The sequence below is a fragment of the Liolophura sinensis genome, chromosome 1, assembly GCF_032854445.1.
Source record: "Liolophura sinensis isolate JHLJ2023 chromosome 1, CUHK_Ljap_v2, whole genome shotgun sequence".
Taxonomy (NCBI): domain Eukaryota; kingdom Metazoa; phylum Mollusca; class Polyplacophora; order Chitonida; family Chitonidae; genus Liolophura; species Liolophura sinensis.
This window is the reverse complement of record NC_088295.1, coordinates 4427419-4493568: the sequence shown is the minus strand read 5'-3', so window position 1 is coordinate 4493568 and position 66150 is coordinate 4427419. Positions and strand designations below refer to the sequence as shown.

The 66150-nt window shown below is 41.1% G+C and overlaps 1 protein-coding gene across 5 annotated transcripts; it reads right to left on the bottom strand.

Annotated features, from left to right (window-relative positions):
* Positions 1 to 9188: 9188 nt before the first annotated feature.
* LOC135469885 (paired box protein Pax-5-like) lies at positions 9189 to 55516 on the bottom strand. 5 transcript variants are annotated; one of them, XM_064748545.1, is made up of 12 exons: positions 54554 to 55516; positions 27411 to 27470; positions 25421 to 25586; positions 21663 to 21860; positions 20239 to 20465; positions 17170 to 17210; positions 16788 to 17016; positions 16352 to 16462; positions 15042 to 15188; positions 14595 to 14696; positions 12322 to 12423; positions 9189 to 11827 (listed from the first exon to the last, which is right to left on the bottom strand). In XM_064748545.1, the coding sequence occupies exons 1-12, from the start codon at positions 54624 to 54626 to the stop codon at positions 11691 to 11693; spliced, it is 1593 nt and encodes a 530-aa protein (XP_064604615.1). In that variant the 5' UTR covers positions 54627 to 55516; the 3' UTR covers positions 9189 to 11690. The 5 variants fall into 5 exon arrangements, with proteins under 5 accessions (XP_064604615.1, XP_064604591.1, XP_064604607.1 ...); XM_064748521.1 differs by lacking the exon at positions 54554 to 55516 and adding an exon at positions 34322 to 35350; XM_064748537.1 differs by lacking the exon at positions 54554 to 55516 and adding an exon at positions 28991 to 29548.
* Between the last annotated feature and the right edge of the window lie 10634 nt (positions 55517 to 66150).

The following is a 66150-nucleotide window of genomic DNA, read 5'->3' as shown; positions in this document are numbered from 1 at the left end:
AGTATTAAGTATAACTAATATTTAATATTTTCACGTTTTCAGTTAAAACATACATTTCTCATGCATTTTGAACGCCTAAAAGTGCAAAAAATCTGCTGAGTATAATCGCGCAAGAGACATAGCAAATAAATACCTAACCGTTTTTAATTACATAATTATTTATTTTTTGATTTATATGAATACATGCACGTGACTCATGTTTTCACTAAATATTTTCAAGCTAAGTTTCAATAAATAAATTACTATGTTTTTTTTTATTCAGTTGTAATTTTATAAATTGCTTTGTATGTGAAGTAGCTAACATCGTTGTGGAAAACAGAAATTATCCCCATTAATTACATAGCTATCAACCGCTTCAGACTTTACGATTTATTGTGGATTGCAAACAATCTGACAATTCTAACTTGCAACCTCCCTTATGCAGAAGCGTATATGTATCATTTATATAGAAACTTCGCATTTTTTTTGACAGTTTCAATGTAATCACCTTTTATTGTGAGAAAAAGTTGAACAATATTTTATTTATAAATAATAAAAACTGAAGATTAACATAATTGTGTGTATTGCTTTATATTTCTTATCGTGGGTGTCATAAATGAAAGAAACGTTTATTTTGTATAATTAACATATTTTTATATTTGTGATATACGCGTATAGTTTGCATATGATATGAGGTAAATATTTGCAGATGAGAACAGAGCACAATATCGTTTATTTTATCAATGCATCAGAAGATATACACCGGAAAGCCCTCTATCGGTCCAGACGCGTATTAACAGATGCAGTTGGTCACGACTTCGTCCACACATTGCTTTCTGGTCAATTCGACTCGCTTCAGCTACTTTGTTAGAAATCATAGATCAGTTGCATGCCCAAAAAATAATTATCTTTATAAAGCGATGCATTCATACTATGGTCATTGCGAAGTGTTTATTGAAATAGATTCTGTCTGTTAGTGCTGATAGTTGACTCGTCTCACTCGGACTTTGTCCGCCACTCCAAAGCGCCTGTCATATCTGGCTGCAGTCAGCTTTTAGGCCGCTCCGCTCCGCTTCTTGTGGTACGGTTCGCAATTTATACGTCACTCATAGTTGACAATCGGAAGGTTATCTTAGGAGTCCATGCCCGTCTTTGAAAAGTGGCTAGTTTTTGGCTGGTCCCTTCAGCCATTTGTTTGCTCACGATAACATTTCCATCAGAAATACAAAAACGAGGAAACGGAAGAGCAGTGGTTGAAGTGGGTATTATAAAACTACAAACAAAAGACATTCGAGTGTCACTGGCTGAATGCTCTGATTAGGCCCTATATCTCTGTTAGAATTGGACAAACGGGTCTTCTTGTCTTAAACTTTATTACTGCTGATTAAATTAGAGACATCTCAGAGAAAAGGCGAAATGTATTTTTTCCTTTATGCAGACAGTTGGAAAATGCAATAAAAATATTTTTGATGAGCAAAAAAGCTTGACTCACAAGGAGTATAACATGGATTATAACATGGATTATAACATGATAATCATTAAGAAATGTGTTCACATCAGAACGAATAGTTTTCATATAATTCAGAAATATAGTTTGAAGTGAGTGACCACGTGAGAGTGGAGTACAGACGAGCGGTGATAGGATCGAGTCAGCTGCTGTGCGCGCCGCTGACTTCCACTGTTTCAGACCCGCAGTAAATCTCAATTCACATTAGTATTGGTGTAAATCTTTTCTCTGACAAGTAATGTAACTTGATAAAGAAGTATTGCGATTGGCAGTCATGTGAAACGAGCAGAGCACGGGCCGAGCTGCGGGATAACCATCTCTTTGTAGATCCATCACACGTGAATACAGCCACCAGGTCGCCGTCACACCGAGACACTCTCACCGCGTTATAGGCGCAAACCTTGTCTTATTCTCAGACAAACCATTTAACAAAGTCAGATCGGTATTCCACTATTTTGGTCGTTTATTGTCCAGCTATATCTAACCTTCAACAGTTGACAACGATTAATATAGTCACTGACCTTTGTGTTTTTATCATCAACTTCCACGATGGGAAATTTCTAAAGATGCGTAAAGCACTAGCGCTTCCATACTATCCACCGGGTATATATGTCCCCTGGTTTAAACGTGTTCTAGAACGGAAATTGATGGAATGCTGCTGAAGTGGCGACCTTAAGGCATAAGGAGCCATTTGTGTAGAGATTCAGGCACTGGGTATATATATGTTGGTAGTGGACACACGTAACCAGTATTCTGCATCTAAACGCACATATTTACCAAATAATCCTGTGATTTGTAGGATGATATACCTGCGTATTTCGATAATATACACACGTACATCTCACCCGTCTTGAGTATAAAAGAAAGAAAGAAAGCAAAAAATAAATAAATAAAGAAACATATAAATACTCCCTTTAACTGAATTTACATCCGATGCAATTGGAATTATTAGGTTATCAAATTGCCCCCGTTTATTTTGTTATTGCACAGTTATATATCCATTTGACAATCTACGTACTCGCTCAGCTCCCCAGTGAACACATTTTTCTAAGCTGATAACAGGTTATTTGTAATTGCCCAAGTTACACAGTGGCCTACAATTGATGACATTTTGGCGGAAAGCCTCCAACGATATGTCCAGGTGTAGGCTTAAAAGTTTCTGGAAATTGATAAGAGATATTAATGAAAATATTTAATTTTGTGTAACTGTCATTAAAATCTTTTAAACGCCACTGTACACGCATTATTGTCAGTGAACACGCATTTTCGTCAGTGTACACGCATTATCGTTACTATACATACATGTATATTTTGATATACCAATTTCAGCCCTCGCATATATCGTGCTACCGTGTGACGGGGAGCGTAGGGGTTGTTGACGTCTGATCTATTGTCTGTGTTGTTGCGTAACGTCAGTATTTACCTACTGGCCAAGGAGCGCTCCTCGCTGTCGTGTTTCTTGGTCACGTGACCGGCCGATCAAACAGAGGCACTCCACTCAGAGGTGTTTCGTGGCTTCCGATAGCCTCCGATTTCATTTCCTCGGCGGCAATTGGTACTGCCGGAAACGTCAAAGCAAAGGCCTTAGTTTAATGGGCTTTCTATCTGAAATCACAAGACACAAAGTAATGCTTAGACTGTCGTGTGGAAACTGTGGTAATATCAGTTCTTTTTTTAAGTTTGCTGGGTGGTGCAGAGTCGACAGACCGTGAGCTAATGCCTTGTGTCTTCATCTTCTAATCAGGGAATGAATCGACGCCATCTTGAATACGATCACTCAATATTCTGCAGGTAGATGGCCATCAAGCTGTCCGCGCTCACGGAGTCTACTGCTGAGTCGACTGTGCATGTGCTGGTTCCCGGGTTACATCGCTTGTGTGGGTCTACAGTCACAGAACGATCCGGTCGCGCTAACGTAATCTGTTCCATTCTGCATCACTTACTCACAAATCAGCTTTTGTTGTTCGCTTCCCAGATGTCGCTGAAAATATAAATTTAGCTTGAGTAAGTCATAGTGTGTAAGTGACAGCATTATCAGTCATACTCCGACGATATTATTAACACAAGTAGTTGCACACAAAGCTCTGTCAGCCTTTATACTGTATCAAAGAGTCTGTACGTTTCCAGCATGTCCGTGTTCGCCGGTACATTTCTTGTTCCACACAACTGATCTCTTTATAAGGAGAGTAATCTAACAGCCTATTACGTGGTTAATTCAGTCAAAGTCCTTGCACGATTATCATTCAAAATGACGTTAGTTACAAATATATTAATTTGCCGGAAAATTACTGTCACTTTATTGTGGCTGATTGTAAAAGTTCGTGTTGAGTTTTTCACAAGTTTCAGGTAAGTTTTTCAGCGAGAAACGGTAGGACTGTAAGCTACCCCTTATTGAGCCTGATGTGAGATTGTACACTTACTTGGATGGAGCGAAATAATTTTGAAAAATGCCTTCAATCGTGGAGGTTGAATACACACATGCAGACACAAGCCCAAATTAATGATTGAGCCAGTGTTTCACAAAAAGCAAGGCTACAATTTACAAAATTTTGATAATTTACAAAATTCTGATAATCTTCCAACACGATGTTCTTTTCGATTATTTAAGCCGTGCCAATTTTGATTTTATGGTCATCACATTTCCAGCACTGTTACTAAAACTAGCACATATAGTTATACCAGAACCAAGAACAAATCACCATAGCGGGTGTGTAATTATAATTGTAGGAGATAAATTCTTCGGTTGAAAGAAAAAACATTTTAAGATTCGGATTTTAGTGAATTTTTAGGTACAAGGAAAACACTTCAAAAACTTATTTGTTAAACCTTGTGTCTGTCATGTAAAGTCTAAAATACAATTTGGACCAATTAACTTCTTTTTTCAGTTTGCGATGTTTTGTACCCGACGTCTAATCATCGCTTTATTAAGCGTTTTCAAAAGATCTACATTGTCTCGAAACTAATGAAGATTTGAAAATGTTATTTAACATTGCAGGAAGCGATTGGCCTTTTATAAGTTTCACGTTGTTTGCTTTTGGCCGCACACTACAGCAAGTCCGCAAAATGGAGTGGTGGTTATACTAATCACTGTTTAAACGGTCTGTCTTCGTGTAGAACTGTCCTGGTTGCGTTCATACGTGCAGTGAGCTGTATAGGATGTATTATGCCGGGGGAAATACGTATGCAGCTGTCGGGGTGTTGAGGTGAACAGGAGATCATTGAGCAATTCCTCTTGTAGCCTACTTCATGGCTTACACAGTGAAATGAAGGCGGCATGCTTACCACTCTAGTGGCCTCTCAAGCACTACACTCTGGAGAAAGTTATCAAAGTCTTATAATTGCCTTAAAAAGACGGATTAATATCATCATCCATCAAAATAAGTTGCCCGGAAAGAGCGTTCGATGAAATTTTCCTTTTCTTTGACGGTGTTAAGTGTAGCAGAAGCCGGGGACTGGTGGCCGATCTGTGTAGATCCCGTCCCCCCCAAGAGGACGGACACAGGCTTCCAGTCGCTCCCGGGGCTCCTTCGGCCAACTCGCTGATAACAGGGTTGGCCACGATCCACTGGTCTGAGAAATTACATTATTTGCCTTCTTACGCTGGTGCTATAAACTTAGTATAGAACTTTAGGATTGGGTTCTGTGCCGACTCGTGAGGTGATCAGGAAGAGAGGAGACCGGACGGACGGGACCCTGACGACTTAAAGCGCTCGTCCCCAGGGAAAGCTGGTCATGGGGCAATCAGCTCGTCAACCAAAACTTTAAAAAAGACATAATTCCTCAGACTTTCATAATAACTCTTAGGGAAGATATTGGTAATGTCTGCAGTATATTGCCGTCTAAATAAGACGACGTTAGACAGGGAGGCGCATTTTCAATCAGCGCTAACAGCGGGTTTTATTCAGACTACTTCTAAATGGTATTTTTATACAAGTAATTAAAGCTCTGGTTGTGCATTGGGCAGAAATCTGTCATCTGTCGGCAGTCATCTCTCCTAAAACCTACACCCTGCCAAACTCTGCCGACAGGTTGTGCATTTTCCAACGTTGTGAAGATCACACAAAACGATTTGTCCCCGGGTTTCCAGTTGTGATAGTAAACCAAAGAAGTTTATAATTAGATAAAGCTTATTTAGCCATTGTGTCATGTTGGGCTTGTAAGGATTTGGTCATGCGCACTGAGCCGGTGCATAACGCGCTGATTTACATTTCTAGTTCTTTGGTTGCGATTTTTATGGTGAAAGCTGTGGAGATCAGAGAGATTATAGAGGACTGGTCAAGGGGAAATCATATCGGATGTACAATCTGCATGTAGGCCGGATGACGTCAACTCCAAGGCCAGCCCTGGTACTGGATGGGGAGAGGGGATTAAGACATTGTTCTGGATGGATTTTCTGTTGATTTGCCATTTGCACTGATTGTGTAGCGATGGAAATAGGCTGCCGCCCTTCTTAAATCTAAACCTGGTCTATCAAACATAAAGAAGATCTGCCCCCTGTCCCTCTAGCCTCCACCTCGACAGGGATCGGTCTCCTCGCTACACTTCACAAGCTTCTCTCATATCCATATCCCTGATATCTGGTCTTTAAGGTTAACGTAATCTATTGTCTAACGAGGATTTCACTTCCCCAGGGAGAAGCTATCGTTTGTTAACTCGCTACATGCGGTCTCACAGAGCCAACCGGAGCCCCCATCCAATGCAGTCAAATGTATTTTAAACGCGGTTGTATCCTTTTGAAATCCCATTAGCCTTTATCCCGAGATCTTGTATCCTAGGCTAATCTCATCAAGCCTCTCCGTGACTACAGACGCTGGGCAGAGCGGTCACCTGAACACGATCGTCTTACCACTTCTCTCTCCAGATCACCGCCTTAATTCTAGTATTACTGCGTCACGGATGTTCTCACAACATTTGGCCGTGAGCACAGCAAGTTATCCCTCAACACAGCCATAACAATGTACGACATGACAAGGTTAAGCAATCAGAATACATATAACATCGTCCGCAAATATATTTAACCATAATGACTGATTTGCTACATTTGTTTTAGCAGGTAACCGTTTCTTTGAATGGATTGTACGTCCCTAATCTCGCTGCATTTATGTAAGACAGACCAATCTGAGCGATAACTTGTCAGTACTCTTTGTCCTCACACAACGAAGCGCCTGTCAATGGGGAAGATTAGGCTGCGATTCCAGCCAATCATTGCCCAAGAAATCTGTGCGTGTCCCTGATCTACCAATCACTCTTCAGGGAACTCAAACAGCAAGTAATAGTAAATAATCTCAATGAACACAATATATATCTCTTTTTATTACGAAGTGAACAAATTAGTATTCCTTTATCGACTCAAGCGGGAAACGGGGCGTATTTTTCTTATGTTTAGCGTATTATCCCAGTTTTAAATCTGCCAATAACTTGATGTTCTCTCAGATAAAATTGAGCATCGTTCTGCTGTGTGAAGTTAAGATCATCTTTATCAGGTTTAATGTAATCAAATCAGGAAGTGCAAGTACTGATTGTTAACAGTGTATGAACTGATCGTTAACAGTGTATGAACTGATCGTTAACAGTGTATGAACTGATCGCTAACACTGTGTGAACTGATCGTTAACAGTGTATGAACTGAGATATGTGAGAGGAGAAAACTAGCTGAGCAGAAGGAGCAAGGGAACAACTTCATCGTTCACAATGTAGCTGAAAGTCAAGATAACAAAATAGTGAAATGAAAAATTTGCCCTTCTTGGCAATTTTATTTTGTTTTACGTGTGGCTAGTATAAGAATACTTCATTATTAAATGATAGCGTCCACCACTTTTATTATTCTCTCAGTCATTGTGTTATGCGGTTTGAGATGGCGTGTTTTTGAGACGATTAGTTATATATGTGACAAATGCTGTACGAAGTTTTCTGCAAAATGACGTGGTGTCCAGCGTTGATACTTCATGTTCTTTCTTGTACTCTGGTTTTCTGCGAAATAAGGTGATGTCCAGCGTTGTTACTTCAAGTTCATTCCTGCAATTTGTTTTCCTGCGAAATAAGGTGGTGTCCAGCGTTATTACTTCATGTTTATTCCTGTAATTTGGTTTTCGGCGAAATAAGGTGATGTCCAGCGTTGTTACTTCAAGTTTATTCCTGTAATTTGGTTTCAGCGAAATAAGGTGGTGTCCAGCACTTTGACTTTTTGTTAAGCGCTGTAACTTTGCGTCCAGCATAATAACCGGACGATTACCGACTGGACTGTTACAATAAAATGGGTGTGTCATTTGTCACTGTTTGAACATATCTTGTTCTTTCATTGCTATCAACACCCTTATGTTGCACAACAGTTGCAGCAATTCTTTCTGTGCGTTTATATGTTTGCAGTTTTAAACATGTTCAAATCCAGTGTTATGATACTTTCTACTTGCTTATCAAAGCGAACAGCGCAGATTATGTCGTCGTTTGACAGCAATAGGTAACTTATGGAATACGTCCATTTCACGATGAGTTAAACTTCTAGGCATATATTAATTTTTTTACGGTGAATTACAAGTGTGTATGTTGTCTGTATTGATTGTTGATTAACAAGAATCGTTATCATCTTCGGTTGGAAGAGAGCCATGGCAAATTTAAAAATGTTTCTACACGTATACAAGCTGTATACTTTTTTTAGCACATATTTATACATACATTCTCTCTTTATGTACTGTTTGATCTCTATATATCCAGCTCTCGATGGCTTCGATCAAATAATAAAGCGCTGATGCATGTCGGAAAGCTACATTTAATGTGAAAATTTAAAAGACGTATGGCAACATCAAACGACTTCATGTTAATACCTCGGACGAACATGTATATTTGTCCATGGAGTATTTCACAAAATGTTTCACCAAAGCCTTCTTTATACATTTCAGCATAGGATCGTTTGTTGTTCAAGTTAAGAAATTTAATTTAGAATTTAACTAGATTTTTTTGAGAGCTGGGCCAATGAAGACAGAACCTGTTGATTGTGCCCGTGATCTGTCTACTTGAAGAAAAGAAAAACGCACTGTGCAGAGTTCGTAAAATCAGAAATCCGTGTGGACTCTGGCAGTGATCGACCGTCCATCTTAATGTCTGTGTGCATGGCAAGCATTGGTAGCATTTCCTCGATGTTGTCATTTCCAGACCCCCTGCCGGCGCGATCTAAAACGCTCCGACTGAAGACACAATCGTCTCTCACCAGTATAAGGTCACGAGTTCGGATCTATATACCGCTGACCAGGATTCAGACATGAGAAGTGTCAGATTTTTGGTAGCTTACCAAGGCTGATCTGTTTCTTCCGTCAAACAGCCACATCGTGGTCGCCTAAGTGATATATACTATGTGAGGCACCAACTAAACAAGAATAACCTGATCATCGTCTTCTTACTTTATACAAAAGCTACATTTTGTTCACAGACGATATTACGGCTCCGGGAATTTGGTAAGAATGTTAAACACAAATTACACTACAATGACTCAGCGTTTCCGGAATATTTCCGGATCGTCTGACTGTACAGCTTTTTAACGACGTTATGCACAATATTTTATTTATTTGATTGATGTTTTACGCTGCACTTAATAGTACTTCACTTATACGACCGCGGGCAGCATTGTGCTGGGAAGAATCCAGACTTAGCTAGTGGGAATAATACACACTAAGGAACAACTAGAATGGCAGAAAACAAATTGCAAGATGATGATTTTATTTGTATCGTATCATGGGCATGAGAATCAGATGTGGAATGGATGAGCTCTTGGTGAATTCTGAAGAGCTTGTCTATCGTGTGGTATATAATGGCAGCCCGTGATGACGATACAAGTGGCAAGACTGGAGATGGAAGGAGATATCCGCACACACAATGACAACACTGCGTGCAACCAAACAGTAATTTTAGTATGGTCAAAGTAAAACGTAGACAATGACATTATCAGCACAGATCCCGGCCATGGTATATTGTCAATGTCATTGTCAGCACACATAGACACATATTTGGTGTAACCATGACATGGGTCACGTATGTGGTGTGACAATGCTATGGGCCACATATCTGCTGTGACAATGACATTGCTAACACATGGCACTATCATAACTTCGGTTTGACAATGACATTGCGCGTAACACATGTGACGTGGGTCACATATTTGGTTTGACAATGGCATGGGTCACATATGTGGTGTGACAATGACATGGGTCACATATTGGTGTGACAATGACATTACTAACACACATGGCTACAACGTAGGATGACCAGATTGAAAGTCCCACAAACCCCTGCAGTGCTTAACCAATTTCTCCGTCACAGAGTTTTATTATATATACATACATTGATGAAAATATATAACCGACAAATCATTTTCTCTTCCTCGTCAAGATACGTCTAAGTAAAACATAAAATTTGTTTGGAGTATTACAAAATATTGGTGAATGGCGATTGTGGGTTAAAAGTAATGGAGTTAAATGATGTGGAGTTTCTTTAGTTGTACTTGCTGCCCTAGCTGAATGAATGTGTGGGAGTACAGAGTATCTGAACAGAGGAGCCCTGTAGAGTTCAGAAAGCAGTGTATACACTGAGCAAACGGTGCACACGTCCCGCTCCAATCCAACACAATAGGATTTGTGCAAATTATAATATGTCTTAAAAAATAAAGAAAATATCTGCACCAATCACTGAAATACTTAACAACACATGATGGGTGAAATAAAAAATAAAGTCTACATCTACAATTGCAAACAGACATATGTGGTTAAAATATCAAAAGTGTACATCACAAGACAGCCGATCCGTTCTATGTGCCCCATTGTCCTAAGATATCAGCCGATATTAAGTACCATACTACTCTTGTTGTCAGTTGTCGAGGCTTACCAAGGACGACAGTCTCAACAGCAGTAAGTTTGTATTGCACAAGTGACTACTCCCGGGTACGTCAGAGGGAAGGGCACATCACAATCTTATCCCTGCTGACAATAGTTCCTGGAATGCCACTATTTAAGCTGGACGAAAACTAGAGACGGGTTGATTTCTCTCGCGGAATGTGTGGCCACAGTAATGATAATCGTGTGCTGCTGTAAACAGCCTAAGCACTAGGATGTAGCACCACACTATGTTTATAGCACACGGAACAATTTGCCCTCCGCCTAACTCGTCAGGCAAAACGCCACAGTTCTTCACTCAGATATAAAAATAGTTGTACATGATATAGGATGCATTGAAAATTAACGCTGAACAGTCAGCTGGGTTAATATTAAAATTAGATAAAGAAAACTATTTACAAATATTCGGCATTCTGTAAACTAAACTTAAAATACGAATGTATACTACAAGTATTCTCATCTGGGTGCCCACAGATTTTGTCAGTCTGTTCAATACTTATATTTTGAGCAAATACCAGGAAGTGAGCTGTAGATGAGAATGGCCAGGGAATTTCTCGGCTTCTCATTGGTCAATAATTTATATAGTCACCAAGTGGCGAGAATCTCTGCATTAATGCTGTAATATCCCCGATAAAATACTGTGGGATTCGAATTAGTTATCAACTACGATAAAACAAGATTTCACTAAAACTTCTGATATCGTTAGCTCTAAACTATATCCAAACGACCTTGTACTGTGTATGTACACGCTTTAAAACTCTGTTCATGATATAATTGGATATAGAATTTGAATTTAGTAAGGCTAATTATTCTCCAATAAACCTAACCGAAGTAGAGGGTTCTAATCTATACTGTATATTTTATAACATTTATTTACAATTTTCTAGCCTTAACATTTTCGAGCCTGACCACTCAGCGAGGAATAGCAGTCAGTGCTCATAATAACCGACATCGTCTCCAAGTCGACAACTGTACAATTAATCTTGTACATATAGAGTAATATATAGATATACATAGATATATATATTTCATAGTCTTCATCTTATCGTCAGTTTTGATGTGATCAGTTCATCTGTCCAGCACGTGATGAGCACACAGGCGACTACTGTCCAGGCGTAGTTACTGATTAGCCTGGTGTCATAATAGTCAGTTTTCATGACGTCACAGACTGCCACCGCCAATCTGACACTTTGTTCGCCCAAAAACCATCCGTTGTCGCGATTCGCAGTCACAGCCCATATCGCCGGTTTGCAGTCACTGGAGTGGCTGCGAGAGTGTCTCTTATCATGTGACTACCATCACGTGAATACTAGGCCACGCCTCCATCAGTAGGAGAGCTGGGAGCTGGATGCGTAGATGGCGGCCGAATACTCCTTGGCTTTACTGCGCAGGTCATTGAGGCTGGCGTCGTTAGGCCTTGTATGTTCCTGTGGCGGGAGTTGGGACGTCGTCTGCCCGGACACTGTGAGGGTAATAATAGGGCGTGTCTGTAAACCAGGAAACGATGGCACTAAAACTACAGGCTCAGCTGGACACTTTCAAACTACATCCCTAGGTGGACATTTTCCAACTATAGGTTTTAATGGACACATTCCCAAGCTCAGGTATACATTTTCACACTGCACGCTCAAATCTCAAACTTTGGTAAAACAGACTATATCGACACGCCTGCCATTATAGGTTTTCCGAAAAATACGTTATAAATTGAACACTATCACTTTGCTCCATGTAATTACTTCTTATCGTACAGCTCTTGGACTTCCATATTATACCTGTAGTTACTTACTGAACGTTAGCGTTACCACATTTAGGCAGAAATGACAATTATTGTAGTTTTACGTCCTTACGGCTTGAACAGAGGTATAATGGTGTTTACTTGCCTGGAAGACTAGTCATTACGTTTACACCTGCACTTGTTTGCTAACTGTTATTAATATGGCGTTACGGTTTACTTACTGGGAAGATTGGTGCTGCTGTATCGCATGGGCCACGAACCCTCGTGATAATGACCCGCGCTGTATTGAGTATAGGCAGGCGAAGTGTAGCTGTACTCTGCCGCTGTAGGCAAAGAAAATCAAAATCAACAATGTAATATGCGCTTGTCAACTAAATCATAAAGTCGACCATAACGAAAGTGATTCACCACGGGTCTATCAGGCCATAGCTCACAGAAACACAGGCATACAAACACAAGATATTGAATATTAGACAAGAAGGAAGGGAATGTCGAGGAAACGAGGAAGCGACTGGTGTCATTTGAGTTATATGACTAGGAAAGATCATTAGAAAATTGTGAGTGGACAATGGTTGACTAGGCAATGTTTGATAAAGCAATGCTTGACTGGGCAGTCTTTGACTAGATAATGTTTGACTGGGCAATGTTTGACTGGGCAATGTTTGAATGAAAAATGCGTTTGGAGATTTTCTGAGTGTGAAATGCGTGACTGATAAATGTGTTCATAAGCCATAAGTAGAGAATGCACAAAAATGCGTAACAGATAAAGGTTAAAGCCACCTGACCACAAGGCTTTATTATTTGTGAAAAGAATATACTAGCAGAGGTCAATGTATTCTCGTACAGCCGGCTACGGGCCGCCTTTCTTCTATCTAATGAGAGCACAAACCCAATGGAATGGACGAGAACGGCCGGCCGGCCACACCCTATAGATGTGCCAGTGACGGCGACCAGGATCTGTCTTTATTATTTCATGAGGCTTAAAGAGCTATGGAAAACCTCTGATTCCCCGAAGCCACTTTAAACTAAGCAGCCCGGTTGTGTTGCTCCCAAATGTGATCACAGCCTGGATAAATCGACAAAAGCTCATTAAACTATGATAACCCAGACTGGCCTAAGCTTGACATCGCAGAGACGGATCGAGGGATAGGAGTGCCCGGCACAGCTATAGATCACCGTCGCCATACTTGAGATGCAGCTAGAAAACTAACCCTTATAATGGCTTATTACGAAGTCTGTACACTAGGGTGACTGGACGCACCCCTCCAGCCGTTGCACCGAACTATCCCACCCCACACTTAACTCGTCATAATGCAAGGCCTTGTCCCAACACTGAACAGGAACTGACTATTATTGCCCTTAGAGTGGAGCTCCCGTGCGTCCCCAGCACCAAGCGGCCCGGCTATCGAGAACATTAACTCGTTTGCACATGTTCCAAACACCGCTTAATTGCTAGTCCTCACGCAACCCAGTCTTCCCCTTGCGATTTGTTCAATCCGCCGCAGAGCGATGGACGCTTTATAATAAATACATCATAGCTGCAAACCAGACAACACTCCACGGCGTCTATTCTACCCGGTTCTTACTTCTCAATCAGCGATACTACACTTCGATTTGGACAGTCTCGGACAATAGTTTAGCGAGAAACCTTTGTCTTATCCAATACACCTGATCTCCCTTCTCGCTCATCTAGGAGTTCCGACAACATACATCGTGTCCGGAACCGTTTCGGAACTTGTCTACATGCTTATGTTTACGGCATTTTCAAAACCACCATGGCACTGATCGTATTACCCTGCCCACGTGACTGACCCCGGTCCCAGCTCCACAGATTCGTCGCTGAAAATCTATTACCTGATTGGCCAATGAGCGGATCAATCAGTGCTCATCCCCTGGCACACCCCGCGGGCAAGACGCTGCAATGATGGACGTTCGATCTCTTGACACACTGTGTTGTGCCAATAGCCCCCGTGGAGTTAATGCATTAATTAGAAGTACCCGTACGAGTAACAGCTGAAGGCACCAGCCACCAAGCTCCACAAAACGTTGACTATAAATCCAGCACATACAAAACCAGCACATAGGCCTACACCATGCAATATTCATACCGCCGTAAACACCTCGCTTACACTCAGAAACAACACTCAAAGGACTATTAGATTAAAATTACATGTACTGAAACTGGTATTCATTAGTTTTTCAATTGCGAATAAGTACTGCCCAGGAAAGAACTGGTGGATAAGCTAAACATTGTGCGGCATGGTACATGGCGATGCCAGTTAAACAATCCACGTTAAGTGTGGCAAAAATAATTATATTGTAGGTACAGGTAATGGTGGGCCAAGCTGACCTGAAGTATAATTCTGACCGATGCCAGGTAAACTTGATTGTAATGCTACTGTCAGTTATGATAGATTATGATGTTGGCAGACTAAGTCGACCTTAAGTGTAATTAAACAAAATGAGGCAGAGCTAGAAAGGCAATTGGACTTACGGGATGCTGTGCTGTAGTTATTGGACACTTGCGAGATGACCAAGGGAGGACAGATGGTTTGTCCCGGATATGTCGAGTGATTGCTATTGTAATTAGACTGATCTGCAAACACAAACAAAACAGGCTTTTAGCAAAACAATAATGGCAAAACAAAACTATAAGTAGCCAGTTGGGTAGTTTATGTCCCCATTTGCTCGTTTCTTTGTGTTCCTGTTACCAAACAAATCAGCAGGCTGGTGCAGAGGACAGAAAAGAGCAACAGTCATTAATCTGGGACCAATATATCTACGTCGGACCATATTCAATACGAAAATGACAGTGCTCTTTTCACTAATCTATGGAGCGACATATTAGGTTTCATATATTCCAAGAGCTGAAATACGTATGGCAGTTTAGCCTGCTAACACGTGAGAGAAAACCACATCTGGGTAACGGAGGGCCCCTTACTTGAGAAGTTGCCGAAAGGCGGAAGCGGAATTGGGTAAGATTGGGAAAGAGCTGACGACTGGACTGGCTTCAACTCGGTGAGGGTAGCGCTTGTTGGGGTGGCAGGCTTGGAGGGGGATGGCGGGATTGTGGGCTCGTTATTGTTGGCTGAAAGTTGAGAAATACACGCATGCAGGTGACACAAGTACAACACAGGTAAACTCAAATCAAACAACATGCCAATAAAATCGTTTAGAATTTGCAAACATGCCAGAAAATTGAGCGAATAAAAGGTTTATGAAATTAAAAAGAAAAAAAAGAAAAATAACGCACCAGTAGCAAAACCATGCAGAAATGTGAAACAGTGAAATGATAAGACAAAGAGATAAGACTGCATGCATAAGCTGAGAAGGGGTTGCATGTTACCGATGAGGGGACAGTTTATAGATTATCAATAAGTTATTATATGTCTACTGCTCCTATCGGGGCCTCGGGCATTCCAGACACATTCCACTCACGACGCTACTATCCGCTAACATTTCAAAGCAGCATCAGACGGATGTACTCAGAATTTGTGCCATCCACGTATAAATAATTGAGGGTAATACGGAGATTTTGATTACGGTCACGTGCGGGCATTTAACCGTGTCCAGGAATGTTGAGGTGGAAAGGGGGGTTGTGTCCCTGAAGACACGTCCCAATAGAAGGGAAACGATGACGTACGGGTGACGTACAGGTGACACAGGTCAGGTAACGTGCCCCAACCCCGGGCAGTCGGCCCCGTGAGGGACACGTCAAGAGTCTGTACATCCTCCGGCCAGGAACGTGCCCATCGTCACACCTGATGGGTCATCTTCAGATTAGGCCGTCAGGTAACAACACAGGTGCTTTGATTACAAACCGTAACCTGTTCACCACTACCTAGACACGCTTCCGGAGGATATGCGCACTCTAACCACACAGTTCTACAGCAGTGTTAAAATGAGCAGTCTTGCATAACATTTGTTTAATCTGAAGGTTTGATAGAGATAGGGGCCTGTTCGGACCGTGTCGTCAAATACGCCTCAGGGTGAAACGGCCGAACCGCCCGAGCAAAAAAAGCATGTGCTAATGAGATCTCGAGGGACTACACTTACATCATTAAAATTAAATGTTAATTTCTATTTTTGAGAAACCGTTGCAGACAGTATGTGTTATGGATTGCCGAATACACATACCTAAATATGACCCATTCAAATCTGTGAACCAGAAGTATCCCAAATCCGCTGACAGACAAACTGGGATATAGGAGAAGTAATGAGGTTAAGTGTTAGAGAGGATTGAGGCAATACCTTCGTAAGTGCTATTGGGGGAGTGTGTGGTCATCTGGTCGTCTCTGTGGATCACATGGGTCTGCTTCAAATCGGGGTGGTGGAGCTGGTGAAGAGGCACCAACGACACGTCTTCATGGAAGGAAAAGCCGACAGATCAGCAATGGCTCAAGGAAGGACAAGCCGACAGACAAGCAATGTTTCAAGGATGAAAAGCCGACAGATATGCAACAACTGCATAAAGCAAGTAATAACATACTCGTAAAACAGACAAGCAAAGATCAAGTAACAAGAGAAAACAAAAGAAAATCATATAACGGAGATACAATAAAGAAACTTTTACTATAGATAATGACGAAGGAGGGAGGAAGCAATTTGTTTGGGGAAAGCTAAGGTACGAGACATTCAGAAAGTGAGACGTGGTGCAATGCTGACTTGCATCTTGCAAGTTACATACCGACTGACGGAGTGAAGGTTACGCCTGCAGTCTCTGATTCCGTCGTTATTGTGCTCAATGGAGCTGTGATCACATTAAAGTCTTTGACGTCCTGAGACTCGGCCGAGGTGACCACTGGGTACTGCTGGGAAGGGTAAGGCTGTGCGGCAATGGGGTAAACTTGTCCACTGGCACCCACGGGCGGACTATTGTCAGAGCGGGGCATCTTTACGGAACGACTGAACCATATCTACAATTAACACGAGACACTTGGTATTAGATGTACCGAAAAGGTTTCAAAGTGGAAAACTCATTTAGTACATGAATAACTATTTTATAATTTTATTGTGGAAGACAAATACTGACCATTGTTAGATTTGCTTGTTAGACGAGGCACACTTACATGATCAGCGTTGTCCACTTCCCCATGGCCGTTTGGAATCGCTGGATAAAACAGAAAACACACAAAATAATTGCAAGGAATTCCTTTTCTTATGAAACTAAAAGGTGCCGAATGTTAAAAACATACATGCTTGTAATATTTGTGTCGCACTACTGTCGTGGGTAGACAATTTCATTTGGCCTCGTGAATGTGAAAAACAAACTTTGTATTTGACAGAGGGCTAAACTGAGACCAAAAGATAGTGAGAAAACACGGCTGTCAAAAAGTCGGCTGTTGTCCATATGCCCGAGAGTAAAGTGGCATGTAAGTTGTGATTTCTATCACAGACAGAGAATTCCCATTAAACTTAATTTCCTTTGGCTTTCATGGCGAGCTCACGGCGGAATCGCCAGCAACGACAGAGCCCGGATGTGTCAGTCGTGATTGAAAGAGGTGTAGCGGCATGCCGGATGCTAGCAAATGAGTGGTTGAAAACGAAACTAAAGGCAAAAAACCTCCAACAAAGATACATTATTACTGTCATCAATCAATAGGCAGCCTAGCTAGACTGTTTTATCAGCTGGTTAAGCTAGAAAACGAAGCCAAATGCTTACAGAAAATTTGAAACTTTTCTCTTTGGCAGCTAATTTCCAAATTTTTTCCCAAACAAGTGGCTTTAAATCTGTTTTAGACAGCTTCAGTTGTAACTATGAGATGTTGTGCCGGTCAAAAGGCCTTGAAGAAGACGAAGTGATATGACCATGAGAAGAATGGGGCAAAGGGTTGTTAAGACTCTGTTACTGACTTTGGTCCTAAAGAGGACGTACACAATTTTATTCACCACGATAAAAACCCGGCAGATCCCATTTTTATGGCTATCACAAATCAATAACCTCTCCGTGTGCCATTCTCGATGCTGTAAAAAAAACCAGCGCGGAGTGATATTGCTACTTCCGGTCACGCGACCAGTAAGTGCAGCTCAGCGTCTTACGGAACTAAATAATTCGACCGGAAGCGGAAATTGGGAATCTTGGGATAGGATTACGAGTTAATTAAGTGTTAGTCGGGCTTTTTACAGGGGGTGTCGAGCTGAAGCTGCCGGGTAGACGTTGATATCGCGAAGTCTGCACGCGACTCGGGAAAAGGTTAGGCAAGATAACAATCACAGCTAAAAACAATACTAGAACGACTGGTTCTGTTGCCCTCAAGGTAAATAAAACAAAATTAAAGAAAGCTGAACAAGGCACAAAACTGAACAACAATTGAACTACGTAAAAAAGTGCAACCATTCGGCTGTTTGCGAGCTTTGTACAAGCATGACAGGAATAACGAATCAACGTCTGCGCCATGTGTTTGTTGATGTTCAGGGACAAAAGTTGGATGCCTTCTGGACATCACATTTGCCATCAGAAACAAGAGAAATATTGACGACTTGACTGGAGACAAATAGTTATTACTGGTAGATTACCTTCTCCTTCTCAGCTTTACTTCCAGTCATGTGTAATGCAGGTGTAAGGATACAGTAAAGTAAGCATGACAAGGTCACGTGCGTTTTTTTATGTCAGGAAGTAATAAGAGATGAGATGAGGATTAAGGATATTGGAATTCAGAGATAAACATCTATTTTTATCTTGCACAGATTTAAACTGAATACACAAATCCAGATTTACAGATACTGCATCTGTAATACACTGTCTGTACGGTTAAGTTCCGTGAATAGGAGCCACAACATGTGCATATCACAAGTACGCGGAAATCGGACAAGTTGAGGAAAACAGATTAAAGGAAGAAATCGGAAACAAGTGCTTATTGATCTAACAATACTCTATTGGATGAAGATTTAATTCACGCCACCTTCTACGAAGAGAAATAAAATTAATCACAGTGTTATGTGAGGAAGATAATTTACTCATTGCTTAATAATCCCAATTGTACCCCTTAGCATCGCGTACATGAGACCAAGCGCGGGGCGAGAGAATTGCCATAATAACCAAGCATTTGTCTCCGCGCCACTCCTCGTTTACCCAACAAGCAGCATGTTGTCGAGCAGCATCAATGAAGTGGAGTTGATGCTAATTGAATAGCGTCTCTAAGTGATTGTTTGCGGGCCTAAGATGAGCAGCTACTGTGTATTGAGAGAGACGAGCCACACGGTCCCTGCAGAACGCCAATTATACAGGGAATGTGAGGAGGGCAGGGCTCGCTGGAAACCTCTGCAGTGAGACGATGGCGGGCTAGTGAAAGTATCTCAACTCTATCCAAGTTTAGTTTGCGAACTTGCAATGATATTGAAGTATAACAGTATTCTATAAAGACTATAGCTGTAAAGTTTGTCTTTATATTACACTTCATCAACAATGGGTTTTAGTTTCGTATTTATAAAACCAAAACCTTCCCTCGGACAAGTCCAAAATTTTTTTTTGTATTTATCATTAAAATCTTTTGCATTTTGAAAATGGTCAAAGGGAGATTTTTTAACTTATATCACCGGAAATTGAAGTATTTGTACAAGTATCATATGTTGCGGTAAACTTGAGAATAGAAAAGAGTGAATCTCTGAGTGAATGCAGGTATGGTTGCCAACTATAACTGACATGTAACTGGGACAACTGATGACACAATCAGTCCCGCTCTAACGGCCCACTTGACAATCCGAGAGGGCTTGTTCAGACCCAGGCCTTAGGTCTGCAGTTACGTGAACATCCTTGTCAGGTGACAGTAAATGAACTGGCTGTTAACTGTGCACCATCTATCCCGTCATACTCGCGCGGTCACGTGATCGTGGATAAACTCTCATCGTGTCCTTGGACTCACAGAACAGTCCGCAGATTCAGGATTGACGCAGCAAGCTAACACACTGTTTGTGCAGCGTCTTTAGTTAATATCCCGACCAGAGCGCAGTCATTTACAAAACCACACCTTCTGCTTATAGATGTATAAACCAAGCATTTACACGGGCTGTTTCCAGGGAGCAAAAGTCACCTGACACCTGGTCCTTTATATTATTACGATTAGTATTGATTTTAGTGTTAGATATGAGATTCTAAAATGTTGTTATATACACAACGGAAGAATAACAGAAGTACTTACGTTCCGACTCTTGTTTTCTCTTTAAAGATTCGCTGGGTGAACTGGATGGTGGGGAATGTCCACTGATGCCCAGGATATTGCTAACGGAGTAACCTACGGTCCTGGGTGTGCCTTCATTCCCGGGGGTGGGCGGCTGGGAGCCGGGAGAGGTGGGCGTGTCGGACGGCAGACCCGGGCTTATATCGCCACTCTTTTTGGCCTTGTCAGCAGCTTTATTTCGGACGATTCTGGAGAAGAAAAAATAATTAACTATTGGAGCTTATGTATAGCGACTGTGTCCCCTTTGGACAAAGGTGGCAACTGATAACACATTAAAACTGGAACCCCGCTAAGCAAAAAAACGGAATATGTGGCTAAGCGTAAGAAGTGGCTCTGACCGGAAAGTTACAAGGTCACAATGCAGAGTGCTTGTGGAGAAACAGGGAATAAAAGGTGTAATGCCAGAACTGTTGACAGTGACAGACAGGGAAGTGGAAACATTCGGCTAAATTCAGAACAATAGAGTCAGAATCTTAGAGACGGAAAGCTCGGGCAATATGATATATATAATGACGCCAATCATGGCAATCAAATCAGCTAAAATTACTGGTTATACAGAGACGCATCATTCGATTTATGGTGTGGTCTCGCGAACGCTCGTACAACTCTGCCCCTCAAGCCATTTCTAGATCGTCATCGGATCTCAGCTGAGTAAAGAAGGCAGTCGTAAGACCGAGTGTGTACAACAACGGCTAAAATATCGCAAATTAGCTTATAACAGAGAAACTTTTATCAAATGTGCCGTTGCTTTTCTTCAGCATTAAGAAGCCTCAGTTCTCAATTATGTGATCTGTTACGGCTCCAGCAGGCCATCTGTAGCTGATCCCCAGTCCCGACTGCTCCTCTATTACAGTAACAACTGAACCGTTAGTAATCAGAACCGGCCGAATAGCAATGGCACACGATATACGGCGATTTGTGTACCAAGCTAATCCTTGACAGTCTCCCCACCCATGGACACACCCAGAACCTAACAACACTACATCAGGAACACATCTACAGCGAAAAACAACCATTAACTATGGTAGAATTCTCTAAATTTCCCCCACACGCAGGTATTAATATCTGCCAAGATTATCACACAAATGTAAGTTAACCACTGCTGACAATATAAATGTCGCCATGCATACAAATCTAATAAAAGGTATGATTAAGCATTCCTCAGGAAAGCTACGCCTGCACATAAAACCCCAAAATGTTCAGCAGTGCTAGAAATGGACGACAGTTCAAGTGGTTAGGATTTTGATGTCAGAAAATCATACTGGTCGGTGTCATCTATCAGTCTCTTTGATTTAGTTTTAGTGACAACTGTTTATCGGACATAAGCATACTTGCAGACACTGTTTTTCAGGGCCACTGTAGTTCTGGTGACAAGCGTATCGTACCTGTTGATGGAGCTAACACTGGGGACATTTTCTTGAGAACACACGGCCTCCGATAATAGGCGGTCGCGGATTTCCCATGCAAACATAGTTGGGTTTTCTTGTTTGTACATTGTAATGGCGTCTACGACTTTGGGCGTAGCTACTTTTGGTTTGGACCCGCCGATAACGCCAGGCTTGATTGATCCCGTTTCATAATACCTGAAAATACAGACGATACAAACAATAGTGTTCATTCGCAACCCTGCAGTTAACTGGTCTGTATTCCCCAAAATTAATTAATTTCACTTATGCAGCCATTAATAAGTTTACATAGAAATCAAATCAAACTTCATGGTGAAAATAACTAAAATTATTATTTTTTTTGCAGGTCACAAATTCACTGAGCATCAGTCTTACAGATATATACAAATGTATATGATGCATATTTGTGTGTGTGTGTGTGTGTGTGTGTGTGTGTGTGTGTGTGTGTGTGTGTGTGTGTGTGTGTGTGTGTGTGTGTGTGTTTGTGTGTACACACTCTAGAAAGTTATGTACTCGAATCTTTAACTTATCATTAAAATCGGCTACATATGACAATAAATCCTGCCCACGACGATATACCACAGGGTCGGGCTCATCAGTGAAGGCTGTCATGATCAGACAAGTGAATACCCCGGCCCTGGGCTAACCCCAAATCCCAAGCTGATCCCCACCCCGAGACACACCTGTGTAGCACAGGTGACTGGCCCTACAGCCTGTCACATGAGCCCGTGACTGACGTTACCTCATCCCCGCCCAGGGCCCGACTCTCTGACTGATATGTTACATAGTATAGGACAAGCAGTAAACAGCTTCACGGTCTTCCTCTAGATCTCCAGTTAAAGGAAAGTGAGTCTGATAGACATTATTTGGCTGTCAGCGGGCACCTTTCTACGAGGGTGGAAGCTGATTGCCAACAGTAGGTTAGCAACCTCAAGCCCACCTGTCCCCACACAGACACGTGTCAACATACAACTGTAGGTTAGCAAACTTACCTAGTTACACATGTAAACATAATGCTCATATTCTTATTAATCAGAAGGTGTGGTAAAACTGATATCGACACAGTTATTTTAGTTTATGATGCCACTGTGTTAGCGCGCTTAACATGCACAAGCAGCTTGTGTTAACAGTGGCAGGTTTTGAAAGCTTGATGAACAGTTGATTTTAAGTCCAAAACGATATCAATAAAAAAAATCATTATAGACCTTCAATAATACTTCATATCTTTCTTTCTAAACAAAAACACGCAATATTAATTATTAATAACCATAAATTACACACCTATCCCCAAATAAAGGTGCGATTTTTTGAAAGTCTTTAAAATATGAATTGCAAAGAACCCGATTCACAAATCCTCCGTCGTGTTCCTGCAAATTAATGAACAATTGCATCGTCCCATGTAACCCATGTTTACAAACTCCGCTTGTAATTGTTATTAATCCCAAATAATAAAAATAATACAGTACATACCTACAAATAAAAATCTTATCTCCAGTAATGAATGACAATCATAGAAGTTAATAATTATAATATAAAAAAATTCTCACATTTTTGTTATTGGTAATATTTAGCTAAATACGCTTAGTACGCTATCGTATTCAACATATCTGGCGCACTGAAATAACCACACAATGTGGACAGAAAATAACTCTTATTTCTTATAATTTTAAGGTTTAAACAAATCAAAATTATTCGTAGTTTCAACTCAAGCCGTATCAATAATTTTAAAATCGGTGGCCAAAATTGTTTTGAGTCATATTTAGGATAACAATATTACGAGCATTTCCTGAAATCATTGGTGCAATATCTGCTCCTATAATTTACTGGGACATGGTGAGTATTGTCTGTTATAGTGGCAACATGATAAGGTGACAGCATCTGTGCTAACACAGGACGTGTGCTCAGTGCATAGAGTCCACTTATCAACGATTATTGGTCTTATGTACAACTGTAACATGTGACTACACTGTCCTCCTTCAATAACAAACTCTGATTGAAAAGTCTATTGACATCAAAACATTGTTTTTATTTGTTACAGTTGAAGTGGAAATGTTCACTTTGGAAGGAGAGCTAAGGGTCGTGGATCAATGTGGTAGCCTGGTGGTCGTGTTGGCGGTCTGGGGCAGGGACACAACTCCCTCACCCCACACCCGCTTACACATTGACGAACTGTCACTTGCACATGTGCATCGCCTTGCTTGTATTCAATATCATATTATCAACCAACGATCATAAGTTCTTTTCACCGTTCGTCTTTCTACTAACGTCAAGTTTTTTTGCGCGCGGCTCGTGAATGGCAGAGGCCAACACCTGCTTTCCCATCGTCCGTGGTTATTTAGAGGTTGAGATAAGTGAAGCCGCAATCTGACACACCAGACAGCTTCACTTCCCATCTCTCACAAAAACAAGCTTTAAAACACTCCTGTCAAATAACAACACAATAATAATTTGACGAATGATCAAATTAATTTCAAGGTCGCTGGCCATTTTTTCTCCCATTTTTTTTTTTTTTGTAATTTTGTTTTAATGAATGAATTCATCACGATTGGAGATTGTCTGTGAATTTCCTCTTGAAGACAAATCCTCTCGAGGCCGGTGTTTATGTGAGGAAAAGCAGCATCTACAAGGCACTGGAGACTTTACAACTGTTCTCTATAGAGGCGGACGCTACGGTGCAAATATAACACGATACAACAATAATCCTCACAACGAAGTGAGAACTTCACAGAAAAACACAATCAACATGATGCAACAGAGCAACTGCTTACTGCATTCCCTTATACACTTTGACTTATGACATTACTCAACTCCGAGAATGGATAATGACTTTATCGCTTCTGTATACTGTTTTATAATTCATTTAACAGCGTATATCTTAGACTTTAACAATTGCCCCTTCATGCATGGTGTGTTGCAAACATCTTTTACGTCTCAATGATTATAATAAGTTTGCTTGTCGAGGACAGGTTGGTCGGGCCTATATCCATGTAAAAATCGTCCGTATCTCCTAACAACATACTGCTGGTGAAATTCATAACTTCAAATTGGCGTTTCATACCAGTGAATAACAACTGTGCCATATGCAGTGTCTTTCCGTATTTGCCTGCATAGCAGAGCTAAGTTTAGGCTGTGTTCTGTTTACTTTCGCATATCAAATTTTTTGTAATTGTTTTCCATACCAGTTAACAAAGTGGTGTCGTTGATGTCTGTGCCACAGGAAAACTACGTTTTGTGAGTGTTTTCTGTAGCATCGGTATACCAGGGTTTGTTAGTGTTTTCTGTACCATCCATATAGCGGACTACCAAGCTGTTACTTTTTTCTGTAAATGATAATGACAACGTGTTACATATTCTGCTGGCAGTAGTGCTTGGTCTAATGAGAAAGAGTTTAATGTGTTGTATTTTTTTCGGATATTTTATTTTTGTCTTTTTTATTTTCGGATATTTTGTTTTTGTCTTTTTTATTTGTGGATGTACCTTGTGAACATCGCTTTGTCACATTTCTTGCGCAATAATAGTTTTATCGTATTCATTCTGCACTTCGTAATGGCGTTTATTCTGTGTTTTTATATTTATATCTCATACTAAGGTGGTACAGTTGATGAAGCTCGCAGTGTGCTGAGGTAACTGCTCCAGGGGACAGTCCGTGGTTGATGAGACAACTCATTATGACATACATTTTCATCACCTTTTCAACATACGACACAAGATAGCCGGGTTATATGTGCGATACTTACCGGCCTAGTATTTTACTGACACAACCGTGTGAGACTCTTAGTTGCCTGGAGATGTCACAGGGTCGGACCCCCTGATGAGCGAGCTCCACGATGCGTTGGCGGACGAGGTCCGGCAGTGGACGGCCGTTGACGAAGACGCCACCCAGCTGATTCACCCCTCCATGGCCTGCAGCGGTGAAGACAAGAGCAGGATTATTAACTTGTGGTGTGCCTGCTGCCATTATGTGATCACAGTGTTTCTACTCTTACTTAATAACGGATACAGCCAATATATGTTATTAACTTCAAGACATATGGATTTGTTTTTAGGTAGATATTAAATCAGATCATCAGTTAAAACATACACAAGTTAGTTTTGCATTGGAAAATAACCATTAGCCTACAAGGTGTAATGTCTTAACTCAGAATTTAAGAATTTAATGTGAAGGTCAAAATAAAATGTTAGCGATCCAACTTCTGAACTGTAACCCCGTAACTTCCGACTTGTGCTTTTCTGAGAGGAGGCAAGCTCATTGAGGTAAATTGGTTACCCCTGGTCCATCAGAGACGTTGTATTGTTCGAAGGGGGACATTATGGGCTGGTACCGGGCGTCAGACAACACCCACTTACCCTTACAACATTAGCCTTCTGCCTTCCAGTCTTTTCAAAGAATGAAAAATTCATGTGAATTATTGATGGCTTGCCATTCTGTCCGTCATCTAACATGTCAACTTTGATATCTTTATCAAGTAGAAAAATCTGACAGATTTGCCCCAAATTGGGGGCTTTACCTGACCTTTCTGTGAAGCGTTTTGGTCTAAATAATATGTGTCTGTTTGACTGCGACGTTATCCCGCCAGGCCACCATATGGCACCTGGGAACGGCCGCCTTACCGAGCTGAGCTATGGCAAAACACCACAAGCACGCATACTTCGTGTATAATTATCGCCAATTTTACACATAGCACACATACAAAAAAAAAATACTGGCCGACAGAGATATCTAGTAAAATTCTACTAAAATTTGATAATTACAAAATCTATAAATGAATAAAATAATAATGATGAAAGTGAAAAGAAGTAAAACACAAATCTTTACTTTCACCAAAAAAGTTAGTGTTTCCAAGCCAACACAGCTCAAGCAAATACAAATTCAAAAATACCGAAAAGAAGTAAGAAATAAAAATAAAGAAAATAAAAAATAATTAGTGTGTGATTGTTAGTTTATCGGGTTACTCTTGCTGGATAATGATTGAAGCCAAATTAGCCGGGGTGCTCCTGGGGATTTAATAGCTGTAACATACACAGCGAGCAGACAACAACAGATAGGGATAAATGTTAGGCAAAACGCATTAAATATTAATTACAAAAATAGCGTAAATGACACACTTAGCGATGATTTCCATTAGGTAAAACATTAAAACACACTATTGATGGCTTCCATTTTCTGCCTGTTTGAACGAGGGCTCTTTGAACTCACCTCGCAAGGAATGCTACAGTGAGAATTAATCACGTCACGAACGACGTTAACTATATTTCAGCTACATTCTCTATATATTATCCTTAAATACTGCAGTTTAATTTAAACGTGATTTGGAATTAATTTTTATGTTTAATTATTTTGCAAATACTATTAGCTAAAGCCAGGTTCTATACCTTATACAATTCCATTAAAAATATGAAGTATACAGGCCAATTCACCCTGAGGAAATAAGACGTATTCTACCAATGTTTGGATTGTGGTCCACGATTTTAAGGATAACGATTGTTAGCTCACAAAGATTTAATGTGTGGTTATCAATTTAAATAAAATTTCCATTTTCTATGATATTTTTACCAAACTGTAAATTCAGTAAATGTTTCATCTGCACTTTATTTAACACATTAGTAGGCCTTATGACATTTGTTTTCGCATTTTAATGCGAGTCTGATTACTAACGGTACGCCAGAGAACTCGGCCACCACCCCTCCCACCCCCCAGGTACTAATGTGAACAAGTGAAATCCCTACCGTCGTCGGACTTGTCCCAACTTCCTGCCTCGCCTTGCCACGGACCGTTGCTGACCCACCCTGTGTACAGATAAATGAGGCTAGCTCTACTTCATGTTAAGTACATATCACATTTAACAGTCCCGCTATACATTTGAACACAAAATAAAATATTTAACAAAAATGAACATTGAAAGCGGCGTGGCGGTCATTTCAACAAGATCAGAAGTGCGCGCATGCTTCATTAGATCAAAGAAATTCATGCAGTAAAAAAAATATAGAATCAGATAACCTTTGTTAATATTTGTATTGTTACAATCATGAGATAAACCATTACACAGATATAGCACTAGATATATAAACAATAAACATATAATCTGGGCTCTCGGTTAAAACAGACAAGACGGCGGGTTAGTAAGAAATTGTAAACACCCAATCTCGTTCAGGAATAAGGACATGGATAATGCCCCGTTGTTCACTGTATTTCACACACAAATATATAGATGTAACAATAATTGTTGTAGACCCATCACACATAAAACGACACATGAAGACAAGGATGACAACATAAAAACAAAAAATATTCGCGAAAATAGTTGCGAAATTCTGCATGACATCTCTACAAGGCGACGTTGGAGTCAACAATTAAAGTGTCGGTTAACGGGATAACGGCAAAACCATTGTCGGTCACGGGAAAGAGAAAATGGTAGAAAAGCACCTGTACATTTGCTACTATGTTAGCGTGAAAAATAGTGGTGGGCGATAAAAAAATTACATGAAACAACCACTGCTGTAAAAAAAAACTCTACCATCATCTACTTAATACGTTCGGCTTTAAATATAGAGAAAACTACGAAAATTATATTTCATCCCCAGGGAAAATGTCGCAAGACTAAAATATTCAGCGTGAATATAATAAATACTTTCTGATCAGAAAACAAAAATCTTCATTCGTTTGTGGAAAATTAAAAAACTGGAAATCATCTGAGAGGTGATTCTGCGGGGATGATAATTTTGCTTGTGGGACGTCAGAGAAAAGCGAAACCGAAGACCCGTATGGTACTTGAGAATAGCGTTCTACAATAACTGGGGGTTTGAGTCTACCCGCCGTTCTCACGGCACGCTGACCACCGTTCATCATGATTTCCAGTCTGGAACGCACCGTAAATATATGAGATATGGGCGTATTGTAACTGAACGATGGGACTCACATCCTGACGTTTACATCGTCAGTTTAATACAGCGCACATAAACACGTCACGGACAATGTGTGTAACCAGACAAATACACAACGGCTGTGAATATGATCATATTTAAAAAAACTCGTATACCATATTTGTTAATGTTTGCAAGCCATCAGGTAGCTAAAGTGTCACATCGAAGCACTGTTTACCTCGATGGCAAGACTAGGTCAAAGATACGCCCCAAGGTGCCAACCACTGGAGCAAAACCCCGACAACACAGAGCCTTGTAAAACGCTGCGACATCTACCCAACCACAGGTACAGGCCATAACTGCGCAAAACGCTGGATATTTCCTGATTTTGTCACGGGTTATGACGACGTATTATGTGTAACAGGAAATGTACATAGGGTACTCACTTTTACAGGAATGATAGAAATCCATCAAGTTGATGTTGGGGTTGGGGTGGTAGCGATACGGAGCCGTGGCTAAGTCCATTCCAAACATGGTTGTCTCTATTCTATTGTTTCTCAAAATCACTGAAGCCTGCTATGTGTTCACGGCAAAGTCTCGGTTTGTTGCGGAGGACAGATACGCCTGACTCCGTGAGCAGGTCTCCACGCTTCCTCAAGCAAAGTCCCAGTCAAAGACCGAGCAGCGGCCGTAACTTAGTGCTGGAAATACTCGAGTTTGTGTTTACCGCGGAACAGTTCGGCCTACCTGACTTTATCACTTAATTTACTTCCATTGCACTGGGATATTGGCTGTTGATTGGGTGATCTGAGCCTTACCGATTCCTCTTAATAACAGAAGGGAAAGCCCCCAGCACAATTTGTTCGAGTGTAATGTTTCGCTTTAATTCATCAATCAAAAGCCGATCAAATCACCGAAATGAAGTCAGCCGCTGCCGGTGTCGCTTCCGATTGGTCGGTGGCTTTCCTTATGTTACCTCCAAGAGGCTTCGAGTGCAGCAAGGCTTTTTCTCTAACGCTGCCAATCATCGGGTAGGCATGGCTGCTTGCTCCTCCCCCTTGTCACAAACGTGCTAGTTCAAGCGGCGACCTTTTCTTCCTGCTTTGGCAGTTTATCTTCCACAGCAATCAATGGTTTATCATGTTAGATTTTTGTTAAATATTGAGTGACATATTTGACACAGTGGTTTACTTTATTGAAAGACAAGGAAATTATATAACTTGATTATGTAGGAAGTGAAAAGTGGCGACGCAATATGTACTTTCTCTATAATACTGTGGGATAATGTTTGCAATAACTGCTAATGCATAAGTTGAACGACTATCTGCTCTACATTTCAATGCGGAAGGACACGGTAGAGTTAACCTCATCACCATGCCTCGGTTGTGGTTCCAGGCTGTCTCTAACTTGTGAGAACATTGCTAATCTTCACTGATAATCGACTTATTACCACTCCGATAAAAATATAACATCTTATTTAGCCTAATCTCTATCAGTTCATCACCACTGAGGCATTCACCAAATTCTCGATGATAAGATATTACGGTTGAGTGGTAACATTACATTGTTAACCATAGCGGATTGGAGAGCTGAGAGGAGTCTGGTTGTGCACGTCCTGGCAAGCTCAGTCGGGTTCTGGGAGACTGGGCCCGTCTTCCTTCACAGCTCACGGCCTCCCTCCTCAGCGGCTTCTTCACACCTCACCTACATACCTGTCCGTCAGCCACCTAACACTGACTCTCAGCTAGATAGACAAGAGATAGTCATAGGCCTACATTTAAATTGCTGATTAGATGTTCCCATGGCAACTTATCGCTGTCTTTATCTCTTTCGCAGAGCGAAAAAAAAAACAACAAAAACAATGAGGTTTATCCAGGTGATCTTTGATTTCCATCAAAAATCCCTCAGAATTACGAACAAGGTTTGGTATTCCATGGCGCAATGTTACAAACTAATCACACTGCGGCAAGGACTCAGAAAACTGCCAAAGATCAACGGTGTGAAATTAAACACAGCAAATTGCATACAACCCACGGTGGGACTAATAATGTCTCTACTATTCATCCGAGAGTTAATACATAGTTTTCCGTTTTAGTGACATACCTAGCTGCAGTAGACGATAATAACCAAGGCCGACAATACTGCATACTCTTTACGCGCATAAATTAAAACGATGATTCTTCATGCACTGTTAGTATGCATCTGTTAGTAAACATTTAAAAATATTACATTATAAATAAAAACAAAAAATCCATAAATATTCACGTTATATAAATGCACAATACAGCACGCACATGTGTGTTTTTAGTTCGGAAGCGGCTGCATAGTTCGGCAAGTGCATGTGAAGTGCGATTGCAGAGTTCGGCGTGTGCGTGTGACGTGAGTGTACCAGCCCTGATTACCGCAGCAAAACATACGTTTGTAACCACTTCGAATCACAAAGATTAGTGTTAGATACATTTCTCTCAAATTTGCCTCGATTATTCCGGTGCAATTCACTGGATACGAATGTGACTAAGTTTGGGCGACCTCACTATATGACAGAAATGATTTCTAAATCACTTATATGTAGGGGGAGCTGTGAGGAGGCATGCATTAATGGGTGATATCATTTCCAGTCCTCTGATCACTTCATTCACACAGGCTATTGATTAGAGGGAAGCGACTGACACGAGGGGACGAGGTGTATCGTGTATGGCAGGCTAGTCTCTGTGCAGGCTCTGGCCAGTGCAGACAGGCGTCAGATGTCACAGATCGGCACACGGCCCGACACACTCTGAATATTTTACACCTTTTGAATAATTAAGGGACCGTTTAATTCCCAGATTTCTACGCTGCCCAGAGGGGGCGTTGTCGGCTGCACTCTGCATGTGCAGACGTAAGTTTAATGCATGAACTAGGGCACTGATAATATTTGTAGACAAATAAAATGATCACGTTCATTGCCAATTCTAGTAGGCAAGATGAAAAACAATTCAAAAAGACATATCGAAATGCAAATGTAATGAACACACAGCAAGGTGAGGTAAACACACAAACCCATATGCAAATCTAATAAGCTTTTTTAAAGACAGTTCAATTAGACACCGGTATCGATATGCCGATATGCAACAAAACAAAACTTCAGATTAAATTACATTTGTTTTCGGTTATTGTGATGCGAAAAAATGCCAAGATTTGACGATCTAACAATTTGCGAGGATTTATACTGGGTCGAGATGACTACATTGACACATTCATGTAGACATACAGTCACGTCTACTCACAAGTATAATGCAGCTTACAGAGTGACTCAGATATTGACTGACGGATGAAACGACTGTCTTGGTCGAGTGATAGATTAGATGAGGCGCACACACCATAAATAAAATTTGGTTGTTGCTGCTGTTTTTAGATGCAAGATGGAGCTTCAGTCGTGGACTGTATAAACTCTCAAAGTGTCCATTACTTTTCAACATAGACTATGTAGGTGTCTCTTAAAATATTTTGTTTACTCAACCTCCTGCACTCATTGTGTCAGAGAATTAATTAGACTTGAAACTAGACGTCCTTGCGTAATTGTCTGGTGTATGATATACTTTTGATTAATGCATGAGTGATTAGCTGAGATAATGGATTACCCTTGTCTTTGCCTATAAAACCACCTGGAGCGCATTAAGAAACCTGACCAGTAAGAGAAATGGTGTCGTCACCATTGCATGTACAGAGACTTGGTGCAACTGAATGTGTCTAAGACGTTGTTTACACGCGTATACAGATGGGAACATTCATCAGTAATACGTCTTGTCCACTACTGCGGCACTACCATCATTCACAGAAAATCCCCAGGGCAAGGTCCTGACCAAAAATGTATATATGGCTGTAATGGCCACTAAGTCCATCTTATGTTCGTCACACATTAACATTTCGTCGACATAATACGGAAAAAATCAGAGGGAAAAACTACAGACAAAAGATTCCCAAATGTTACAAGACAGGAAATTACAGGACAATGAGTGCATATATCTAGGAATTTTGAAAATTAGATCGATTGAATTGCCACCATAAAGCTATGGACTAACACAACTAGTTTACAGTTACATAATGATAATTGTTGTGCCTGAAAGACGACTAAATCACGCTTAAGCAAAGCTCAACCACCCCCAAGAGACAAAAACACACCGAGAATATTTTTCATTTTACAACAGAAGGTTAAAGGTTATGTGGAATTACCATCGCTTGAGTAAGTCCCAATGGGGCTGTGAAGGTAGAGAGAAGCTATTTGAGTGTGGATAGCAGTGTAATGGGGCCGGGGTATGTGTCAGGTGACACAGGTTGATAGGTGCATTCCTGGCCGATGACAGCGGGACATTTGGGGCAACCGTTTGTCAGTACCAAACAGAGTCATCATGGTTCCTACTCAAAAGATGTATTTACCACCTCCCTAAACGGGAAGGCTTCTGGGCCAGTTCACGCACAAAGCTACCATGCCATAAAACATCTGTTTATGGAATAAAACAAATGAAATAGGTCGACTTGAATGTGGCCTCAACAACTTATTCACTATAAACAGTTTAAGTTCCCCAAGGACGGGCGCCCTTGGCTCTTTGGCAACGCAACACTCGATATATATGTTCACATTTTACGCTGTTTTGAGAGACACAATCATTTCATCAGCCAACAGATATATTGATCAAAGTGAACCGCCTCAGAGCGATGTGTTTGTTAAATTAATATCTGAAAATCCATTAGGTGTAGAGGAGCTTCACACGGGCGAGCGACAAGGAGACAATGGCAGGTAAAGCTGTGGGAGATTGGGGACGACACAGACCTGAAACTTGATACGTGACGCGGCTAAAGCAACTTTATCCAAACAACCATCAATATAACAGACAATTAACACAAAGACAAAGCTCGACCGGGCACGATAAAACAGCTTTACATACATGTGCATACAGCCCTATCGGGTATAAACAAGTGTTGAGCACACCTTAATCATTCACCAAATCTCCGCAGTGTATGGTAGCTGTAAATTAACTTAAAGCAACGTTAAATTTTTAAACGTGTTGACACTTAATAATTTCTGATATTTATTTCAAAGAATTCGGAGTGTTGTGATATACGAAACTCTAGGAGGACTATAGCTTTGTCACCGGAAGTGGCGATATGATAATTTTGGGACAACAGAGAAAGTTACGACCTGCCGTTTGGTGATCAAGAGAACATCAGACGACTAGATCTCTGTTGCCTGGCTTTTTATTTCACCGCTCTAAATTTGTCCACCGTATGCGAAGACGCTCGGAGTGACGCTCAAAGTAATGAGGCCTAACATTAATTTACATTTCACGACAATCATGATGTCCTTCCCAAGGGTGTTGTTTTTCTGGCAGAAAAACCCTGACTAATTTTTAAGCTCAATGATATAGGGGAATGTAACGCCATCTAACGGAATGGCAGCTTTTCTTCCTTTATTTTGATGTAAATAAGGAGAAAGTTATCAATAAAATAGAATACAATGTTATGATATGATGTGTGTTTCGTGTTTTTTACGTTGAGATTAAGTGCGAAAAGCCTTTGAAGCCCGTTACTTCGACGCACAGTCACTATCCGAACAGTAGGACGAATCACAGTTTCTTACTACCTATCGCCAACTAATAATATTTGTCGTCAATATTCACCTTGCGGATATGATATATTGTGTTTGTTTAATTGCTCAACGTGTTGGAACAGTGTACTAAACTCTCAAGACACCGCACAAGACAGTACAGCGCTTAACTGCGATCTCTTCCACATCTTACCTTTGGCTCTGCCGGGTGGCTTGTGCAGGAATCCCGTACATTCGACGCTCGTGTAAGGGTGGCCGGCCCGAGGGTATCCTACGAGATTATCCCCGACCCTGACACAGCCCGACTGTGGTCTAATGGTAGCGTGTCCCGGGAGGTGGGGTCCTTGGGCCCTGTTACTGTAATAGCAGCATGAGGGAGAAGGGGGTAGCTCGGTTTTGTAGTGCTGGTGAGTGCCGTGAGAAGACGCAGAGGTCGCGGAAAAGTTGTAAGGCACTGGCTCGCTGAAGTACAACATAGCTCTCTTCCTTGTAAACTTAACGCGACTAATTTACTGTATCAAGTGCTTGTTAGGAATGATCCGAGGTCTAATCAGCTCAGAGTCGCTTCTGTCACCACGAACATCCCGGTGACCGAGAAAGGCGTTAATGCATTTAATCAGTTGGGATACGGTTGATTTGTGTCGAGTGGCCGTCACAGGTCGCTTTGTCAAAATACATGTTAAGGTCGTATCATCTACGCCTCGACCACCTGGGGTGTCGCTGAAGGGGGTGAGGGAAGCTGAGGTACCTCGCGCGTCCAATCGGAATCTGGAACCTTCTGTGGTAACGACTCCGTCCACGCCTTCTTCCCCTCCGCGTTAAAGTTTATCCGGGATGTAGCAGGAACTTTGTATCTGAGTTTCTTCTCCCAATAATCCCAACAGGACCAGATCAGGATATTGCCAGGAATCTTAAGACGACCAGAATGTCGTCAGCTCATGTCTGCCTGATTCCTTCTCTTCTCTCACACTATACAACTGTCTGAGACGTCGACCTTCTAAATGGTCGTTAGGTCCACGAGGTGAAATTCTCCAAGTGGGCGACAGGCAGCAATATGAGCTGGGTTTATTCCGCACTGAAAGGGCCACGCTACACCGACTCTAAACTCACATGTACGGCAGTATGAATATTTATGTACCGAAAACTTTGTGGTTGGCAGACAAACAACAAAAGCACGAGAACTGTTTTCATAGATACATAGACTATCTACAAACGTTGCGCTTTAAAGCAGATTTAAAGGAAACATTTACAAGCCTTTAAAACCACAACTCTAATAGGCATAAAAATATGCCAGAGTTTCTGTCGGATATGTAAGGGTACACGTCTTTAAACGTTCGCAATGATGTAAGCTAAATTCTTGCCTACAAGACGTGCTCAGCCGCATGTTGTGACCAGCGCTTCACAAAATAAGTCTCATGCACAAGTTACCGGTGATTAGTAAACAAGCATTTGTCGGAGCGGCACGCAATGGGCATCAAGCCGCTAATGAGATCCCACTGCGGACGATCATTTTCTAGGGTAGCAATTTCAACAGTATCTAGTACCCCTTCTCAATCCGTGGACCAAGGGGGTGCCTCTGATATCTTCTTCATGAGGCCGCGGGTCTCAGCAAGTACTGCTACCCAGGCGTTTATCCTCATCTAATCGTTTCCACAGGTGGCCAGCATTGGACTTTGCATACTCTAACTGGCCATACGCTAATAGCTATACAGACATATACATACGAGATCAGCCCGTCAGCATTTCATCTCGATATTTCATCTTCTGATTTCATCTTCGTATAGTTAAACGAACACAGCCGCTCTTAAATTTCTGAACCGTTAAGTTTTATAAGACTGAATGGCTTATGTCTTCTGTTTTCTCATCTGACATTAAATGCACGGAATGTGTGGACATCCCAAGGTTTTATTTCCACAGTTTACAACACTTAAAACTTGTCTACACACTAATAGGTATGTGGTCTGCAGACTCTTTGGATGTGCGCGTACCGATATTCGGGCCCCACTCTTTCGTTCTTTGGCTAATTTAGGCCTTGACACTAAGATTCCTTGATTTGGGGAATGTGATATAGACTTGGTTAGATCGCCCCCACATACCACGTCCTCGTCATCCGAACCGGATAGTTTCTGTTTAGAATTCACAAGTCATTAGCCATGCATCATCAAAGGTATCAGTTAGCCCGGTCCAGTGTTCCGAGGCTCGTTGTTACTCTGACAATAAAGATTTCAGCGGGATTCTGTCTTAATCACTGCATACTAAACAGCCAGCAAACAGGCCCGGAATGTCGAACGATGAATCATGGTATTTCAGGTCACAGTTTGGAAACCCAGTACAAGTCACATAACATATAACACCATCTTCCCAATCATAAAACAACATGCTAAATATTCATTCCTTAATTTATTTTGCCATTGTAAAATACCTTGGCGTATAAGAATAAACGTTCCCTGGTAAACTCAAAAGATGTATTTACCACCTCCCTAAACGGGAAGGCTTCTGGGCCAGTTCACGCACAAAGCTACCATGCCATAAAACATCTGTTTATGGAATAAAACAAATGAAATAGGTCGACTTGAATGTGGCCTCAACAACTTATTCACTATAAACAGTTTAAGTTCCCCAAGGACGGGCGCCCTTGGCTCTTTGGCAACGCAACACTCGATATATATGTTCACATTTTACGCTGTTTTGAGAGACACAATCATTTCATCAGCCAACAGATATATTGATCAAAGTGAACCGCCTCAGAGCGATGTGTTTGTTAAATTAATATCTGAAAATCCATTAGGTGTAGAGGAGCTTCACACGGGCGAGCGACAAGGAGACAATGGCAGGTAAAGCTGTGGGAGATTGGGGACGACACAGACCTGAAACTTGATACGTGACGCGGCTAAAGCAACTTTATCCAAACAACCATCAATATAACAGACAATTAACACAAAGACAAAGCTCGACCGGGCACGATAAAACAGCTTTACATACATGTGCATACAGCCCTATCGGGTATAAACAAGTGTTGAGCACACCTTAATCATTCACCAAATCTCCGCAGTGTATGGTAGCTGTAAATTAACTTAAAGCAACGTTAAATTTTTAAACGTGTTGACACTTAATAATTTCTGATATTTATTTCAAAGAATTCGGAGTGTTGTGATATACGAAACTCTAGGAGGACTATAGCTTTGTCACCGGAAGTGGCGATATGATAATTTTGGGACAACAGAGAAAGTTACGACCTGCCGTTTGGTGATCAAGAGAACATCAGACGACTAGATCTCTGTTGCCTGGCTTTTTATTTCACCGCTCTAAATTTGTCCACCGTATGCGAAGACGCTCGGAGTGACGCTCAAAGTAATGAGGCCTAACATTAATTTACATTTCACGACAATCATGATGTCCTTCCCAAGGGTGTTGTTTTTCTGGCAGAAAAACCCTGACTAATTTTTAAGCTCAATGATATAGGGGAATGTAACGCCATCTAACGGAATGGCAGCTTTTCTTCCTTTATTTTGATGTAAATAAGGAGAAAGTTATCAATAAAATAGAATACAATGTTATGATATGATGTGTGTTTCGTGTTTTTTACGTTGAGATTAAGTGCGAAAAGCCTTTGAAGCCCGTTACTTCGACGCACAGTCACTATCCGAACAGTAGGACGAATCACAGTTTCTTACTACCTATCGCCAACTAATAATATTTGTCGTCAATATTCACCTTGCGGATATGATATATTGTGTTTGTTTAATTGCTCAACGTGTTGGAACAGTGTACTAAACTCTCAAGACACCGCACAAGACAGTACAGCGCTTAACTGCGATCTCTTCCACATCTTACCTTTGGCTCTGCCGGGTGGCTTGTGCAGGAATCCCGTACATTCGACGCTCGTGTAAGGGTGGCCGGCCCGAGGGTATCCTACGAGATTATCCCCGACCCTGACACAGCCCGACTGTGGTCTAATGGTAGCGTGTCCCGGGAGGTGGGGTCCTTGGGCCCTGTTACTGTAATAGCAGCATGAGGGAGAAGGGGGTAGCTCGGTTTTGTAGTGCTGGTGAGTGCCGTGAGAAGACGCAGAGGTCGCGGAAAAGTTGTAAGGCACTGGCTCGCTGAAGTACAACATAGCTCTCTTCCTTGTAAACTTAACGCGACTAATTTACTGTATCAAGTGCTTGTTAGGAATGATCCGAGGTCTAATCAGCTCAGAGTCGCTTCTGTCACCACGAACATCCCGGTGACCGAGAAAGGCGTTAATGCATTTAATCAGTTGGGATACGGTTGATTTGTGTCGAGTGGCCGTCACAGGTCGCTTTGTCAAAATACATGTTAAGGTCGTATCATCTACGCCTCGACCACCTGGGGTGTCGCTGAAGGGGGTGAGGGAAGCTGAGGTACCTCGCGCGTCCAATCGGAATCTGGAACCTTCTGTGGTAACGACTCCGTCCACGCCTTCTTCCCCTCCGCGTTAAAGTTTATCCGGGATGTAGCAGGAACTTTGTATCTGAGTTTCTTCTCCCAATAATCCCAACAGGACCAGATCAGGATATTGCCAGGAATCTTAAGACGACCAGAATGTCGTCAGCTCATGTCTGCCTGATTCCTTCTCTTCTCTCACACTATACAACTGTCTGAGACGTCGACCTTCTAAATGGTCGTTAGGTCCACGAGGTGAAATTCTCCAAGTGGGCGACAGGCAGCAATATGAGCTGGGTTTATTCCGCACTGAAAGGGCCACGCTACACCGACTCTAAACTCACATGTACGGCAGTATGAATATTTATGTACCGAAAACTTTGTGGTTGGCAGACAAACAACAAAAGCACGAGAACTGTTTTCATAGATACATAGACTATCTACAAACGTTGCGCTTTAAAGCAGATTTAAAGGAAACATTTACAAGCCTTTAAAACCACAACTCTAATAGGCATAAAAATATGCCAGAGTTTCTGTCGGATATGTAAGGGTACACGTCTTTAAACGTTCGCAATGATGTAAGCTAAATTCTTGCCTACAAGACGTGCTCAGCCGCATGTTGTGACCAGCGCTTCACAAAATAAGTCTCATGCACAAGTTACCGGTGATTAGTAAACAAGCATTTGTCGGAGCGGCACGCAATGGGCATCAAGCCGCTAATGAGATCCCACTGCGGACGATCATTTTCTAGGGTAGCAATTTCAACAGTATCTAGTACCCCTTCTCAATCCGTGGACCAAGGGGGTGCCTCTGATATCTTCTTCATGAGGCCGCGGGTCTCAGCAAGTACTGCTACCCAGGCGTTTATCCTCATCTAATCGTTTCCACAGGTGGCCAGCATTGGACTTTGCATACTCTAACTGGCCATACGCTAATAGCTATACAGACATATACATACGAGATCAGCCCGTCAGCATTTCATCTCGATATTTCATCTTCTGATTTCATCTTCGTATAGTTAAACGAACACAGCCGCTCTTAAATTTCTGAACCGTTAAGTTTTATAAGACTGAATGGCTTATGTCTTCTGTTTTCTCATCTGACATTAAATGCACGGAATGTGTGGACATCCCAAGGTTTTATTTCCACAGTTTACAACACTTAAAACTTGTCTACACACTAATAGGTATGTGGTCTGCAGACTCTTTGGATGTGCGCGTACCGATATTCGGGCCCCACTCTTTCGTTCTTTGGCTAATTTAGGCCTTGACACTAAGATTCCTTGATTTGGGGAATGTGATATAGACTTGGTTAGATCGCCCCCACATACCACGTCCTCGTCATCCGAACCGGATAGTTTCTGTTTAGAATTCACAAGTCATTAGCCATGCATCATCAAAGGTATCAGTTAGCCCGGTCCAGTGTTCCGAGGCTCGTTGTTACTCTGACAATAAAGATTTCAGCGGGATTCTGTCTTAATCACTGCATACTAAACAGCCAGCAAACAGGCCCGGAATGTCGAACGATGAATCATGGTATTTCAGGTCACAGTTTGGAAACCCAGTACAAGTCACATAACATATAACACCATCTTCCCAATCATAAAACAACATGCTAAATATTCATTCCTTAATTTATTTTGCCATTGTAAAATACCTTGGCGTATAAGAATAAACGTTCCCTGGTAAACCCCCCCCCCCCATCAGCTACGCTTCACCTGATCCACGGGATTAGTGCATTAGTCGCGCTATGCCTTTACCTGGTCACGGTGCAAAGTGTCGTGTGTCCACTGATTTTACACCAGACTTTTTGCATGTGCAAGGTGAGTCTGACACGAAGTGACGTTGCCACTGGGACCAAGTGTCAAAAATGGCCTAGATCATTAGCAGACCCATTCATCTCAAAGGTACACACAACATTCGTGTTTAAATAAAAACTTCTCTGAACACATCCATCAGGTACATCAAAATCATATTATATATGCCTGTAAGCTGGAATTAAACGATCAGCCAATGTAGCGGTCGGGAGTGGCCTACAATTTTTGGTAAAGCCAAAAATTATATTTTTATTTTTTAGTCTGTCAACCTGCGGGTAGTCGTGGGTTTCCCCGGGCGCTACCCGGTTTCCTCGTAACATAATGCTGGCCGCCGTCGTATAAGTGAAATATTCTTGAGTACGGCGTAAAACACCAATCAAATAAATAAATAAATATCTTTATTTTTGGTCGTATAATGCAAATTAAACCTAAAAAATTAATCCACCGGCATCTAATATGATGAGAATCATTCATGCTAATTTCTTTATTAGTTAGTGTTTATTTTACTTTTTTACACGTCACTGCCTAATCAACTTATATTTCAAACAATATCTTTTCTTGAAAAGTGTCTTTCATCTGCCGGTAATTTAGAATGAAAATAAAATGCCGATCGAGAGGGGTCGTCGGGTCAAGGGGAATAACCCTGGATCCTTCCCGCAACAAAATAACACGACACGGCATACACATTTATCAGTTAATTAATCTGGATTCTTTGGTCCCGCAAATGTTCCCCACGACCATTCCGTACAAAGATTATTGTGTTCCACTGTCTATGCTGGCACAGGTCTGGGCCCAGAAGACAGACGGTGCAGAGACGACAATGCGACCCGGCATGGGGTAAGAGATCGCGCTTAGCCTCAGATTGTATATTATCAACTATATGACAAAAACAACTTTAGTACCTGGATACCAGCCAACTCTATTTAGGCAGGTACAGGTTAGGATTGTCCATCGGGAAGATAGGCACCAAGTATGAGTCAAACCTGCAGAGTGCGTGAAGTTTCGCTAGCGTCATGTCAACCTTCCGTGGCCAACTGAGGAACGGCAAGTGGTGAGGGACGCGGTTATCTCCCTTACACTTCAGACTGCAAAGCGCATAGTAAACAACAAATATATCCCAGACAATGCCATTCTCTGCTATCAGTGAGAAACAACTGATCTCAATGAGTTTGCGATGCAAGTATCAAAATTAAGCACAAATATGTTTAAGCCGTAAGAACATACTTCCATAACAGTCTATGTTCCACTAGAATTAACTGAGTTAACATTATTGTGCGTAAGGCATATCCTGGCATGTCATGACAGAGCCTGAATATCCTGAAGGAAGAATGACAGGAGGGATCAGCTGGAGCACATCGCACAAACTGGGGTCTATTTTTGATGGAATTTTTCGTGTAAAAACTATAGGTATTTCTAGGCCGCATCAAGCATGGAACAAATAAATAGAGCTCTTTCCGAAATGCGTTGCAGTTTAATGGCACACAAAAAGGGTGACACTTTTCACTTGTCTAGCGATGTCTTAATTACCAGGCTAACTAGTTAACCATCAATTTAGCCAGTGAAAACCAGCCGCCTATGTGCCCCGCTGGTACAAACGGGCCTATCATAGAGTCATTATGGATGGTCCGCCCTATTATCACCCACAGCCTACTCTCTATGTTATGATGTGTTCTATAAATACCGTCAACATATCAGACTATTGTCCGGCTTTGAACTAGCTCTAATTGTGTGAGTGTTGGTATATAAACATTAGGAGAGTGTAACACATTAGCTTGCTCACTGATAGACGATGTCAGAACATATAGACCCAGCCTCAACTTGGGGTAGCCAGCACTCAGCAGAGATAACATGAGAGCATGCTGGGGCGTCCTTCATGGAGTAGAACTCATTTGATATTTTTATACACCCATAATGCAAATCCTAAAACGTGACTCCTCTAGGGGCAACCTAGAAACTTATCACATGTGATCAGCATACAACAAACGTGACTACGACACATGTATACAACGCACATGGCTGTGATACATGTATACAACACACGTGACTGTGATACATGTACAAAGCCCACATGTGATACATGTATCCTCCAGTGGCCACCGGGGAGCGAATGGAACGGCCCCCTAGTGTGAACTCACAACCCTGTTGACTAATACAATCCTCACAAACCCTCACATATGCCTTTCGGTTAAGACTCCGTGGTTCCACATCTGATTGTCGGAATACAATATTGACAATTCTCCCGATAGTTATCCCAATTTAAAATTTAATAGGAATTGCGGTGACAGTGCGTTTGGGCCCGTGGTGCATTTGGAGATTTCAAGATGAGCTGCGGTTTGAACCCGCTCTGCCCGGTTTCCTCACCACATAACGCTGGCCGCCGTCGTATAAGTTAAATATCCTTAAGTACAGTTTAAAACACCGATCAAATAAATAAATAAATATCTTTATTTTTGGTCGTATAATGCAAACTAAACCTAAAAATATATTATATATAAACAAATAAATTGAACCGAGTGAAGGGGCAATATATGCATTAGGTTGAATGATATCTCCAGGTTAGATAGGCTTGTATGAATAGCTGCGATCAAAGCCCACTGAGGTACATATTTTTGTTAACGGCAACTTGTAAACCAGCATGATATAGACGATTTTGATACTATTTAAATGCATACGCCTTTAACATCTTTTGCCTCTCTCCAGCCTCATTGGGAAAAGCTGACTACTTCTCTGTACATGAATCGGTCTTAATTTTTAACCTAATATACCTGTTTACTTTTTCAGCGGTTTGTTTCGGGCATTGTTTTTGGATTTGCTTTTGCCGTTATTGACCTGGAAATTCCATTATGGTCGGCGACTGCAGCACGAATGTCTGTTTCGACGCCTGAACTCCTAGGTTGTACACAAATAAAGCTTGCTTGTTTCAGTCTATCCATGGTGCCGTTTAATGTAAGATTTCTCCATTTTCAACTCTGTGATACACATGCACCGAGACCGTAGAATGACAGTATATAGGTAGAGATAGAGGGGAGTAGGTGAGGTGTGCAGACGTCAGCATCCCGTATCTATACACGGGCAGAGCATGAAGTCACTCAACCGTGACAGATTGTATTACCTGGGGAACTCATCTTTTATAATAAAGCCACTGCGGATAAAAACAACCAGTTAATCTGAAGCGAACAAAAAACACGAAACTAAAAAAAAAAACATCGCTGAACATCTATGAATGCAATTTAAATGTCTCCCTGGCAACCACAAGTTGGTTTTTCTCCCTGAGACGCATTGTATTGCCAAAACTGCAAACAAAGATGACTTCTTTCCCAATTTAGCAAGTAACTGCCAGTTATTTTTGCCGACAGGTTTGTTGTCATTATAATTTTTGTAAACATAGCCACAGACAAAGAAAAAAAAGGCGTCCTATTCCGCTACTTTCTCTATTCAAGCTCAGTGGCCGATGTAAGGACATAGCCCTAATTTACTCGGCAATGAAGATGCCCCAGTGCTCTAGTCCACAGATAAAATGACTGGTCATTGTCTGTCCTGTGTTCCTGTGTTCCTGGACAATCAGCTTCTTGCTATGCGGATATCAAAACTTATTCACAAAAGTTAAATAATAAAGAAATATTGTCCTGTCGATTTCTCAAGGATATTATTGGGTTTCCAATGTCAATTTTAGGACTCACTCATTTTGATTGTCAGTAAATAAAAGGACTCACTAGATACGATTGTAAATGGAGGGACTCACTAAATATGATAGTCAGTGGAACGACACACTAGATATAATTGTTAATTTTGGGACTCACTAAATATGATTGTCAATGGAGGAACTCGCCAAATGTGATTTCCATTGACAGGTCTCACCAATTTTTGATTTGCAATGGAAGAACCCACTATTCTTGATTTGCAATGGAAGGACTCACTAAGTATGATTGTCAATGGAGAGATTCACTAGATATTATTGTCAACGACATCACTCACAATTGATACGAAGATACGAAACCTGATCTAAGACTTATTAAATTTGAATGGCACGTCAAGGATTCACGAGTTGGCATTCTGATTACTAGCAATCACAGGATATAATTTTTCACTACAAATTCCTGGAAGAAGATGAGATCTCTTATTACTGGATACCGAATGTAATGTTTGATCAGAGCGCTGGACAGACTACTGAACATTTCACATAGCATCTTTGATTTTTGGGAACATGATCAGAAAATTCAGAACAAACATTTCAATTGAGCATATACAAATTAGCTTTCCAAGTGTTTGGGTAGGGGTGAAAAGAAGGGGTGACGACTTTACGAGCAGTAGGCCGTCCTATCTCCTGGACCATCCATCAAATTTGTCCTCCCTCCCCACACACACTTAAGACAGATTTGTGTTCCCTACAGGTATGAGGGAGATAGCAATCAGAGGCCGTCCACTCACCAGTACACAACTACCCCGCTGAGACAGGAATACCCAGATCCTCGCCAACGGGCCCTCGCATTCCTTTATTCTCAACGCGTTTACAGTTTTTTTTCTCTCCCTCGGAGGAGCCCATTTTAAGAATACCGTCTGCCCAGCCTGGGTCTCTGGCTGTTCTATACAGGAAATAAATGTGGTTGAAATAACCTGGTGAATAGCTTCGTGTAAGCCGGGTCGGCCCAAGCCCTGCGGGGGATTTGAACGAAACTACATATTACTGTGCAGTGCCGGAATTATAATGACAATAGTTGTAAAGAAGGGTGAGGGAAAGGCGGTTATCATGCCATCTAGACGGCTTGTACACAGGGAAAAGCAAAGCTCGCCATATGAAACGCTTCTCTAAATGTCCACTGTAACTTGTTATCTGGACCCAAAACAGTGTGACCCTGAAACAAGAATCCCGACCAAACGTATCACACCTGATTCTTTGTCACAAGTATAAATGTACTTGAGTAAAGAAACAAGTTTTATCTCAAATCACAAAAAATAACACTGACATAAATGTTCCAGAACCAATTTGCATCTAAGTATTGTTTCAACTAATAAATCCCACGGCCTGTGTCCTTAGACAAGTAAATAAATGAATAAATCAATCAATAAATAAATAATCACCGTCCAAGGCAATCAATAACAGGGAAAATGTAACCTAAATACAGTTTGTTCGTAGCTTATGGGTGAATATAAGCCTACATGCTACGTGAATGTGAATAAGCCGTTTATAACGTCACATATAAATATCCGGCTACCCATCTCAGATTAGCATTATTAAAGACTGAAAAGCTTAAACGGCATTTTGCATGCGATTTAAATTCACAGGAAATCGTACCAATGTATATCCGACCAGTTTTCAGATAATCACAGCTAATGTGTTGACAGAGATGAATCGTTGAAACAACTGGAGTGTGTACCTATGTGCGACGTGTGACATTGGGTGTCACAGTCACGTGTCACGCAACTTCCGACTGTAGGCCAATGTACATGTACGACCATATAACGGGCTATGTTCCGTGTATATGTAAGAAGACGTTTGTGAGTAACGTCTGATCGTCAACGGAGAGCGGGCAGCGGCTGGGACCGTCTGTCCAACCCAGCAGAAGCATATGGCAGGCGGTGCAACTCTCAGAAGCGCCTGTCAATCAGTGGCCCGCATGAGTACGGTCTGACACAAGAGAGGATCAATGGCCGACCCTTTACACCTCTCCCAGCCCCGGTAGCATGCTCAATAGAACCAGCGTGTCAAGTATTCACAGCCAGGGCACCAACTACCCGACAGGAAGGCTTCAGGTTTAAGGACAAAATCGGCTTTATCACTAATCGATGAGAGTAGCACCTCTGGAAGCCGACTGTGTTATGTTAATAACCAATGAGGAGTAAACTGTGAAGCGAAGTATTGGAAAGTCGGAGGGGCGAAGGAGGTGGGTTAGACTAAGGAATGCTGGGATGGTGGTCCCTCGTGCGACGGTGCCCGGAGAAACTGCACACCATCTGTAGGTGAATGTTTCCAGATTGGCCCATCAATGGTCAAAGTTGTAGTTGTCCTACCCCGGTTCTGCCCCGAGCTATTGCTAAATCGAGGTACCTATACTTTAACCTGACCGTCACTTACAGTCAGTATGACGGAAATGTGGCCAGCAAACGCCATTAGATGAACACGGTTGCCATCAGGTAAAAATGACAAATGTGTCAAGGAACATAAAAAAATCTAATATGGAGCAGCCATTCCCTATGCTAAATCGGTCACTATGTGGTATAGATATAAATTTGGGACATCACCATTCACTGAGTTGAACACTACACGGACACTGTCCACAAATTGCAAGGGTTAGAACTAACTTGTAACTCAAGCTGTGTCCTGCTGCCCTGTAACCAACCATGGTCCCTAGAACCAGGCATCACCTGGGTCATAAGGTCGACCTGCTAATCCTATAAGTGGAACAAGTGGCAGGCGGAAACGGTTGCAGCTTCCCAAGGAAGCCACAAAACAATTTTTTCCACATTTGTGCGAAAATTAAAATGCTTTGAGGGTGAAGAGAAAGCCCATCTTACCAATATGGGGTGGTTGTTAGGCTCTGGGGCATTGAGAGTAGGGGGGGGGGGCGAGATGGAGGCCCGCTCGCCAGCTGCCACATGACTCTCGCTATCAGTGCAAGTATATACGGGTACTCTGACAACCAAGCATACAACTCCAGAAAGTTTTACATTCTCACTGAAATCAACCGCGTTATTTCCATCCTTCGTGAGGAAAAAGCGTAAAGCCAGAGAGGCCAACCGCAGAAATGCGACCATGCGTGCCATGTTCTATGTTTGTATTTCTTACATGTCAATTTTGTAGGCACGTGGCGGTATTAAGTAGAAGTCAGAGTATTGACTAGAGAGACAGTCTATTAGGCTGAATTCTCCTCTTCCTTTCCACAATTGCTGCCTCCCCATGTGTGACCGGCACTTCTGGCGACTAAATAGGCCCAATTGAAGTAGAACTAGAAGTTGGGTTATAGCTGAGTGCTCCTATATAGCTCAGTACAAGCACACCTTTCACAACCTGCAGTTCTTTTCCCAAACATACGTCAGGGGTCTGAAGCACAGCTTTCTCGTACTCAAAATCAGAATCTGTACATGGGGGTGAGAGAGCGACGTGGGAATATGTAGGAGAAATAAAGGTACATGAACGTGGTCGAGTAGTCTGTGTTGTTGGTAACATGGGTGGTGGTAACCTCTTTGCCTAGGCGGAAAATTACCCCGGAACATAAGCCCGGTGTTTGGTGCAGATCGTTCTCAGGCCCACAGGTAACTTTGGCTTCCTGTCATACCCAGCCTTATAGTTGACGGCGAGGATATGGAGAATTGTGTGACTGGAGGGCGTAAAACTGATATCAGAGAATGCCTCACACGTCCCCCAATAAAGCTGTATTGTAACTGGCTCCCATAGAAAATATCTTCGTGTAACTCAAAACCCTCAATTTCTATTTTGTGTGCAGGAAAATAGGTTTAATTATCGTATTGATGGCAGCAAAGCAGAGCGGGCTTGAATTGTTGGTTACAGCAGAAGGCGGTTTTGTCTCCATGTCTGTGAACGGTCATTTGGTGGACCCGGTATGGGGATCACACTGGACCGGATATTAGTAGGATTGCTTTGGGATTTGATCAGATTGGTCTGGACAAGGGCAGGATTGGCTTGGCATTTGATAACTTAGGACCGGGCGTGGGTAGGATTTGTTTTGGGATATGATCAAGATATAAGTCGCAATTGAGCATTTGGTAGAGTGTGGTCTGCGTATGTCTTTGGTTATTAGACCCTGGATGTTTTGTGAAAGAGCATGAAAACCACAACGTAAAAAAACGTTCATGGCGGAAATCTAGTTTGTCAAGACAAAAATGTTTGACCTCATGGTTCTAGTTTTGTCAAGCGTTATACCATTGGGCCTGCAGTTTTATAATGCGGCATGGCTTTGTTCACGATTGCGATGGCACACCAGGCCATGATGTTCGTCCTAATATTTCATATGATACTTGACCATGGAATATTTATAGAAGCTCTATTTCTCGGCAGGCCGAAATTGTAATATATGCTGGTTGAGATTATAAGCAGGTGTTATATTCCACAAAAATACTTTGTGGTGTCATATACTAAAGGTCTATTCACTCACTAAAGGCTTTCAACTCGCTTAATAAAAAAAAAACAGGTAACATTCCAACAAGTTTTCCGCTATGATTTTCTTAAATATAAGTTTATTACATTAATATTCTTCTGCAAATTAACTCTGGCTCTTCCTTTGTGCGTACGGTTTTAGTTCCCAGAGTAAAAGCTGACTTTAATTTGTACACCATGCAAACTTCAAGTTCAAATGGACAGGGGTTGCGATGCTCACTGGAACAAGATACATTGTATATATAGGTGTATGATTAGGCCAGGGTCCAACTACATACACTGCAATCACAACTGTTAATCAATACATCGCTTAAAATCGTTGCCGTATATATCGGATGGTACATTATCATTCGCACTCTGGTGATAATAAATTCCGGTTCGGATTTCTTACCCACTAATATAAACGGCAGTGTTTGTTAGACGGGTTGAAACTGTACTGTTATGTTGCGCTCTATCGGTGTAGCATGACTGTCGCTACCACGCGCACATCAACTTACAACCACCATTCACACTTCGGCGCACGATTGACAAGCAGCTGATCTGTCGAGTGTATCTGAATGAGACACAGGGAGACACAATATTTCAATGATGCAATAAGCCCAATGCACCCCAGTTGTCAACCAGCAAAATTTCAAAGTTCGTCTCCGATCTCGACGTGAACGTTCCTTAGCACCGTACCTTAAATGTAACCAATCTGCATATGGTCGCTCGTCAAGCAACCTGTTAACAGTCATTCCCACGAGTCTGTATTCCTTTATATAATTTTTTTACCCCAAAAATTTTAAAACTAATTGCGCTTTCGTTCAAAACAGGTCGTGTAGAAAGTCAGCTACATCAGTTTTATTCGGATGAAGAACTCATATGTGCATATCTATAGGGACGTGCGGGGAGAACGCCCACCTACGAACAGCTGTCAGCAGCGCGTGATTATAAGATGGTCAGAGGGGCTTCCAGTTAGCTGGGGAAACGGTAAAATATAGCAATGATCAGATGGTGACAAAACAGAGCAGAGATGAGAAGGAAACAAAATAGAGCAGTGATAAAATTATGACAAAACAGAACAATGATCAAATGGTGACAAAATAGAGCAATGATCAAATGGTGACAAAATAACGCAATGAAGTGTACAAACCTCGTGTGAAACGCAAATCCATGAGATATGAAGCTGCATTCACCAAATGTCAGACAAAAGTATATATTTCAAAGTACAAGTTTATCTGTGTTTATAAATATAATCGTACACTAATACTATTCTCTTAAATAAAGCATTGTTGGAACTACCAAGCAACAAACTGAATGTTTCAAAATTACATGAGATATCTCCCAGCTGTTTAGTTAAAGCGAAACTCGTGGAATGGGTGACTAAAAGCACACACCTACACACAGTGTGAACGAGGACGAGGGTAATAAATAAAGCTCAAGCGTGATACGGATAAAAAAGGCATAAATAAGTCTTAAAGGTTAATGTTCAGTGTTGGCAGTAAACCTTAGAAATCTGACTCACACGCGGACATCGACGATTTTCAAAAGTAACTGTAAATGCATTCTCAAATTCAGATGATGAGATCCAGAGACGATACATGTATCTCTACAGATTAAGGTAAAAGCTTCAGTAAAGACAACCAAGAAAGTAACACACATCGCCAGAAATATACGTCACATGTGTATATGGTTTGCATCAATAAAAATACATGAGCCGTAAACACGCCTCATGCACGGTAACACTTAAACTACGTCACCGCGAGAGTTCACGGGGCCATCAGCTGTAAACAAGTCTGCTGTAGCACGGACCCATTATTCGCGATATCAAAACATATTCACTGGATATAAGGTTGAACCTGAGACAGAACATATTCACTGAATAAAAGGTCGCACCAGAGGTAATGGGTGAACGTTGGAGTAAGCTATAAGCTCTGATGAGAACTGTCTCAAGGTATTGTGATTGTGTGGTGGAAGCTGACTATTGCGTAGAAATGTCTCACTGAGAAGTATCTGGACTAAACCTGTGCAACAGCAACCACAGACTGCACAGTAAAACACTCAGTCAAAAAAAAACAAAAAAAAACATTTGCAGCAGAGATAATTGAAAATTCAGTAAAACATTACACCTTCGCAGCGGAAAATTAAAACTTTAAAGTAAAATACTACACAATTGCCGGTGAAAATTCGAATGTTTGTAAGCAAAACTATGACTATTCAGTACAAAAAAAAACCTTCACGGAGGAATTTCGAATGCACAGAAAAGTAAAAAAAAAATAATAAAATCCTTTACGTTTTCAGAAATGAATATGGCTATTCAGTGAAAGAGTAGGCTGTGATGTCGAAAGGTTAGGATGTGGACAGTATTCATTTATGACAGGGGACGCTACAAATCCGTAAGGTATGCTCAGACCTTCCTACCCAGTGAGCGAGCCAAAAGTCGAATATCTATCATGCAAATATGTACAAAAGTCTCAGGCGATGAATTCATAACCACCCTCTCCCCCACTAAAACACGCTTGTCTGTATACATACATAATAATTATTAGCTTCATATACATATATGTCTTCTATATCAGTGTGCAAAGCGCACAAACCCTCTCTCCACGCTGCAAGCTGACAACCTCAACCTTCGTGTTATATCTCAAACGCAAATATACTGATGTATACATACTAATATTTTGCCAGTTAAAAAGCCTCTCGAATAGCGCATATCCTGGGGGCATTTTCGTGTGGTATTCGGCAGAGTCATCCTCCTTGCTCTCCAGCCACGCTCACATATACTGTACCTTGACGCCTATCATTAACCTCAAATAGGCATCTTAACACACATTCTTAATGGTTATTTTCTGAATCTACAAAATTTTTCATTGGTAAAACATTCCATGGCTGAATGTGCGTATCTGTGTAACAAAGGAGACAATCAGCTAACTCGGTGTACAACAAAATGACGGGGCACTGGAGGGCTGGGTGGAGATTGGGAAGGATGGGTGTCATGCTGTCAATCGTGAGTTTTACACAATGACATACACTAGTAAATAGTCAACATGCAGGAAACACATACATGCGTGTTCGCAGATTACTTCATAGTGCACAGGTAAATAAATCATATATAATAACTGCAGGACAATTGTCTTATGATATACGAGGTAAATAGATTCTTGGTAAACTGGTAAATATATCAGATAGTCCCACACAGCACTTCAGGTAAATATGTCAGATTGTCCTACACAGCTCTTCAGGTAAATATGTCAGATAGTCCTACACAACAATTCATGTAAAAATATGAAATAATGAACTGGTAAATATATCATATGGTAAACTGGTAAGTAAGTTTTATAGTTCGCTGGAAAACGGGCTCTATTTTACCCAGAGATAATAAGCTCTGAGTGCCAACATACATAACTGGCACGGCAGGTTGGTAAATTGGACCCTCAGTTCTCCAGGTAAATAACTCCAACGATACATAGGTGAAGGAATCCCATAATAGTACACCTGTAATTAACTCTGATAGTAACCTTATACCCAAGGTATAGACGTCCTACAGCAAACTGGTAAATAACCCACACAGTACAGTGGTAGAATAAATCTACTGGAGCAGTGATTTCCACCGACTACAAGTGAGGATGAAGAGTTATAAAGGGCAGAAATCCGAATAACAAAAACATAATTTTGATGAATTTAAAAAATATCTGTGCGTTTGTTAAAATTACTATATCAAACTTATACCAAAATACTGTGAGTAGAATTGAGGAATGGGGGGGGGGGAGGGGGATCCTGTCTATGTTGTATTTAACAATTAACCAATAATTTTCAGTTGGTTTAAGAATTACATATACATTATTCCAAATTAGACATATGTGGCAGACTAAGTCACTCTGTATGCTAAAATCCGAATGCCTGTCCAGACACGGAGATCCTGGAGGGGAGCCTTTTACCAAGTCACCGCATTTCACAACAGGAACACCTATTGAAATCTGTTGCACCATAAGGTGTTTTGTAGACAAGCATGCATAGGGGAAGCAGACTGAAAGGTTAGGGTGGGATATAGAGGAGGGTTGGGGTGCGGGAGGGGCAGGGAGGAGGGGGGTCGGTCAGCCGGTTTGTCGAGTGGGTGGTGTCTATGTTAACAGGTTCTGAAGTGAAGAGAAAAGATTCATGGAAACAAGTGGCAGCTAGCTTAAAGTAAACATACAAATCAATACTGAAGGCTTAGAGCTTCTCGGTGGGAGGAAATGCTTTACAGAGGGAGTTGGTCTAATCGCCTTGTGGGGACAGCAGCCTCCTACAGTGACCACTGACCCTTACATAATTGCAGGCCCTATTGTCTTCTCAAACCCAAAAAGTACCTTTCTCCACATGACACAGTCGTCAGAACAAGCTAATTCTAAAGCAGCCATTTTCAGCTTGTGGAAACGGTACAGAGGAATGTTAAACAAAACAGAACACAATCCAGTCCCGAATAGAAATCTGGTTTGTAAGTATTGAGCCACAGGAAACAATCTAGAGGTTACCAGTGTAAGGAGCGACAAGACTTTCCCGTGAAGTCAGTAAACGTCTCACACAACTAGAGTCTAGCTGCTGTACAGACTGGGACAAGCCCAAAGCCACCGATTATGGCATGGCAACTTACTATTTTTTATGTAAAAGTAAGCATAATATTATTTAAAACACGAATCGGGAAAAAAACGGTTTTGACAAATTAATTTGTACATAAATAAATTTCTTGCCAATTTGATAAAGATTGTTAGTGTTAAAGTTACGCTGTCAAGTTTCTGGGTAAGTTATGTTTCGAAATTCAGTCGTAGGTCATGTTTTTAACCACCAGCTTCCAAAAAAAATTAAGCCTAAGTGATGTTTATGTCAGCAACTATTTATAGCTAACAACAAACTGAAATTTGTTCCCCAAAACTATAATCTTGTTTCAGCGATTGTTTTTAATTAGAGAGAAAAAAAATGACATAATATTCCGCCTAATGAGTTTAGTGTACAGATGTTTTTGTCATGGCTTAAAAGACGGTAAGAGCGATTTATATTTCAAACTTTGCAAGCTAGTCGTTTGTATATTTTGGTCACATAAAGAACACCACCAAGGGCTAAATAAAACATTATAGTTGATATTTCACAATGAAGGTTGACGGAATGGTTCTGTAAACAACGTTGTACAGTCACCGTGGACATCTAGTCTGACAGTGTGGCTCAGTCATATCACCAGATGTTACCTTACTTGTATTTTCTCAATATTCATGTGGACAGGCGTTATATAAATATTTATGCTGTACAGGTGAGATTCCACACGAACCCCGTTTGGTGGGAATATTGTAACTTTATAGTATAAATACATCTGCAGGTTTATAGGTTTTCATAGCGTACCACTGTCGAAACTCCAATTTTGTACAAGAAGAAAAGAGAAAACATGATTTATCGTAGAGCTTTGTTAAGGTTGGTGTTTTACAGATACAAGTCGTGTATGCATGTTGGCGTGTTAGTGGATGGATTGGGGTGGGCCGGGCTGGGGACGGGCAGATCGATATGTGGGTGGGGCAGTACATCAGTCCACCGCCATTCAGCTACTGTCACTTCAGCGTTCCTCAACCGTAAACAGCAAAACACATACACTAATATCTACTTAAAAACATATACTGAGATATCAATAAAAAAACTAAACTTTCTGGTCTTCCTTATCATTTAAGACGACAAAAAAAATTTACAGAAAAAAAACAGCTACCTTGAAAAAAATTGTCCGTAATATTTGCCTTGAAATGAAAACCCATTTTTAATATGTTCGAATGAACGGCTTTGAAAAAGTAGTCCATAATTTGTTGGTAAAGCGTACCGGCTATAATATGTTCAACTTCATATAATTATACTATGCGCTATGAGGTGCTGAGCTACAGTAATACCCAGGTTATAATATGTTGTGCTCGTCGGCTTTATTCTACGACCTTCCATATACATGAAAAATGACAATATTCACACAAGACAGCACAGGAGTATAAAGACAGCACCGATACAAAGCCAAAACACAAAACACATTGTCAGGTATTATTGACGTGAATCCACTGCGAGAAAAGTTTTGTAAGAAGTTGTGAAGATGTAGTATATCTTACCTTTGGCCGACTTTTCTGGCTGGGACATGGCGTCCATTGGAGTTGTCTCCTCGCACGGCTCGGGATTTCTCATTAAAACTTCTTAATTGTAAACCAGGAGAAAATTCAGGAGCTTCTCAGGTGTATGGGACTAAAGTAGCTTTCCTGCCCGTCCCAGTGGCATCTACCCTGCTCAGATATGGCTGTCCAGAGACGGAAAGTGTCTGGCGGTGATTTGGAGGCACAGGGGGAAGGTTGGTCACGCTGAGCTGCTCCCAGCTTCAGGGCTAAAACACTACTGTAGATCGAACTGTTTACCTGGATGTCTAGTCAAGCGATACGCCACTGGACGCCGTCGTCACACAAGCCAAAGCTCTGCTTAGCCAATTGTATTCTGTTCCGAAATAAGCTGAGCAGAACCCAGGATTATCGAAATGCCTCATAGAAAGTTGGTTTGTAGGGAAACTGCCAAAGGACCCCCAACAACAGCTTTTCACATGATAATGAGCCAGCCGAACACTGTGAAGCGGGCAATTGAGGGTTCCTGAACTGTGGGACAGAGCGAGAACGTAATGGAGGAGCTGTTCAACAGAGTTAGAGAAGAGGATCACCTTGTTGGGTTGGAACAGTTCCCAACTGCCCGGAACTCCGGTTACAAGAAACCTGGTCTGGTGACGATGGTCGAGCAGTCCGGCCAACTTTCCACAAGTCCTCGGAAGTTACCTGTAGAGGTAGAGAAGCTACTTTGGGAAGATTAATCTCTATATATCAACAGCCCATTGTCACTTGTATCACAATTTTTTCGCCTATCTAGTCATACATATGCATACAGTGCGCTGGGCGTTGATTGGCTATCACAGATAGTCCGCCATTACAGTTAGGTTATAGCTGGCGGGTTAGCTCTAGCTATTACTCTACTGCGCTTTACTCTTCAACGTTCACGTTGATTTGCCTCTTCGTCGTCAGACGAGAGAGGCGATTTAACCCGGAAACTGCTGTATGGTTGTCCTTAAAATGTTGTCGATAGCTGACAAAGTCAGCAACGACACACCTTACCTCTCACCTGTGCGAATCAATGTCTGTAGCAAGGTTATGTTAGTGGGCCTTGGTCAACTAGCTGACTAGCATGCCAATAACATACCTGTATTCATGTAATCATTTTTTTACTGTAACTCTGGCACTTTCTCGCCTATGAATGTGAATTTAGGGGGAGGGGGTGGGGTTTGTTATTGTATGCAGGTACGCAGGTTCTAGCCACTTAGGTCACCAAGTAAGTCACACGGTAGATCAGCTTAACATTATAATAGTTTGTAAGTAGCTATTTATATATGACCATACATTGTCGTATGTAGATTATTGCAAAACTCTTAGGCAGCCTAAAACAGACCGGGTGATTACCGAGTGGTCTACTCAGCGCTCGGTTGGATTAGCAATGCCTGTACAAGAACATAAGGACCACAATAAAAGTAAGTCTATCATGTGCACAAATATGGATAAAATGTAACCACAGGCCATGCTGTTTATTAGAGATAGGTTAAGCGAGGATGGATCGAAATCATCACACAGAAGGGTACTTGTCATGATACATGAGACTTGTGCTGTCACTGGGTCATTTCAACTACACTATATGTTTAATGATTGTCCCTAGACATCTCGGAAAATCAGGCTTAAGTAGCCCCAAAATGTCTCTGATATTGTTAGCATTAACAGACGGCACACAACAAACCTCTTTTGAAAACTCCTCATATCATCTTGAAGACATTCTAAAGTTTCATGTCACCTACAGAGTCACCCACAGAGTACAAAGTCAATGAAAACCGTCTAAGATAAAATATAAATCTTAATTTAAGATTTGCAAATTTTGGGATAACTTTTTACTGGAACAAAGTTTAGAGCAGAAACTTCCGCGTTATGCCCATCCTTAAGATTCTCTGCAGTTAGCAGTTTTCAACACAATTATACTTATATGGAGTAATACTCTTTATTCAGTTATACCTTCTGTAGGTAGCATTGCTCTTTACTCAGTTATACCTTCTGTAGGTAGCATTGCTCTTTACACAGTTAGATCTTCTGTAGGTAGCATTGCTCTTTACACAGTTAGATCTTCTGTAGGTAGCAATGCTCTTTACTCAGTTATACATTCTGTATGTAGGAATGCTCTTTACCCAATTATGCATTCTGTAGGTAGCAATACTCTTTACTCAATTATCCATTCTGTAGGTAGCAATACTCTTTACACAATTATATCTTTTGTAGGTAGCAATACTCTTTACACAATTATACCTTCCGCATGTAGCAATGCTCTTTACTCAATTATACATTCTATAGGTAGCAATACTCTTTACTCAGTTATACATTCTGTAGGTAGCAATGCTCTTTACTCAATTATACCTTCTGTAGGTAGCAATGCCCTTTACTCAATTATACCTTCTGTAGGTAGCAATGCTCTTCACACAATTATACCTTCTGTAGGTAGCAATGCTCTTTACTCAATTATACCTTCTTTAGGTAGTAATGCTCTTTACACAATTATACCTTCTGAATACGTTTACAGCAAGCACGCTTTCTGTCAAGCTCTTTATCTTCAACACTATTGGAACAATACCCTTTGCATATTTCTTTTTAAGCAATGACATCACAATTGCAACCACGTCATTTTTCACAATGTACCAAACAGCTGTATCCTCAAGCACCGTTCAAAGTTTTTCATTAAGATTCCTTTTACTTATAGTTGTCGTCTGGCAACAATGCGATGTATACATTGAAAATGATAATGTCTTTATATAACATTAACTTACTTTATATAAAATTAACCAGTATTTTTCCGCGTTCGGACTTCATTGCCGGGGTTCAGTGTATGATTCTGTGCATAGAGCACACACTTTATATAAAATTAACCAGTATTTTTTCCGCGTTCGGATTTCATTGCCGGGGTTCAGTGTATGATTCTGTGCATAGAGCACACACTTTATATAAAATTAATCAGTATTTTTTCCGCGTTCGGATTTCATTGCCGGGGTTGAGTGTATGATTCTGTGCATAGAGCACACATTGCACACATTGCTCTCTGTGGCGACAGGGCTTAACAACTGCCTATTATTATTTATGTTTTAAACACGTGCATCTCCTCGCACCTTTACTTTCTACATATACAAGTAAGTATTTATGGAATCCCCATTCATGTTCCTTACAAATTCTACAAGAAAACGTTCCTTGCAAATATTTTTGAGACTAATTTTCACAGATGTATTTTTGACCCCTGTACAATCACACATTCCATTTTTGACAAATTATCTATCCGTATATTTCCAACACTTTTGCATTTTATATGCTTTGCACTTACTTGTATTTGAGACTTTATCTTATTTTTATTGAAAAAAAAATCCTACTTAATTTCTTTTTCCATCCTATATTTTTGACATTAATTTCTGCAAAAAATGTCTGTCAACAACACATACTATAAATTTTGAAATAAAGCCTTCAGGTCCGAAACTTTTTACCTGTTTTTTCTACAAAGTCTTTTCTCGTTACAAAAGTGTTTTCCTCACAGAAATGAACAAGCATTTGTATCAGTTGTCGACATCTGTTCATGACGTTATACATGTGGGTATAGATTGTGTACATAATACTTTCTAGCATACTAATCAGTGAAAATCCAATACAACATGACTGTCCGCTGTTTTCTTCTCTTTTTTTGTAAATTTTATTTGTCTAATAAGTGAACAAACATATGAGTGATGAATGGAATATATGCTGAGATGTCATCCGCTGGAATAAATGCCGAAATGACATCCGGTGGGATATGTGGAAATGACATCCGTTGAAATATATGCCGAGATGACATCTGCTGGAATAGATGCCGAAATAGCATCCGGTGGAATATATGCCCAGATGACATCTGCTGGAATAGATGCCGAAATAGCATCCGGTGGAATATATGCCCAGATGACATTTTTCATACCTTTCCAGATTATTTTGGCCATCATTAATTTTTCCACCAATGTAATTTTTAAATGGAGGTTAAAATATTATAAATGTTAGTGGAGAAATACATGTATATATATATTCGTCGCCGAACATTCAGCGGTTGTGTTACATATCGCTATACTTATGATAAAGGATTCTGACAGTAGGGCCTATATCACAGATACAGTAACAAGGCGGCACGTCACCTGATGGATCGATGTATGATACGCGTCAAGAAATCAGCACCCACGAGCTGGTTCCACAATGCTGGGTTTCACTTTGGTCAACATTTGAACTCCAATTTAAACTTCTATATTTGGACCATTTGAAGGGTTATATAAAAAACTAAAAATTTTTAGCACTTTATATTTTGAGTTGTTAAAATTTGATTTTCGCCAAAATTTCTTCTGTGGAAATGATCTCCGTTTCACAAAGATATCGCAGATTAAGTAACTACCAAAAGTGAATTAAATGTAACTATCATGGCACGTTAAGGCTTCTGCATGTCGCCATAGTAGTTACTATGAGCCTAGCCTACGATGGCTTTGTGAGATTTGGGCAGTCATTCCAGGAAGCAACGCTTTATCTCCGTTCTAGATAGATGACATGCTACATACGCCCTAAACAGGTTATCTTACCATCTTAATGGCGTGCATCTCTCTATAGTACTTACCACGGAGATTTCATTTATTCATATAATAAAGTACAACTGAATGCCTCGACATCTGACAAACCACTGACGACGATATCTTAAGACATTCCCCTTAAAAGTCTATTCCATCAGAATTAAGTTATGTCAAATAGTGGGAAGTTGAGCCTCGATGACGTCACAAACACATTACATAATTCACTTCACTTCACTAGAATTTTTTCTCTAGGACATCTTAAAGAGGGGAATTAACAACAGCCTACACAGCTTGGACCTTTCCTACTTTGGGGGGAAAGGTTCCCCAGAGGGAAAGGTCAAAGTGGAAAGGGCAAGGGTGTCATTATGGACATCCGAGAATCTAAATAGGGTCCATAAAGCTCAGATAAGAATTCAAATATTTGTGAACATCCGATGGTGTCACTTTCATTTATTGTCTTTTACTTTAAAGTTTTCATTTTCACTAGAATTTCTTTTTATGTCATTTTACCATTCATGTATAGGTTGTTGTACGCTGGTCACTACTGTGCTGGAATGTATGTTTCATAGGCTGATATAATTCGTGAAAACACCCAACATTTCCCTGAGGAATAACACCTCAGGTAAACCTGAGTTATTAGAAGGAAAATACGTAAATAACTGTCAAGTTTTATATAGCAATTACATTTTCATGTATTTCATGTATTTATGATAAAATTAGTATGCTTATATTATATTTATGTCTGCTTCCTCTCCAGCTGTACGTGGGAAAGTCTGCCAGCAACAGGCGGATGGCCGTGGTTTTCCCCGGGCTCTGCCCGGTTTCCTCCCACCATGATGCTGACCGCCGTCGTATAAGTGAAATATTCTTGAGTACGGCGTAAAACACCACTCAAATAAATAAATAAATAAATATTTATGACTGTATGAATGCATGCATGACAGATTGAGCCTGTAAACTGGACTTGTTTCCGTTGGTCATCACTGAAAATCAATCAATCAATCAATGTTACATTAAGCGCGTTTTTGGGAGAGATCGATTTGAAACTATACGTGAATGGATAGTAACAAATAATTTGAATTTGGACATTTGTCATAGAACTGCTATATTCTGTTAAACTCCACGATATGCACCTATTTGAAATGTAGCAGGGCACTTTCTTAATCTACACCTTAAATGAATTCTGAATCACCTGAGATTAATGCTGTAAGTTAAACACGTTTGAATTACCACAGTAATTTGAAAACCTACTTTTACATAACGCGACAGATAAACAAGCGGTTCTTGTCAGCACCAATGTTAGTTATCTCGTTCATTTGGCACAAAACTGCATTGGAATCGTACAAATATAACACGTTTTGTATTAAAATACTTGCAATCAAATAAAAGCCTCATTCAGTTTCTTAAAGGCGTATCACTGAGTCTGATATATGAGTGTATTTCATTGTATTCAAGTCTTACAGATTAAAACGGCGTGAGATACACTTGTTGGGTGTCAGTTCCATGGCGGCGGGTGCTTAATGGTAGAACCACTGTCCATGACGGATTGGAAGGACATGCAACAAATCATGGGTAACTGTCAGTCAGTGTTGGATGAAAACTCAAGAAGCTTAACTGTCAACCATGATCCGAAAGAGACACACGGCACTCTTTTAACTTTCCGGGTTGGACTTGAACACCTCGTTGGTAACGGTCAGTTAGATTTAGATAGAAACAGATGAAATGCACAAGTAATCTGTCTGTATCTGTCTTGTACTCAGGTAGTCCAAGCTTCACAGGTGCTAGGGTCGGGTGGAGACAGAATGTTCCACTGTGTAACGACCAAAAAGGGTTCTGTGGAAACTAAGACGATGTTGGCCGTGAATTAAACTTTATGTTTTTATATTACATATTCATGGTTTTTCAGACACAGTTGTTGCTGCATGTAACCCGTCATTGTAGTGTATCAGTGCTTTTTTCAACCATTCATATGATTCGGTGTACAACGATCAAGTAACCTTATATGATGTATGATATCAGGGCTGTTTAAATATATGAACAAATATACGACTGCTGCTTGGACACATTTACCAGCTTAGCAAGCAGAGTGCTGGTTGAACACATTATCAGCTTAACAAGCAGAGTGCTGGTTGGTCACATTTATCAGCTTAACAAGCAGACTGCTGGTTGCACACATTTATCAGCTTAGCAAGCAGAGTGCTGGTTGGACACATTTATCAGCTTAACAAGCAGAGTGCTGGTTGGACACATTTACCAGCTTAGCAAGCAGAGTGCTGCTTGGACACATTTATCAGCTTAACAAGCAGAGTGCTGGTTGGACACATTTATCAGCTTAACAAGCAGACTGCTAGTTGCACACATTTATCAGCTTAGCAAGCAGAGTGCTGCTTGGACACATTTATCAGCTTAGCAAGCAGAGTGCTGCTTGGACACATTTATCAGCTTAGCAAGCAGAGTGCTGCTTGGACACATTTATCAGCTTAACAAGCAGAGTGCTGGTTGGACACATTTATCAGCTTAACAAGCAGAGTGCTGGTTGGACACATTTATCAGCTTAGCAAGCAGAGTGCTGGTTGGACACATTTATCAGCTTAACAAGCAGAGTGCTGGTTGGACACATTTATCAGCTTAACAAGCAGAGTGCTGCTTGGACACATTTATCAGCTTAGTAAGCAGAGTGCTGCTTGGACACATTTATCAGCTTAGTAAGCAGAGTGCTGGTTGGACACATTTATCAGCTTAGCAAGCAGAGTGCTGCTTGGACACATTTATCAGCTTAGTAAGCAGAGTGCTGCTTGGACACATTTATCAGCTTAGCAAGCAGAGTGCTGGTTGGACACATTTATCAGCTTAACAAGCACAGTGCTGGTTGGACACATTTACCAGCTTAGCAAGCAGAGTGCTGGTTGGACACATTTATCAGCTTAGCAAGCAGAGTGCTGCTTGGACACATTTATCAGCTTAACAAGCAGAGCGCTGCTTGGACACATTTACCAACTTAATAAGTAGAGTGCTGGTTGGTCACATTTGTTGTATTGTGAATGTTAGCAGGCCTTATACATAGTCTGTTTTAATCTGGTCTTGCAGTGGAACTGTAGGCTTGGTGACCACCCACTGTTTTAATCCACCGCAACGCTGCATATCAGGACCAGTCATGTACGTTATTGTTAGAATTGTATATCTGTAAACCTTGCTAAAACTTGCTTGTTACTATGCTGTATGTTTTCGTATAAAAATGTAGGCCCTACTGTCACTTGTCAAGTACACCCAGAGCCCCGGAACCACCGACTCTGTGATACAATTGTGCCATAGCTGAAGTTACACCAGCTAGTGTGAATCTGATTACAAATTGTGACCGGCATCACTGTATTTGGTGGAGTACAACCCGAGCAATTAGGACCTTCTGTGTTCCTAAACTTTCCCGTGTACCAGAGAGAAGACATCGGCTGTGAATTAATTAAGATGACCAACGTGACAGTGCCAAGCATAGATGTGTACCAGATTATCATGTCATTAGCATGTTAGGGGTAAGCCTACACCCGACACACTGGTCACTTCAGCACCATAATGGGCAGTCTATGCAGGTTACCTTCACCTGGGGAAAACTACCAGAGACACAGCTGACAACCAGCGTTTGTTCTATCAAGAAATCCCCTTCAACCATTCGCCGTGACCAACTGAGAAGGTCAGCATATCAGCAGCGAATCAACACATGTACAGAAGCTGGGAATGGAAGTTTGAGTGAGGTAAACACAAGCTGTAAAGCGGTGCAGACACAGAATGTGACAGGTGTGACTGTTTCTACACAGGTTATCTATCCAACAGAGAATGCCCTCTGCCAAACAGAGAAGGATGAGTTGGTAGGCAAACGGAACCCTGTGCCAACCATATCGTCAAATGAACATTGTGCCTTGACGACAGAACCCAATTCGCAGAGAAGATTTTGAAGCGCAGGTTTTATTGGGGTTCTGACCACTTTCTGATTAAGTGGCAGAACCAGCCTAACAGATGTAATGAATGGGTGGTTAGAGCTAACCTGGACAGAAGTGCTCTGAAATATTTGCAACAAAATGAAGATCGCATCCCAGGACCGAAAGAAACAGCCGTTCAGTCCTCAAGCCCCGTGGCAACTGACATACACGGCGTGGGATTAACGAATCAGGTCGCCTTCCAAACGAGTTCAGCTAAAGAATACGTTTTGAGTGTTAAAGTGGCACCCACTGACGCAACAGCTGAAGACCTGAGACATGCGGATGTTCTTGACTACAAGCTAACAGATGACTTTGGAAACGTGGTCAATGAAATTCAGCAGATGTATGAGTTAGGGAATGTAAGATTAACACATATTGTAGATGTTTATGGTCGGCGGCGCAAACCTCCTAAAAATTATCTCAATACACCGTTAAAAATTATATTTCACATAATGGAGATGACGTGGTGTTGTTTACATGGCCAAATGTGCCTAAATAATATGTTTTTCACCGACGGTTACAACATATTGTTAGTTTTGCACTTGGCGCATTTTGACACGAGGACGTGTCGAATTTAACCAAGGGAGAAATGTTGTATTGTGAATGTTAGCAGGCCTTACACATAATCTGTTTTAATCTGGTCTTGCAGTGGAACTGTAGGCTTGGTGACCACCTACTGTTTTAATCCACCGCAACGCTGCATATCAGGACCAGTCATGTACGTTATTGTTAGAATTGTATGTCTGTAAACCTTGTTAAAACTTGTTTGTTACTATGCACCACAATACATTTACCAGATTAATAAGCAGGGTGCTGGTTGGGCACATTTACTGGCTTAGCAAGCAGAGTGCTGGTTGGACACATTTACCAGCTTAGCAAGCAGAGTGCTGGTTGGTCACATTTACCAGCTTAACAAGCACATAGTATCTGTTTAACAGACTTCATGATGTTTAATAAGTTTAACAACCGTACACTGCAAACAATCTTCCGTTGTAATCTCCGTTCTTAGGGTATTGACAGATTGTACTGTTAGTATTACGAAAATATTCTGTTTTAAAGGTAGAATAATCAATATTTTTTCGCTGCACTGACAAAATACAGTTTTTCAATTGCCCATTAAGGAGGGGAGGCATTTTTGTCATTATACGTTTTTTACCAATGCTAATGTCTTCAGTTCATATTTCTGGAGATATAAACATGCCAGTTTTATTGTTTCTGTTTTACATGGTAATATTCACTTAATCAGTCTTTAATTGGATGACGTGCCTGTAAACTGATGAGTCACGTGCTCAAGTGGGCGCTGGTGTTTTCACAATAACGTGTTGTTAGCAATTAAGTAGTTTGATGTTCACATCTTGTAAAATAAAGTAAAATCTTTCAAAATGGGTAAAATGAAAGCGCTCAGTCTAATTAATGAATAAAAAACTTTGCGAATACTGAAATGAGTTGTGGCCGCCTATATTGTAATGGAAATTAGAACAATTTTTTCTTTTTTTAAATAGCTGAGATTGTTGACTTCGCGCGTAGAGCTGATGTATAAAAAGGTATCTACCCCCTGCGGATGGTTTAATAAATGATGGTTCATACCCAATTCCAGAACAAATGAGAAATGTAATTATTTTGTATTTTCTTTCTTACCCATTCATAACTTAGTGGCAATTTATTTTCGATACTTCTAGACTGAAGGCAAAGTTCAGCTGACTAGCGTCTTTTCTTTTTTTTTACCTGTAAATTAGCGGATGGCAGTAAAAATTGAAGATTATGGACAGTGGGTGTAAATCTATTGATATTTTATACAAGTATACGCTTCTCAGAACCATTCTACGACACTCCGCGCATGACAACAGGCTTTCTGCGACGTAACACTAGGACCGGCGTTTTGTTCTATTCAGAGATAGCGTGAAGGGCAAAATGTTGGTACCAGCAGCAATAAAACTGGCACCTTGATCACGTGACAGGGTTATGGTGACCCCTGACCCACATTCTTGTTACTGCCGAAAACAAATTCTTTCCGGTGTTTCGGACCGTTAATTTGACTGTCAGCTCCTGAATACAGTCTTTCTACTTATTCCATTCGTTTACGGGTTCGGGAAGAAAAGGCCTTGAGACGAGAAGCCCAGAGATGACTGGCTGTATGAATGGAGAAGTGGGGGCCAATGTTACCCGCCTATTCATCACTGAACACTCCCCGCGGCTCACGACATCGGCGTGTTAAGACGGGTTCAGACGTTCCCCAGGAATTCAATTGAAACGAGGCCATAGAAAAGCGACAATAGCTCCACAACACGCAAGTAGATAAAACTGACAGGTCAGATGAGCTGCCTGCGCACAAACCTCACCTGTGGAATGTTGTGGACAAGAAAACAAAAATAAATGACGGGACATAGTGATAAGTCCGGGCCCGGACTTCAGCAGTTGTTTCATACTCTTGGAATCAGACCAAAAGTAGCACAAGATTGGTTATTAGAAGTACATCTGTATAACCTGTGAACCCCGAACACACCATTATCTACTGCTGGTTATGCGGATGGTCGTCGGTTTCCCCCGGGCTCTACCTGGTTTCCTCCCACCATAATGCTGGCCGCCGCCGTATAAGTGAAAATACTGTGTAAAACACAAATTAAACAAACAAATTAAACAAAATTAAACTGCAGGTTACAGAACTGCGTAAAACACCGATTAAACAAACAAATGGAACAAAATTAAACTGCAGGTTTTAGAACGGCGTAAAACACCGATTAAACAAACAAATTAAACAAAATTAAACTGCAGGTTACAGAACAGTGACCTAATCAACAGCTTCAGTTGGTACAATGTAGCAGCAGTATTACGGAAACATTAGTGTTTAAATCATTTTTAAGAACGCAACACAACGTGACGTTGCAAGTCCACAATATATGTAGGGGACTATGTTTTTCATTAATTTCCCATCATGGCTGGAAATGTTGATCGCGGACAATACTATAGGTTAATGTTCAAATCTGTCAGACTAGCAAGCATAAGCAGTATGGACCTAGCAGTAACAGGTTTGATTCCCAAAGCTCAATATCAGATA

Excerpts from the sequence above, each read along its gene's own strand:
- LOC135469885 (XM_064748521.1), bottom strand. The coding sequence starts at position 34,604 with ATGTTGTACTTCAGCGAGCCAGTGCCTTACAACTTTTCCGCGACCTCT. Across the intron at positions 17,211-20,238 it reads GAGAAAACAAGAGTCGGAAC|CGATTCCAAACGGCCATGGG; the intron begins GTAAGTACTTCT and ends TGTTTTATCCAG. Across the intron at positions 15,189-16,351 it reads CCCCAATAGCACTTACGAAG|CCAACAATAACGAGCCCACA; the intron begins GTATTGCCTCAA and ends CTCAACTTTCAG.